The sequence below is a fragment of the Nycticebus coucang genome, chromosome 10, assembly GCF_027406575.1.
Source record: "Nycticebus coucang isolate mNycCou1 chromosome 10, mNycCou1.pri, whole genome shotgun sequence".
Classification (NCBI taxonomy): domain Eukaryota; kingdom Metazoa; phylum Chordata; class Mammalia; order Primates; family Lorisidae; genus Nycticebus; species Nycticebus coucang.
The window spans coordinates 119034024-119105766 of record NC_069789.1 but is presented as its reverse complement, the minus strand read 5'-3'; the positions used below and the strand labels follow the sequence as shown (position 1 = coordinate 119105766).

The window sequence follows — 71743 nt, the reverse complement described above, 5'->3', positions numbered from 1 at the left end:
TGCCACACACCACGAGTGATGAAGAAAGCAGCTGTACTTTACTGAATTTTAAGATTGGTTTTTATACATTTTTGACAAAGCATTACAAATTACAAAAGGTATTTTTACAACTTGCTGAGCTTTACAAGTTAATATCTAACCTTGTAGATGTGAGTATTTGACCATCTCACTTAAACAATATCCTGTCCGCAAGGGGTTCTGCCCGCGAGGGGGAACAAAGGCTGCTGGTTATCAGTTGTGTCTTTCACTTCCCCTTATCTAAGTAAATGCTTTAAAGGTTAGAGTTTTAAAACGTGAAAATTCTTTTTTTATAACTACTAGTATTAGTAATAATTCACAAATTATTTACTTCTAATGTGATTAAAAGATTTTATATATGTGTAAATTATGTAAGTGATTATAGTACTAGGAAATATATGAAATGTAAAGGTATGTGGAAAGTTTTAAGTCGTGGGTGGCTGTGGGTGGTGTAAGTACATATCTAGATGGAGCATCTTGTTTGCTGTTCCTGCATTGTCTCAATGCATTGTCTCAATTCACTGACATTTATGGTGGGAGCGTGCTCCTGCATCGTTCCCCTGGAGACATTGAGTCTCCATCGGCTATGTGTGATTATGGATCAGTAAGTCATTATGTTTATTCTTGGTTTCTTAAAACAATCAGGTAACAATCAGGCATACAACTCAACAAACAGGTTTCAGGGTAAAGGTTTCTTAGGCTTCTATGCCGCACCTCGTGAGTCATTACGTTCATCAAAAAGTATGCTAGGCAACTTCTGCGCTGCTGTCGCATACCAGGGGGGCTGGGGGTATCGCTCCGGGGAGCACAGACCACCTAACCACGTGTCTTACAACGCGGACAGCGCCACCTCACCACGGCTAGATGCCGGGGGTGCGGCATTTCCCCCTTTTTTGTTAATGAAACGTAATTCAAAGAGGTCTTGGCGAACAGCCTTTAAGGAGGAAAACACACAACGAAGGAGACATGGTAACAGTAAAACAATACAGAATATCAGACATCCAATGATAACTATAAACACAATGTACTGAATCCAGGTTACAGGATTTAAGGCTTTAAAATTGTCAGTCAGTGATTGAGCTAATGCATCGAGGGACGTAGTAGGTAGATGAGCTTCACTAATGGCAGTAATATCTTTCTGGAGGGTGTGTAAGTCGTGTGTTATGTCATTGTCTTTCCATACACCCTGTAAATGTGCCTTTGTTTTCTCCCATGATGTAGAAAGATTGTAAGGTAAAGGTGTAACACAGATAGCTTGAAAGGCTGAGTGACACTTAGTCTGTAGTTTATGTTGTATGAACTTTATATCTTGTCCTAGAGCTAATACTACTTCTTCTAAGATATTTAACTTTGCTTCAAGTTTATTATCTATGCTGGCTTGAGTCATTAAGGCTAAAGTAATGTTGTTGCTTAAAGAATTGACAAAATGTGCAGTATGTACTTCCTGTACCAAGGCAGTTGTAGCTACTGCAAATGTAGTTACTATAGAAATTAACGCTAAAATTCCTAAAATTAATGCAGCTACAAATCTTTTAGGTCTAATTAATTCATTAATAGTATGTAAAACTTGTAAAGCAGAATTATCATACCATGGATCATCTTGTAAATCTACAGGTAACATTACATATGAGGGTCTTTTAACAATTAACATAACATTCAGCAATCTATTATTTACATGAAATATATCAGAAGAAGCAATACAATTGGTTATTTTTATAAGTTAAAAGATTTTAAAGGAAATACATAGTCAACTGGATCACATGTAAATTCTTTTACAAATTCTCTTTTATGAGTTTCATTTAACCTGCACAGACCATCTACAAACATTCTAAACTTTCTTGAACTTTTGCTCTGCCTTTTACTTTCTTATATAACTATTCTGTTTCAGGACAAAATTTATCACACAAGATTTTTTCTTATACAATATCATATTCCTTTCTGTTTAATTTCTCTTACTCTCAAAAACTCACTTTCCACCAAACAGGATCCCAGTTTACCATGAAGTCACTTATTCACTCAGCTAAACTGATAATTAGAAGGTTTAAAAGGCAAGAATCTTATCCATTGACAAAGATTCAGTTTGTAAAAATATTTTTCTTATTTATACAAATTACTAGTGGCAAAGGGCCAATAATAAAGGTTTTAAACTTCACCCTTGGGATTCCGCCAGTGCTGCTGTCTGGGGGCTGTAACACTTGGGAGGCAGGCCCGCCCCACGAAGGGCAGGGGGGCCCTCAGCTTCCTTCCCCGCTGGGCCTTTTCAGCCGTCTTGGAGCCAGTGGAAATGCGCCGGTGGTTTTGTTTGCTATCGGCGAGTGTACTTTCATTTTCTCCAAGCGGCGGGTGAGATCTTGCAGCAGCCGCTGGCGTCTTCTTCTGCGTTGTCTTTTCTGAATCTGAGTTAACTACTCCTGGAATAACTTCAAAGTTTTTAGTATAATTTGAACTTCTCCCAATTATAATTCCAACTGTCCCCGGCAAAAGTTGCCCTTTTACTGCAGTGGGGATTAAAGTAACACCGTCCCATTTGGATAATAAGACATTCCTTTCACTTGCTAAATTTAAACCTGCACTCCCAGGAGTGCCCCGTGAAAGGTCATGAATAGTAAATTCAGGGGCTTGAGGATTCAAAGTAGATAAAGGCTGTGTTTTACAAGCTACAGCCTGCTCTCCCTTGGGGCCTGGGCTGGGAGAATGCCCCTTTGCTAGTTTTTTGATCTCCGTACGTCCTGATCCTCAGGATCAGTGTCTCCCTTGTCATTCAAGGGGGTTCCATCCTTATGAAATTTTGATTTACATTTATTTTTCCAGTGTCTGCCCTTCTTACAGCGAGGGCATAAGCCGGGTGGGTCCCCCCTCGGCTTATTGGCATGGGACTGTTTACAGTCCTTCTGCATGCGTCCTGGCTTGCCACAATTGTAGCAAGTGTTGGTAGGAGCTGTTGGCCCCTTACCTCCTTTATAGAAGATATTTTTAACATAGGCGCTGAATTTCTGACCTTGCATTGCTGCAGCATAAGCCATACCCTGGGCTATAGCTGGTGAGGCATCCATGCATGCTTCTAACTGTTTGAGCAACAGTGATGTGCCCTCAGACGGGGGGAGCATTCTGTTAATGGCTTCTTCCAGCCTTGAAATAAAGTCTTGGTACGGCTCCTCCGTACCTTGCTTAATAAGAAAATGTATAAGCTCCTCCAACCGTTTGAGGGACACATGAAATCCATTCTTAACCAACAAACGCTGTAACATGACACTGAACATACGTTCCTCTTTGATCAATGCGTGCCCCATGAATACCTGCGGATTGCTCACACGTAACCGGTCAGCCTTTACCGGCGGGACTCGAGCTCCCTGGTGAGAGTCGCCTTCAACCTGAAAAGAGAGAGAAAGAAAGAAAAAGAAAGATCACCTGTCCTTCAAGTCCCTGTTCGAGGGCGCCAGCTGTCGCGGACCGCCAGTCGATGGGCCTCAGTTTGAGGGTGCTCAGGGTGAACGGCACAGGTTGATTGAAAGGTCGACGCAGGATGGAATGACAAACTGCCACACACCACGAGTGATGAAGAAAGCAGCTGTACTTTACTGAATTTTAAGATTGGTTTTTATACATTTTTGACAAAGCATTACAAATTACAAAAGGTATTTTTACAACTTGCTGAGCTTTACAAGTTAATATCTAACCTTGTAGATGTGAGTATTTGACCATCTCACTTAAACAATATCCTGTCCGCAAGGGGTTCTGCCCGCGAGGGGGAACAAAGGCTGCTGGTTATCAGTTGTGTCTTTCACTTCCCCTTATCTAAGTAAATGCTTTAAAGGTTAGAGTTTTAAAACGTGAAAATTCTTTTTTTATAACTACTAGTATTAGTAATAATTCACAAATTATTTACTTCTAATGTGATTAAAAGATTTTATATATGTGTAAATTATGTAAGTGATTATAGTACTAGGAAATATATGAAATGTAAAGGTATGTGGAAAGTTTTAAGTCGTGGGTGGCTGTGGGTGGTGTAAGTACATATCTAGATGGAGCATCTTGTTTGCTGTTCCTGCATTGTCTCAATGCATTGTCTCAATTCACTGACATTTATGGTGGGAGCGTGCTCCTGCATCGTTCCCCTGGAGACATTGAGTCTCCATCGGCTATGTGTGATTATGGATCAGTAAGTCATTATGTTTATTCTTGGTTTCTTAAAACAATCAGGTAACAATCAGGCATACAACTCAACAAACAGGTTTCAGGGTAAAGGTTTCTTAGGCTTCTATGCCGCACCTCGTGAGTCATTACGTTCATCAAAAAGTATGCTAGGCAATTTCTGCGCTGCTGTCGCATACCAGGGGGGCTGGGGGTATCGCTCCGGGGAGCACAGACCACCTAACCACGTGTCTTACAACGCGGACAGCGCCACCTCACCACGGCTAGATGCCGGGGGTGCGGCACTCTTTCTTTTTTCTTTTGAGACAGAGTCTCACTATGTCGCCCTTCGTAGAGTGCTGTGGCATCATAGCTCACAGCAACCTAAAACTCTTGGGCTTAAGCAATTCTCTTGCCTCAGCCTCCCAAGTACCTGGGACTACAGGCGCCTGCCATAGTGCCTGGCTATTTTTTTGTTATAGTTGTCATTGTTGTTTAGCAGGCCCAGGCAAGCTTTGAACCTGCCAGCCCTGTGTGTGTGTGGCTGGTGCCCTACCTACTGAGCTCCGGGTGCCAAGCAGTAGTCCCTTCTTTCTTTGAGAAGAAATATTCTTGAATCTTGGCTCAGCACCTGTGGCTCAAGCGGCTAAGGCGCCAGCCACATACACCTGAGCTGGCGGGTTCGAATCCAGCCCAGGCCCGCCAAACAACAATGACAAACAAAAATAAATAAATAAATAAATAAATAGCTGGGCATTGTGGCGGGTGCCTGTAGTCCCAGCTACTTGGGAGGCGGAGACAGGAGACTCGTTTCGTTTGAGTCCAGGAGTTGGAGGTTGCTGTGAGCTATGATGCTATGGCACTCTATCCAGGGTAACAGCTTGAGGCTCTGTCTCAAAAAAAAAAAAGAAAAAAAATTCTTGAATCTATTCCTAGGCACTTGACAATTCCTTTTGCCTTCCATTATGTACTTTAGCTTATGTTAGGCAATATTTTGTGCCTATCTCAGAAATAAAATGTGATAATCTTTATCCCCTTTCTTTCTTGTGTCCCATAAAGCATTTGGTTGTTGATTTGCAAGAAAATAGTTCCATGGGTTTATTCCTAAACTGACAGCACAATAACTGTGTGCTGCATTAACAGTAAATGTACATATATCATGGTGTTCAAATCATAGCATAGTGTTTTCTGATATTGAAAATGACACTTCTGGATAGGGTGCCAGCCACATACACCTGAGCTGGTGGGTTCGAATCCAGCCCGGACTGGCCAAACAACAATGATGGCGACAACCAAAAAATAGCTGGGCATTGTGGTGGGCGCCTGTGGTCCCAGCTACTTGGGAGGCAGAGGCAGAAAAATCACATCAGCCCAGAAGTTGAAGGTTGCTGTGAGCTGTGATGCCACAGCACTCTACCCAGGGCAACAGCTTGAGGCTCTCTCTCAAAAAAAAAAAAAAGAAAATGACACTTCCTTGAAACACACAACGTGACAGCAATGCACATAACTCAATGGAAGTGACAATAATCAATCTTATGACCAAATTATGACAACTATGTCACTCTGCCTGGCTGACAGTCATTTTAAGATGTTATTGATGGACTCAGCACCTTTAGCTCAGTGGCTAGGGTGACAGTCACATACACCTGATTGGTGGGTTCTAACCCAGCCCGGCCCTGTCAAACAACAATGACAACTACAACCAACTACAACCAAAAAATAGCTGAGCATTGTGGCAGGTGCCTGTAGTCCTAGCTACTTGGGAGGCTGAGGCAAGAGAATTACTTAAGCCCAAGAGTTTGAGGTTGCTGTGAGCTGTGATGCCATAGCACTCTACTGAGGGAGAACATAGTGAGACTCTGTCTCAAAAAAAAAAAAACAAAAAACGCTATTGATGATAACATATATCACAAGTTCGAGGGCATGGAAATGTAGAAAATATGCACCTAGAGCATATGAGAGTCATTTTTTTTAACATTCAGTGATCTATTTTAATGCAATTTTCATCCTTATTTCAACCTAAATACAATAATAATTTGATAAGGTACATACATACAAAACCCATATATCCTGAATTACGAAAGAGTTTCCATGGGACTGTAACTCAAATCCATCCCCCTAAATCCTAATTCTCTATTGATAAAATTTTACCCAATATTTTTCTTTTCACATGGCCCTTTTATGAACCAATTAAACATACTTTTGTTTCATTTTGATTTTTGCTGAATGAAAAATAAAAATATAACACGGTAAAAATAAACATTGTATAAGAAAACTTAAAAAAAAAGTGGCTTCCACAGATACACATGGTTTTCTTTTTTTTTTTTTTTTTTTTTTGTAGAGACAGAGTCTCACTTTATGGCCCTCTGTAGAGTACCGTGGCCTCGCACAGCTCACAGCAACCTCCAACTCCTGGGCTTAAGCGATTCTCTTGCCTCAGCCTCCCGAGCAGCTGGGACTACAGGCGCCCGCCACAACGCCCGGCTATTTTTTGGTTGCAGTTTGGCCGGGGCCGGGTTTGAACCCACCACCCTCGGTATATGGGGCCGGCGCCCCACCGACTGAGCCACAGGCGCAGCCCGATACACATGGTTTTCATCAAGTATTTGTTTCCACAATGAATAAGTACTTAGAAATATGCAAATAAAACATTACCCTAAATGCTTATCTTTCCATCAATGCCTTTCAAGATAAAATACCTTTCATTGTTTTCAATGAAAACAATTTTTTTAGAAGCTCTTCCCAAAACTTAACAAATAATATATTATAATCCCCAAAAGTCTTAAATCAAAAACCGTTTCCAGCGTGGAAGATTCACATGAAACTTTGTTTCTCCAAGAAAATAAAATCATTCTTAGTATCGGAAGAAAAGAATATTAAAAGAAATTAGCCATAGGTAGTGCCTGTGGCTCAAAGGAGTAGCATGCCAGGCCCCATATACCGGAGGTGGCAGGTTCAAATCCGGCCCAATCCAAAAACTGCAAAAAGAAAAGAAAGAAAGAAAAGAAACCAGTATTTAAAACAGATAAACATCTATACCAGAAAAAAATGGTCTTTTCCTATATCATTCCTTTAAACATAAGAAATGTTCACTACAGGGTGGCGCCTGTGGCTCAAGGAGTAGGGCACTGGTCCCATATGCTGGAGGTGGCAGGTTCAAACCCAGCCCCAGCCAAAAACCACAAAAAAAAAAAAAAAAAAAAGAAATGTTCACTACAATAATCTCAGACTACTTTCATATAAAAATTTCAGAATAAATAAAGCACATATTTCAAAGATGCCATTTAGATTTCACATATTAAACAACTACAGCATAGCCTACATTGGCATAGATATTCCTAACACAGGAACACTATTAATATTTCATCCCTGGCTAGCAGTCACAAAGAACTTCATGGATTGAAAGGTGCTTTAACTTATGTGTGGTCATTAAAACTCAATAAGTAATTCAATTATTGTCATATAAAGGCAGGCAATTAATCCAATATTACTATAAAAATCGAAGCCATGAAAATAAAGGAAGAAAACTTGGTTTCTCTACCTTTCATTTACATAGGTAGATATCAGGACCTTACTATAGAAAATATAATAATTCTTACATATGGTTTCCCTAGAACATAATGGAGTTTCAGAAACTACAAAAGATGTCAAGATCCATAGTTTGCTTCATCAAATGCTTTTCTAGCCCATATCAATTCTTCATTCATAGTAAACAAATATATTTAACCATAGCAAACTTCCCAGGGTCCTTTTGAATCAAGAAGATGATATCTTCAACTTGTACTTGACCTTGTCTGCCAGCAGACAAGGCCTTGTGAATCATTTCAGTAATGAACTCTATCACAGTAGATATTCTTCAAGAGGAGATGTTCTTCAAGAAGCTCTACTGACTTAGTATAAGGATTCTTTTCATCTCCAAAGCCATACATCATACATCTCAATTCTTCAGAAAAACATCTCTGTTGCGTGACCAGAGATGTGAATGAACAGCATCTTTGCCGTGGGTGTAAACTCACTCCTGTAATTATTAAGTCAAGAAACAGACTACACGAGATGAGATGGCATGTAGCGAAGATCTTTATTTAGGCATTTGATTTTATACCTTTTTAGTCATGTATACACTTAATCTATTATCTATTAGTTTCACCATTACCTCAATTCACCTATCTGAAATCAACTAAAAAGGAAATATCCTGTTACCATATCAACACAATCACTTTTGCAGTAAACATCTTCTTCTAAACACTGACTAATCTCTGGGCAGGTGTGTAAACAAAATCATAAAGAAGAAAGTAGCCAAAAAAAAAAAAAAAAAAGAAGAAGAAGAAGAAAGTAGCCATAGGGGAACAGAGTTAATGGAAGAATATCTTCAAGCATTCACTCAGTTTACTCAGTATGAAGTAATGACTGTGTCTTTTCCTCAGGGCAGAGCACCTATAGACCTGTGACAATATGTTGTTAACATATGTCAACCCTCTGGCCCGTATCTCTGAGGAAAGGTGGCATGCCCTTTGATCTCAGGCTTCATGGGGTGCAAAGCTTCAGAGAATGGCTTGTGGAATTTTAACTCCAGGGAAGCCAACTCCGTGTGTGTCCCAGGGGGGCCCAGGTCCCTTACGCCTCTGGAAGAAAAGCAAGTCATTTTAAACTCACATTGAGCTCACTTTGTGTGCTTGATGTTGGATATGTTTATTTCTAAATCTTATCCTACATTTCCCCCTTCTGTTTTTTGACAAATATTATTTATATCTGTCATCAATAAAGCAAACATCTGCGCATAACGTTCATTTTCACTTTGGGTATGTTCATTTTCTCACAAATTAAATATAAAATGAATCCAATAATTAAAAATAATGCTAATGATCCTACAGAACTTCCTATAAGTCCCTGTATTTTTGGAATAGGATTCATTTGTTTAATTCCATCAGCTATTCCTTGTAAAATCTGATCTCAATCTATTTTTTGTAACTTATTTTCAAAAGTGGAATATACCTCATGTTGTAAATTTACAATTTCCTTAGTTAAATTATTATGGTTTAACAAATGCTTTTTAACATTCTTCCAAGGAAATTTATTCTCATTACATTTAACAGGGGTTATACAAAAAGTAGTTACATTCCAATCACATTTCAACATCATTTGTTTTTTTAAGCTAACTAATTCATTCCCCCAACATAACAACAGCTTGTTCTAAATCAGCAATTTTATTATACAATTCAGTGTCAATTTGTTTTTGGGCAGTCCATAATTGTTCAGAGTCTTTATGTCAATCAGCCACAAAATTATGGGTTCTGATTCCTTGAGTTAAAGCCACCCCAGAGGTGGCAGCAGAAGCTGTCACTGCAATAATTCCTAGAATGGCAGTAATCAAAAGTCCAATAAATCTCTTCGTTCTTTTCAAGACTCCATCAGTCAGAAGTTGAAGGACTGTCAGGGCAGGAGATTCTTGCCATGTCTGGTTAAATTCACTGCCATCCACACACCTGTCCTGGCTCTCAACAAATACAGCTGTTCCTTTTGAGGATCAAAACTTAGAGAACTATTAATACAAGTAAACAGTTGACACACAAGACAAAACAATTCTCCTGTTTTTTCATTCCACTTTATGTTGCCCTTAAGTCACACAAAAGGTAATTGAACACAAGCTTGAATATATCTTTCATCATAGACAGTAAATTCCATACCATACGTATGGGGTGTGGTGGTTTGATGATAAAACAATCCACCAGTCCAACCCTGCATAGGTTTTAGGGCTGCTGCTACTTTCCACAAATGATTTTGTTTAGGAAAGCCATAAATCTCAGGTGTGGGGGATGCAAACCCAACATCTGTTCAACTCATAGGTGTTATCATATTAATATTAATTTTACTTTTATTTATAGGATAGGTAGTCTCATCTCTTGGCAACTCAATGTTAATAGGTCTTTTATTACTGTCAAGTAAAGTTGCCTTTGGACTCCAGTCCATTATAGGACCTTTAGAAGTATTAGTTAAGAAAAAAGTTTGATCTCCTTTACATCGAGCCCAATGCACCCATTCCTTTTGTAATGTAAAACTGTGCTCTTTACAAGGAGGAGCTTCCACATCTATAGGAGTAAAACCTGGGATAAAATGAGAGATGGAATTAGTACTTAGCATAAACATCTCACGTTTGACATCATTCCGCGAAGCTGGCCAGTCATAATGACTTAGTCAGTACCGTACACTCATATTTAAACATTGATATTGTTGACCAAAACAAATAGGAGCCACATAGGGGCGCAGTTGAGCTTTCAGACCCTCAGGGCCAGAACAGTTTAAAGTATTAGAACTTTGTTTAACATTAGTTAAGGTTTCCATACCAACAAATGTAGCCTCAATTTTCTTTTTTGGCCAGCCCTAGGCCACATGAAAGCAGCAATTATCGAAACATCAGCTCCTGAATCTACTAGTCCAGTAATTGCCATTTTATCAGCAAAAGTTACTGTACACTGAGGTCTGGAGTCATTAAGGAAAGTATGCCAGAAAACCTGTTTTCCAGTGCTGCCAAAGCCACCTTTCCGCTTTACGGGAGCAGCCTGTCCTGTATGATAAGGCAGTATTAAAATTTGTGCAATTCTTTGACCAGCTTTTAATTTTATATTCTGGGTAGAAGAAGCCATAAGCATAATTTCCCCTTGAAAATCAGAATCAATAATTCCAGGATGTATGTTTAAACCTTCCATTGTTAAACTGCTTCTACCTAAAATAAGCCCCACAGAGTTTGGTGGAATAAGGTCATAAATTCCAGTCTGAAGTTTTCTAGGCTTTTGTCCAGCTAAGATTTCTTCCTCAGATAGTATTGGTATGTCTAAAGCTGTACTTCCTTGAGTTGCATGAAAGAGATCCTGAACATGTAATTTCATAGGCTCTATTTCAATTAGTTGTTCTGATTCGCCTGTGCATGTGTTACCCCATTGTCCACTGGAAATGGACTTTGAGTGCTCGTTTTGTTCATTCCCGGGCCCCGAGCTGGGCCCTGTACCCCGTTTTTTGGATCCTGAGCTGGAATAAATTCTACTCAGATCTACATTCATTAGTCCAATGTTTACCTTTTCCTCAGTGGCGGCATAGGCCAGGTGCTTGCGGCTTGATATCCTGCTACAGCAGCTGAAACACTTTCAGTTTTAGCTTTGAGACATTCAGAATGCAGATGTCCTATTTTTCCACAATTAAAACATTTTGCCTTCTTTTTAGTTCCATTAAGTGCCTCTGCCAAGGCTGCAGCATTAAGCTTTGCCTGAAATGTTCCAGAGTCAATATCCCTACAAGTGTGGAGATATTGTTCAATGGAAACATTGTCCTGATTTTTGACAGGGGTCAGGGACAACTTACAATCTGAATTGGCATTCTCAAATGCTAATTGTAATAAAAGCATCTGTCTTGCCTGTTCTCCAGGAACAGACCTTTCAATAGCTGTCTGAAGTCTAGCTACAAATTCAGAATACGGTTCATTGTTTGCTTGCACGATTCTTGTAAAAAACTGTTTAATCCCATCTTTTTCCTCTAGTCTTTGCCAAGCTCTAATACAAACATCTTTAACCTGCATTAATAAGTCTTGTGTTAATTGCAGCTGTTGGTGAATGTCAGCCGCAGGGCCAGTACCCATTAAAGAGTTAACTGGAGTTCCCTGAGCTCAGTTTTGCAAAGTTGCCTCTTCCAGCCACCAAGCCTTGAATTGTAAAAATTGACCAGGGCTCAAGGTAGTACGAGCTAAAGTTTCCCAGTCAACAGGAATAAAAATATGATTTGTGCAATATGAATTTAAAATGCCAATTACAAAAGGAGAAGTAGGTCCATAAGCATAAATGGCATCTTCCATTGTTCTTAAAAATTTTACTTCTATAGGAGCATGTTGAGCAGTTCCTGATTGACCATGCTCTCTAATTTCCCTGAAAACAGGATATGCTTGTATAACAGGCTCTTTATTATTACCCAGTTCTGAAATTTGAACTGAGTTCTCATTAGATATAGCCAATTCAGAAACATCTAAAGGAAAGTGATATCGTGCAGTGAAGTGAGTATCTGGGGGATTAGGCCACACAGGATAGATTCCTGGTGGAGCATTATGATGTAAGGGGCCTTCCTTCCAGACCATAGGACCTGCTGGTGCAGAAGGAGTTAGAGGCTTGTAAGGTGGAAGCACATCTTTACAAGAACCTGCTTTAGAGCTTGCTCTAGAGGAGAGTATGTCAGCTCCCTTCTTTTCTAAGAAGGCAATTCTTTGATTCATTGTTTGAAAAATTTCAGCCATAACCTTTTTAAGATGTTCAAACTCAGAGTCTTTTTGAGCTGATTCATCAGCCATTTCCACTAATTCTGGACAACTCTCTGCATCACTCTCTAGACTAATTAAGTCACCCACATATTTCTTTGGAGGCTTATTAAGTTGAGGCTTAGAATGGGAATCTGGCATATCATATTCATGTTCCGATTCTCTGAGACTTTCTGCAGCCTGCTCTGGCTGGTCTAACTGACCCAGCTCAGGCAAAGGAGGCGGGGGTGCAACTCATTAGCGTCAATATCCTCAGTCTCAGAATTTTGCTCAGAACATGTCTGAAACGGTTCTAACGCGATATGAACCAGTTGATAGGTTGCCCATATTTCCCTGCTTATAAAATTGCTTTTTTGGTGGGCACGATGCAGAGCCTGACCCACTTTCTTCCAGACTTTCAAATTAAGCTGGACTTTCCAGTCAGGCGTAAACCAGTGGCAATGCTTAACAACCATACGGAAAAGTTCTGCAGGTTACTGGTTTTTACCGGAATTTTAGTGGTAGAAATCAGAGTTTTTAAAATGGCAATATACTGGTCCTCCAAAGAGGAAGAGAGCTGAAGACTCATATTATTTCCTCCCATGTTTCTTGCTATGCTGGAGATGTCCCACGTACTCTGCATGGCAATTGCACCATCCCAGTTATAGGGTTCTCAAGCTTACCTCAAATGGCTTCAGCGAAGATTTCTCTGAGATGTCTTGGCAGAGGTGGCCATCCTCCAGCCTGGCATCCAGAAAGTCTTTCTGCTCCTTCGCGATCCCCTGATCCTGCCGACTACACTAATATGTTGCATGACCGGAGACGTGAACGAACAGCAGCTTTGCTGTGGGTGTAAACTCGCTCCTGTAATTATTAAGTGAAGAAACAGACTACTGGGCAGTGCCTGTGGCTTAGTGAGTAGGGCGCCGGTCCCATATGCCAGAGGTGGCAGGTTCAAACCCAGCCCTGGCCAAAAACCACAAAAAAAAAAAAAAAGAAAAAAAGAAACAGACTACATGAGATGAGATGGCATGTAGCGAAGATCTTTATTTAGGTGTTTGATTTTATACCTTTTTAGTCATGTATACACTTAATCTATTATCTATTAGTTTCACCATTACCTCAATTTACCTATCTGAAATCAACTAAAAAGGAAATATCCCTGTTACCATATCAACACAATCACTTTTGCAGTAAACATCTTTTTCTAAACACTGATTAATCTCTGGGCAGGTGTAAACAAAATCATAAAGAAGAAAGTAGCCAAAAAAAAAAAAGAAGAAGAAGAAGAAAGTAGCCATAGGGGAACAGAGTTAATGGAAGAATATCTTCAAGCATTCACTCAGTTTACTCAGTATGAAGTAATGACTGTGTCTTTTCCTCAGAGCAGAGCACCTATAGACCTCTGACAATATGTTGTTAACATATGTCAACCCTCTGGCCCGTATCTCTGAGGAAGGGCGGCATGCCCTTTGATCTCAGGTTTCATGGGGTGCACAGCTTCAGAGAATGGCTTGTGGAATTTTAACTCCAGGGAAGCCAACTCCGTGTGTGTCCCAGGGGGGCCCAGGTCCCTTACGCCTCTGGAAGAAAAGCAAGTCATTTTAAACTCACATTGAGCTCACTTTGTGTGCTTGATGTTGGATATGTTTGTTTCTAAATCTTATCCTACATTTCTCTGTCTTTTACCCTGTCCACCTTCTGCACCTCCTCTAATTTCTTCATTTTCTTCCTCAAAGCAGAGTCTTTCTCATCTGCCAGCCCATCAGCCCACCAGCCTAAAGCACCCAGCAGGCTCCCACCCAGCAGGTTTCACTACTTGCACAGCCTCACTTCTGGGGACTTCCACATTAAAGTGAGTTTTGATTGTATTTTATTTTTTAACTACAATACTTAACAGTTTTATTTTCACATTTCACAATACAAATGAAAACTGCCCCTTTTTGGGGTTTACTTCTTCCCTTCAAAACTATTGTCTCTTTGATAGGAAGGAGGAGCAAGTCTTCCTTACCACACTATTAAGAAAACACCCAGAGTCACAGCACCTGGATCTCCTGGTGAAACAGAACAAGTAATATGAAACTGACATAAAGAAAATTCCCTCTACCCTTATCTGTCTGGTCAAATCATTCCAAGACCAGTGGGCACCAACATGGGACCAGCAGGAGGTCTCATCATGGGGGGCCCAGTATCATTGGCATGTCACCTCCCATGGGTGGCCTCACCCCAGGAGGAAGAGGACCCATCATCGGCGTCATGGGAGGGCCCCACACATGGGGTGCTGGCATCATACCAGGATGAGGAGGACCCGGAAGATTGGGGGAAGGTGGAATCATTGCCTCTGCAGGAGGAGGAGCAGAGAATGGAGTGGAGTAGGAGGTATTTTTCCTTGTTGAAATGCAGTTGTTGTTTTGTCAAGGCAGGCTCTGGGCCTGCTCCTCCATCCATCTCTGATAGTTCCCTCACATTCTCTTTGTGCTTCCTCCCACTGCAGTGTGTCTTTCTCACAGATGTAGAGTCATGGGTGAGATACATATCCCAGTAGTCACAATAGAGCTTGGGCATAGTCCCTCCTGGCCCTTGGCAACTCCTTTCTAATGTGTGTTTTTAAAAACAAGCATCCATACCAGTGTGGAAGGAAAGAAGGGTAGAGTGGGGAAAGGAAGTCTGCTCTATTGGTAATAAAACTCCAATTTCATCCCATCATGGATTTCATAGTCCCCTAGAGGCACGTGGTCCTTAAAAATTGTGTACCACTTCTTCAGGACGATCTTGTTCCAACAGGTGCCAGTTTGGGCTGCAATCAGCTTCTTAATGTCCCCAGTGATGTCATCAGTGTTGCATTTAACACTGACCTTTTCCCCTAGAGGTTCATTGCAAACAACCTTGATCATCCAGGCTGGAGCTCCAAACTGAAAATTCTAACCTACAGACACCACAACCTCCAGCCTCAAGTGCTCTGATGGACGAGATTTTAAAAAGCATGAGAGATTCTTCTGCAATCTTCATGCATTTGAAGACCACTGGAAGGCACGTCCAGTCTCTACTTCAGCCTTTCAGAGCAACAAGAGTCATTCTAATTTGGAATTTAGCATATTTATGAAGATCAGATGGGGCGACACTTGAAAAGTTCCTAGCACAGTAGCCAGCACATGGCAAGCCCTCAGTGTTTTTTCTCTCTATTGTTCTTTCTTAAGAAAGCTGTGAAATAAAATACTGTATAGATTTTTCTTTCCATGCACAATTAACAATTTAGGTCATAGGCAATGGATCTTACCAGAAAATTTTAATTTATTGGCATCTGTATAAAAGGTTTGAGCATCAGGAATAGGCTTTAATTTAACAATTTTAGGTAAAATCCAGGAAGTATTTTTTTTTTTTAATTTTTTTGTAGAGACAGAGTCTCACTTTATGGCCCTTGGTAGAGTGCCGTGGCCTCACACAGCTCATAGCAACCTCCAGCTCCTGGGCTTAAGTGATTCTCTTGCCTCAGCCTCCCGAGTAGCTGGGACTACAGGTGCCCGCCATAGCACCCAGCTATTTTTTTGTTGCAGTTTGGCCGGGGCTGGGTTTGAACCCCCCACCCTCGGCATATGGGGCCGGCGCCCTACTCACTGAGCCACAGGTGCCGCCCAGCCAGGAAGTATTTTTAAGAAACTGAATTCTTTTATCCTGGGCATAATGGTTGTTTATTATTTTAATATAATCAGACAAGGCTATTTGCCATTTAACATTTAACATAAGCAAGTTATTAATCTGGTTATTGGTTAAAGGAACTACTACTTTTTTTTTAGGATCTCTGCTCATTAGTTGTCTAAGTCTTTGATAACCTTTTAAAATTATTGAGGTCATCTTGTAAACATAAGTTTCTATCTTTTTAGATGCTTTATTTGATAAAAAGCACTATTCAACAAAAGTTGTTTCTTGTACTATTAAACCTGTAGGAGAATGTACAGATGGAAATACATAAATATAAAAATTGTTACTATCTGATATGCGACTTAATTGAGCATCTTGTAATTTTTTTTTGTAGCCTCAGGAATTAATGTCCTGGAGCTATTTAAGTTAGAATCTTCCTCAAGAATAAGAAAAGTTACATGCCCAGCCCCATCCAAAAAAATAAATAAATAAAAAATAATTAAAAAAAATAATAAGAAAAGTGCCTGTGGCTCAAGCAGCTGAGGAGCAGGCCGCATGCTCCTGAGCTGGTGGGTTCAAATCCACCCTGGGCCCCCGCCAAACAACAATGACCACTGCAACCAAGAAAATGGCCTGGCGTTGTGGTGGGTGCCTGTAGTCCCAGCTGCTTGGGAGGTGGAGGCAGGAGAATCACTTGAGCCCAGGAGTTGGAGGTTTCTGTGAGCTGTGATGTCACAGTACTCTACCCAGGGTGACAGCTTGAGGCTCTGTCTAAAAAAAAAGAATAGAGAAAAGGTTTTTAAGAGCATATGTGGGAATTTCCAATGTAGGTCTAATTTAATTTATATCTCTTAATAACTTTTGGAAATCATTTAAAGTTTTAACAGAGCCTCTTCGAATTTGAATTTTCTGTGGAATTATATTTTGAGCAGTTATATGATATTTTAAATATTCCCAAGGCTCTTGGCTTTGAATTTTATCTTCTGATATCTGAAGGCCATATTCTTTAAATTTTAAAGAAGCTATTTGAAATAATTCTTGTAATTTTTTAGAACATGGATGAGCCAACAAAATATCATCCATATAATGTAAACATATACTTTCAGGAAATTTCTTTTTAAGCTCCTCTAATGGCTGATCTACAAACAATTGACAGAAGGTGGGGCTGTTAAGCATACCTTGAGGCAAAACCCTCCAGTAAAATCTTTTAGTTGGCCTAAAAGATTTAGGGCTGGTATGGTAAAAGTGAATCTTTTTGCATCTTGAAGCTGCAAATGAATGTTAAAAAAAGCAGTCTTTTAAATCAATGATAATTATAGGATAATGTTTTGGAATTAATGTTGGATTCCTCTCTAGGTATGGAGCGCTCTATTGCCATCTGCAGGCGAGCGATAAAGTCTGAAAACAGTTCATTGTTTTTCTGCATTATTTTGGTGATGTTTAACTTCTCCTTTTTCATCAAGGCGCTGCCATGTTCTTTTTTGTTTGTTTGTTTGTTTGTTTGTTTGCAGTTTTTGGCCGGGGCTGAGCTTGAACCTACCACCTCTGGCATATGGGACCGGTGCCCTACTCCTTTGAGCCACAGGTGCTGCCCCGCTGCCATGTTCTAATGCAAACATCCTTTATTTGAATTAGCAGCTCCTGGGTATAGCATATTTGAGGACTCATGTCTTCATACTCGCTGGAATCAGTTAATGGGTCAAAAGTAAAAGAAGGCAGGTGCTCAGCCCGATTACTATGAGCCTGCAATTTTGTCTCTTCTGTCCACCATGATCTGAAGTGACTGGCCAGGACTTCAAGTGGCACGAGCTAATGTTTCCCAATCTATAGGAAGGAAAGAATGATCTGCACAATAGGAATTTAAAATCCCAATAACATAAGAAGAGTTAGGGCCATAAGCTGGACCGCATCCTTCATAGTTCTAAGAAACTTTAATTCCATTTGAACATGAGAAAGATCAGTGCGTCCATCTTCTTGTATTTCTGTAGAAATAGGGAAAGCCATGGCATCACTTTCTGCTGATTTAGATGGCAATGCAGAGGTGGATGTAGGTGTGCCATTAAGTATATTAAAAGTAGAGGCCTCAACTGTGAAGTGGTGATACCTAGCTACAAATTTAGAGTCAGATGGGTTGCGCCAAATTGGATATAATCCAGGAGGGGCCGAAGGTGACCAGGGGCCCTCCTGCTACTTTAAAGGCTACTTTGGAGCCACAGCGGGTGGTCTGGGATGAAGTGGGAGAGCCAAGGCGTATCAGTCATCCATTTGAGAACCCTGTTTTTTAATAGCCTACACTCTTTTATTTATGCTCTGTAGGCCTTTAGCTAACATTTTCTTTAATTTTTTAATGTCATTCTCCTCCGAACGAGGAGTGAGGAGGCACTCAGTATCACTATTAAAATCGATTAGGTCTTTATCAGAGTCACTAGAGACTTTCTTAGCAGAGTTGACTGGACAGTCCTGATCGGGGGTTCTCATAGGCTCATTGTAAACCGGCTGCTCGGGAGCTTCCTCTGGTTTGTCCTCACATTGAGGGTCCTGGGGTGGGGGTAACTCCTCTGCTTCCAAGCTAGAAGCCTCAGAGCATGACTGAAATGGCTCCAACACCACCAGAATTAAATGAATTAAATGACATTTAAACGCCACCAGAATTAAATGAAAAGCACCCCAATTTATTAGTCTCTGCTAATAAATTGTCCCCTTTGGTGAGCACACCCCAGTGCTCTCCCTACTCTCCTCCAGACCATGTTTAATTGAACTTTTCTCTCTGGTGAGAACCAGTGATAGTGTTTAGCAACAACCTGAAATAGCTCTCTCAAAATTCTGTTTTTCACAGGAATATTCATGGAGCCCAACATGGAGCCCTTTTAAGTAAGGCAACATGTTGTTCCTCTAAAGTTTGAGAACTCTGAGTGTTCCCCATTTTTGTTACCCTTTGCCTGACGTCTTGCATACTTACAGCGCCACCGGAACTGTCAGGTTCCTTTCATCGGTGGCCCTGAACAACAAAGTAATACAAAAACCTCCAGAAAGGCAGAAGCTGAAGAAACCAGAGTGGTTAACCAAGGAACTAGATCAGTTGCCACAAAGTGAATCATCCATTTCACGCCTATTACCACAGGATGTAGGAAACCATATAGCTCAAGGAAAGGAGAAGAGAGAGTTAAGCTCTGAAGGCTCTATAATGATAAGAAACACCTGTGATATAGCATCACAGGTGATAAAGGCATGGGGAAGGGATTTGGCTCTCCTTAAAATGAGAGCATGAGCATTAGTGCTTGGCAGTCTCTATAAGAAGCTGCAGGAGAGGTTAGTCTGGGTTCATTCATTCTTTCACTCCTACTGTTTGCAGGGTGCCTGCCTAGAACCCTTCTATGAAGACTGCTAAGATTCACTATCCTACTAAGACTTTCTCTCTCTCTCTCTCTCTCTCTCTCTCTCTCTCTCTCTCTCTCTCTCTCTCTTTCTCCCTAGCTAAGACCAATAGCCCTCAGGGACCTAAGGGGAGTTGATCCCAAGCAAGGCAGCACAGACAGTTTCTTTTTTTTTTTTTTTGTAGAGACAGAGTCTCACTTTATGGCCCTGGGTAGAGTGCCGCGGCGTCACACAGCTCACAGCAACCTCCAGCTCCTGGGCTTAGGCGATTCTCCTGCCTCAGCCTCCTGAGTAGCTGGGACTACAGGCGCCCGCCACGACGACACCTGGCTATTTTTTTGTTGCAGTCTGGCCGGGGCTGGGTTTGAACCCGCCACCCTTGGCCTATGGGGCCGGCGCCCTACTCACTGAGCCACAGGCGCCGCCCAAGCACAGACAGTTTCATAGGTCATGGCTGGCCACCTGGCATCCCGGCCCATACAAGTGGCGACGAGGATGGGAAAGTGGATGCATGCTGACAAATAGTATAGTCAGCAGAATAGTGGACAAGGAAGGGAAATAAGCTTTCAGACAAAAAGAAAAAAGAAAAAAGTGGAGGGAAAATAAATACATGAGAAAAACAGCCAACAACAGGCCTTCCTCATTTAGTTTCTTCCCTTCTCTCCTGTGCTTTCTCTTTCCAAATCCTACTCACCTCTTCTGAGAAGTGGATTGGAAAAAGCAGACAGAAGCCTTTAGAAACAAAAGGGAAAGAGAAAAGATAGCTCTCAGGAATAAGAAGAACTTTAGCAAACAAAAGTCTTTGGCAGATAAAAATAGCAAGGGGAGGAAGAAATACACAAAGTAAAAAGAGAAAGATAAGAAGTTTGGGAACAGGTTGTAAGAGCTCATCAATTAGGGAAAAGAACCTCTAACTGCCTTCCCCTGTATCAACGTCCACTCTCAGCAGGAAGTAGTTTTGGAACGATGAGAGCCCCCGTCCCTTTAAGGCAGTCACAGGTTCTATTTGGAAGGGAAGGATTATAAAAGGTAAAAGAAAGGCCGACAGGAAAAGGTAGAAGAAAAAAATCATGGCAACTGAGATAAAACAGTTAAAAGATCAGATTGAACAGCTAAAAGATCAAACTAGAAGACTGAACAATCTCACAGTTAAAGCCACTAAATGCTACATCATGGCAACTCAGATTGAGCAGTTAGAAGATCAGTTAAGAAATCCCCCCAATCAAAATTAAATGCCATAAGTGTGGGAAGCTAGGCTACGTGAGATAAGTGTCATAAAGAATAAAACAATAAATCTCCGTGTGTGCCCCAGGTATAAAAAGGGTTCCATTGGGCAAAGGGCTGCCACTCTTGATTCAATAAGAATGGAACACCTTTATTGTAGGGAAACTATCAGTCGGTCCCAAATCGGGACTCACTGGTAAAAAATATGAAAAGAAATTAAAACAATGCAGTTTCTATAACACCTTTATTCCAAACTATTCCTTGGTAAAACAGTACAATTCCTTCAACTTCATGGCTAGGGAGTGTCCTGCCTGCAGTGTGCCAGACCTTTGGCACCCCAGATACAAATATGGGGAAATGAAACCAGACCAACAAAGGACAATGTAGAAAAACAGCTAAACTAAATTATTTTGAGAGGGACACCTCTTGAGGAATGCAGGACCTCTAACAAATCCAAAGGGAAAACTCCGCTCAAAGTGGGACCTTTGACCAAACCAAAGGCCAACCTGTGTTAGGGAAGCGGGACATTTGACTATGCCAAAGAGGCGCTCAAAGTACCTTTTGGCACCCTGTCCTTAGTTAAAGGGGGGCAGGGCAAAACAAAATAAGTTTTGTAGGGGAAGTTTGAGATAAGAAATGTAGGAAGTATAAGAAATTTGAGAAGTATAGGAGATATAGGGAGTTTTGAGACGAGAAGTATAGGAGATATAGAGAGTATCAAAGGGAAGCAAAATTGGGCAAGAGGACCTTTGCATCGGTTAGGGAGACTCCATTTGAAATAAGGCCTGGACAAACAGCAAATGAAAAGCTCCTCAAGAAAAGCGGTACCTGGCTCAGCGCCTGTGGCTCAAGTGGCTAAGGCTCCAGCCACATACACCAGAGCTGGCGCGTTTGAATCCAGCCTGGGCCTGCCAAAACAACAATGATGGCTGCAACCAAAAAATAGCCAGGCATTGTGGCAGGCGCCTGTAGTCCCAGCTACTTGGGAGGCTGAGGCAGGAGACTTGCTTAAGCCCAGGAGTTGGAGGTTGCTGTGAGTTGTGATGCCACAGCACTCTACCCAGAGTGATAGCTCGAGGCTCTGTCTCAAAAAAAAAAAAAAAGTGGTACCTTTGTTCGCCAGTTACTAAAGGCAGAAGCAGCAAAAGGTGGTGAAAGCGATAGGATCTTCGCTACCAAGAACTGCAAGGAAAGTGGTACCTTTGGTCGTCAGCAAAAGGTGGTAAAAGCAGTAAGATCTTTGCTAGCAGAGGCTGCAAGAAAAGCGGGACCTTTGTTCATCCATTATCTCCAATTCATATAGCAAAGGAAAAGCTTCTCAAGAGAAACGGGACCTTTGTTCGCCAGTTAACACAATTTATAATAGATGAAATGGAAATTGTAAATTCTCTCAGACAAAGATTTTCTCAGTTTGAAATACCTTTAAAGAAAGTAATATTTTAATCACTAGTTTTTCCCTAGTGGTAGCGGAAGCTTGAGTTTAGATATGGGGCTCCACCACTTAGGGAGCTCCCCACCTGGAATTCTGAATTTTGATAATCATCTTATATTCTTTTTCCTAGCAAGAGAAAGGGCTGTACAACAAGAACAACTGCCCTTATCATACTAGAGACTATCTTAAAATACACAAGAAGGGGGAATATCTAGGAACCATATAGCTCAAGGAAAGGAGAAATGAGAGTTAAGCTTTGAATGCTCTGTAACTTATGAGAAACACCTGTGATATAACAACTTGGCAACACCTTGGTGATAAGGGCATGGGGAAGAGAGTTGGCTCTCCTTAAAAGGAGATCACAAGAGTACAAGCATTAGTGCTTGGCAGTCTCCACACCTGTGGTGTAAAGAGCCTTGGGATCAGATCTATAAGTAGCTGCAGGAGAGGTTAGTCTGGGTTTGTTCATCCGTTCACGGACTCACTCACTCTGGCTCTTTCACTCCTTCTGCTCACAGGGTGCCTGCTTGGTGCCCTTCTACGAAGGGCTAAGATTCACTCTCCTACTAAGACTGTTTTTCTCCCTCAAAGACTGTTTTCCTCTCTCTCCCTCCAGCTAAGACAAATAGCCCTCAGGCACCTAAGGGAAACTGATCCTGAGCAAGGTAGCACAGCCATCCTCGTCCAGACAGTTTCATAGGCTGGGGCTGGTGACCTGACGTCCCGGGCCCAACAATAGGGTTTTTTCCTCTGACTTTGATGTAAGTACAACTTATCTATTTTTACTTTTTGGCCGGTGGATCCAAGAAGTCTGCAAGTCCAATGTCATGAAGCTTTCTCCCTATGTTTTCTTAGAGTTTTGTAATTTTAACTCTTGCATTTAGGCCTTTGATCCATTTGAATTCATTTTTGTGTATGGTAAGAGAGGGGTGTCCAACTTCATTCTTTTGAATACAGATATCTAGTTTTCCCAATGTGTTTAGTTGAAAAGACTATGGTCTTTTCTCCTTGAATGGTCTTGGCACTCTTGTTAAAAATCATTTGATCGGGCTACCTTTCAGCTAGAGAGGCAATCTTGCAGTAATTCTCCAAAAGAGAAAGAGAAGACCTGCAAGTAGGTTTTGCGGTCTTAGGCCTGTTAATGAATCTCAAAGGCCATCTCTAAGGAGGGAAGGGGGATGTGATGAAGCATATCTGATCTCCTTTCTCATGACAACTCAGTTTTAGGCCATCCTCTTGGCCAAGAGGGGTCCACTCAGCTGCTGTGGAGGAGCCTTAAGATTTTATTTTAGGGCTCAGTGCCCATAGCACAGTAGTTATGGCACTAGCCACATACACTGAGGTTGGTGGGTTCAAAACCAGCCCGGGCCAGCTAAGCCACAATGACAACTGCAACCAAAAAATAGCCGGGCATTGAGGTGGGTGCCTGTAGTCCCAGCTACTTGGGAGGCTGAGGCAACAGAATCGCTTAAGCCCAAGAGTTTGAGGTTGCTGTGAGCTGTGACACCAAGGCACTCTACCAAGGGTGACATAGTGAGACTCTGTCTCAAACTTTTTTTTTATTGGGCGGCGCCTGTGGCTCAAGGAGTATGGGCGCCAGTCCCATATGCCGGAGGTGGCGGGTTCAAACCCAGCCCCAGCCAAAAACAACAACAACAAAAAAAAATTTTTTATTTTAGTTCATAGCCACAAGAGGTGGGAGAAGAGACAGGGAGAGGTGGAGAGAGGGAGTGGGAAGGCAGCTATGAAAGAGCAGGGACAATGCCTGGAGAGACCTTCCAGGAACTGAGAGACAGCAACAGGAGAGAAGGCAGGACAAGAAGAAAGAGGATGTGAGAGAGACTTTGGGATGCAATAGAAGGAGGGAGGGTGAGGAATCACAGGGTAGAGGGAGGTGAGGTGGAGGCAGAGGTAGCTGTCAGAGGCCTAAACCCTTCCCCATCCTCCTCCTCCTCCTCCTTCCCCTCCTCCGCTCCTCCTAGAGCAAAAGGCCTACCTGGCCCTGCACCGAGAGTTCTGCAGGAAAGACCCTAGCTCACCAGACACTTCCAGCAACCTGTGGAATCTTCCTTCCCCTGAACCCCGTATAAAAACAGGCCTCCAACCACCCTCAATGCAGACTCCATCTTTGGCCAGGCAGGTCTCTGTCCCCTTTCATTAAACTTTGCTGAAACTTCTCCTAGTCTCATCTCTGGGTTACTAAACCCCTTTTAGTAGGAGAAAGGGGGATAGGAGGGGGGAGAGAGCTGAGGACTTCAGGAAGGGCAGAGCCTGCTATAGGTGGGCTGGGGGGAGGAGAGGGGGAACTTGGCTGCACTGCATGAGGCTGAAGAACCTGAGAACAAGTCTGAGTCAGAAAAGAGCCCAGAATGTCAGGGGCCAGTGATGCCTGCCACCCCCCATCCCTCTGGAGATGGGCAATGCCTGCCATCTCCCTAGAAAAGGAGAGAGCACAGCTGTGAGGTATCTCTCTATCAAGAAGCTGCTGTGTCTGCTGTGATCACATTTTCCATATCTAGGTAGGGGGCTCAGAAAACACTTCACTAGCACTAATTAATTAATTAATTTTGAGAGAGTATTTTAAATACTCCACTCAGGCTCCTTTGGGCTCCACTCAGATATCATTTCCCTTCTCTATGAAGAGCTTCCTCTAGCCTTTCCTATAGCCAATTCCCACTGGCAAAAATTTCCCCCAACTTCTGTGTGTCCGAAGATGTACTCATTTTACCTTTATTTCCGAAGAGTATTTTCTGTGGGTCAAGAGTTCTAGAGAAACAGATTTTATTTTTCTCTCACATTAAGGTTTGGTCTTACTGCATTTTGAGTGCATTCTCAATCACTACTTTATATTGAGATCTTGGTGTAATATCTTTTTGCTAAAAGGCCAAGTACAAGAAAAAAATTCTGATGTGGAAGGCATAGCTCAATTCCTTTTTTCATTAGCCAGATGTATTGAGGCATAAAGTATATATAATAAAATTCATCCTTTCATTGTACTTGTTGGGCAAGTTTGAGACAGGCTACCTTTCTAGGTCACAATGCGTGGGCCATCTCAGAGTTTCTTGGATAAGCAGCTGGTTCCTTTTCATTCCTGAGATAGCTTTGCCTCTCCACCTCGCCCTAAGTCTCCTGCCACACCTTGCCCTCAATCTTTTGGTTTCTCCATTCTCTCCTTGTCTGTTTCCTTTCTCTCATTATCTTCCTATTCTTTTGACAGTCATGTGGAGGGACCCACCCCACAAATAAAATATTCCACCCAGGAAAGGGGGAATGTGCCACCCTTCCAACCCTTTAAATCCCCATCCACCTTAACCTAGGGGCTGACTTCCTTCTTAAGCTCCGCTCACCTGCACCCGGATGGAAATAAAGACCGATGTTGCCTACACAGAACCTGGACTCCGTTTCCTTTCATTTCAAGTTTCAGAATAATCTTTTATTTTGAGTCTTGGAGCTCTCATCATCTTCATTTTGTGTGTATGTGTGAAACAGAGTCTCACTCTGTGCCCTGGGTAGAATGCCACAGCATCATATCTCACAGCAACCCCAACCTCTTGGGCTTGAGCAACCCTCTTGCCTCAGCCTCCCTAGTAGCTGGGACTACAGGCACCTGGCATAACGCCAGCTAATTTTTTCTATTTTGGGTAGAGATGAGGGTCTCAATCTTGCTCAGGCTGGTCTTAAACTCCAGAGCTCAGGCAATCCATCTGCCTCAGCTTCCCATTTTGAGACAGTTTCAAGCTGTCACCCTGGGTAGAGTGCCGTGGCGTCACAGCTCACTCTTGGGCTCAAACAATTCTCTTGTCTCGGCCTCCCAAGTAGCTGGGACTAAAGGCACCCACCACAACACCCAGCTTTTTTATTGCAGTTGCCATTGTTTTGCTGGCTGGGGCCGGGTTTGAACTTGCCAGCCTCCGTATATATGGCTGGCGCCATAACCACTATGCTACAGGTGCCAAACTTTCCATTTTATTTAATTATGATTAACTTAACCACAGGTGTCCAGTGGCTGCCATAATAGACTTCATAGGTCTAGAATATGGCAATGCTGTAGTTTTAGGAGAGAGCTTCAGGATTCCTGATCATGCTTTTAATACCTCCTTGCCTAGAAAACATTTTCTGAGATGTGACCCGAAAGCTGCTGATCCTAAAAGGGCTCTGGGTTTCAGGAACTCATTCTTGGTTTCAATATTTCTGGATCCTTCCTGACTCATTGTTCCTGAGCTGCAGCTGAAGCTGGGACAGGTGATCCTAGCAGGGAGGATCAACTGGTTCTAATGTCACAATCTCAAAAGTCACTGTCGTCCTTCTCTGAGGTAAAACTACCATTTCAGAAAGACCCCAACAGAATGGGCAGAGTCCATTCTACAACTGTCCACATCTCATTACCACTCTGCTCTCCCTGTAGTGAGCTATTAATACATCATTTTCTAAATCCTTCAGACAACCTCCAAATATTACGGTGTATTCTTGTGTTAACCATTTCAAAATACAGGTAACATTTCCCTCCAGAGCAAAAGATACACACTTACTTTCCTTAATAATAATGATACTATTGCCTTCCAGGACAAAAGCCAGACAGGGTTACTGCCTATTTTTAAAAAATGAGTCGTTAAAAGAAACCATGATTTTGGTATCTCTGCTTTGCCTTTATTTTGTAATATGCGGCAGCCTAAGAACCTGGTGCAACTCTTGAGGCAAAGAGATCTGGGTTCCCAGCTCGTGTTTGCCTGAAGTAGACCAAACTGCAATGCATCTCAAAGCCTTGATGGCCTCACTTGTAGAATATATGCAGTAACTTCTGTCACACAGCTGGGATTGCCTCCTCATGTGTGCCATTTATGCTGCCATCAGTGGGTTAAAAGGGAGCTGTTAATTAGACTGAGCCTGGGACAGCCTTATGTTTTCTACTACCTGGGATGAATATGTTCCCTCCAAAAATGTTGTGCATGGTGGTGGTGATAGAGTATGAGAGCTTCTGGCAATTTTGCAGAGCACAGTGGTGTAATTAAGACAGTTCGCCTGTTTGGCATACAGGTACCAGCTGCCACCCATGTGCCCATTCTGCCTACCTGAAATTTCCATCTCTGACTTATCTTAATGGCACAGCCACTCCCTGTTCCCAAGATATGATATGTTAAATAAGGGGAGGCTTGGTTTCTGTCTGCACTGTTGAAATCATACTTGCATATGGCCTGTTATGCAATTGTATAAATAATGTTTGGAGAAGTATACAAAAAGGAAATTTTAAAAATTCTGCTTTCAGATAATACAATCTTGGCATGTGAAAGATTTATCTGAAATATAGAATTTCAAGTAATATGTCACCTCAAAGAAGTAACCATGTTCACAATCCAGATGTATGAATGTACTGACGTCAGTGGTAAACTCCAACTTTTAGCATTCAGTAGATGTATAAAGAAAAAAATCATAGAACAGTTTTTTTTGTCAACCACACCAAACAGCAACAAAGGGCCAAGATATTTTTGATATGATTGATAATTGCTTTAATTCTAATAACCTGTCTTGAGATTCCTACCTAAGTATTTGTATGGATGGAACCCTGTCCATGTCGGGAGGTGTAAAAGGATTATACTTATACAAGAAAAGAATCCAAAAATTAGTTTTACAAACTGTTTTCTACACAGAGAAGTGCTAGCAACAAAATCATTAGTGCCTAAATTACAAAAAGTCCTAGACAGCGCTATTAACGATTATTACTTATATGAAAAGCAGGCCACTGCAAGATTGTTTGCAGAATTATGCTTCTCAGTGGAAGCTTCTCATGTTCAGCTCTTACTGCATATGGAAGTGAGATGGTCATCTTGAGGAAGAGTTTTATCAAAATTTTATGAATTAAAAGAAGTAGCAACCTTTTTAAAAACGCAACATTCTAAACTAGGCAATTTACTTTGTGACAAGGTTTGGTGTGATAAAGTTGCATTTCTTGCAGATTTATTTCATTTTTGAATACTCTTAAGAGTATGCAGGGGAAATCGTGAAAATATTCTCACACCTAAGATAAAATTAATGCTTTCAGCAAAAAATTTTGCTCTGGAAGGAAGGGATTAAAAGAGAAAATGTAGAAATGTTTGAACTAGTGAAAAGGTGTAAACTGGATAAAAATCTTTTTTTCTTATTTTTAATTAATTATTTTGATACAAGCTATCATGTCACCCTTGGTACATTGCCGTGGCATCACAGCACCGTGGCATCACAGCTCACAGCAACCTCAAAGTCTTGGGCTTAGGTGATTCTCCTGCCTCTGCCTCCCAAATAGCTAGGACTATAGCCACCCACCACAATACCTGGGTATTTTTTTTTTTTTATTAAATCATAGCTGTGTACATTGATATGATCATGGGGCATCATTCACTAGCTTTACAGACCATTTACCAAGTTTCACATATACGCTTGTAAGATGCACCCCTGGTGTAATCCCACCAATCCCCTTCCCTCTACCCACCTCCCTCCTCCCTCCCCTCCCTTTCCCCCTTCCCCCTATTCTTAGGTTGTAACTGGGTTATAGCTTTCATGTGAAAACCCTAAATTAGTTTCATAGTAGGGCTGAGTACATTGGGTACTTTTTCTTCCATTCTTGAGATACTTTACTAAGAAGAATATGTTCCAGCTCCATCCATGTAAACATGAAAGAGGTAAAGTCTCCATCTTTCTTTAAGGCTGCATAATATTCCATGGTGTACATGTACCACAATTTATTAATCCATTCGTGGATTGATGGGCACTTGGGCTTCTTCCATGACTTAGCAATTATGAATTGAGCTGCAATAAACATTCTGGTACAAATATCTTTGTTATGATGTGCTTTTTGGTCTTCTGGGTATATGCCCAGTAGAGGGATTACAGGATTGAATGGCAGATCTATTTTTAGATCTCTAAGTGTTCTCCATATCTCTTTCCAAAAGGAATGTATTAATTTGCATTTCCACCAGCAGTGCAAAAGTGTTCCCTTTTCTCCACATCAGCGCCAACATCTCTGGTCTTGGGATTTTGTGATATAGGCTAGTCTCACTGGAGTTAGATGGTATCTCAAAGTAGTTTTGATTTGCATTTCTCTGATGATTAAGGATGATGAGCATTTTTTCATATGTCTGAAGGCTGCGCGCCTGTCTTCTTCAGAGAAGTTTCTCTTCAAATCCCTTGCCCAGCCTGCGATGGGATCCCTTGTTCTATTCTTGCTAATGTGTTTGAGTTCTCTGTGAATTCTGGTTATTAAACCTTTGTCAGAGACATAACCTGCAAATATCTTCTCCCATTCTGAGGGTTGTTTGCTTGCTTTACTTACTGTGTTCCTGGCTGTGCAGAAGCTTTTTAGTTTGATCAAGTCCCAATTGTGTATTTTTGAAGCTGCTTCAATTGCCTGGGGGGTCCTCCTCATAAAATACTCGCCCAGTCCGATTTCTTCAAGGGTTTTCCCTGCACTCTCCTCTAGTATTTTTATAGTTTCATGTCTTAAGTTTAAATCTTTTATCCAGTGGGAGTCTATCTTAGTTAATGGTGAAAGGTGTGGGTCCACTTTCAGTCTTCTACAGGTTGCCAGCCAGTTCACCAGCACCATTTGTTAAATAGGGAATCTTTTCCCCACTGAATGTTTTTAATTGGCTTGTCAAAGATTAAATAATGGTAAGTAGCTGGATTCATCTCTTGGTTCTCTATTCTGTTCCAGACATCTACTTCTCTGTTTTTGTGCCAATACCATGCTGTTTTGATCACTATTGATTTGTAGTATAGTCTGAGGTCTGGTAGCGTAATTCCTCCTGCTTTGTTTTTATTTCTGAGTAATGTCTTGGCTATTCGAGGTTTTTTCTGATTCCATATAAAACGAAGTAATGTTTTTTCAAGATCTTTAAAGTATGACAGTGGAGCTTTAATAGGGATTGCATTGAAATTATATATTGCTTTGGGTAGTATAGACATTTTAACAATATTGATTCTTCCCAGCCATGAGCATGGTATGTTTTTCCATTTGTTAATATTTTCAGCTATTTCTTTTCTTACAGTTTCATAGTTCTCTTTATAGAGATCTTTCACGTCCTTTGTTAGATAAATTCCCAAATATTTCATCTTCTTTGGCACTACTGTGAATGAGATAGAGTCCTTAACTGTTTTTTCAACTTGACTGTTGTTGGTATATATAAAGGCTACCGATTTATGAGTGTTGATTTTGTAACCTGAGACGCTGCTGTATTCCTTGATCACTTCTAAAAGTTTTGTAGTAGAGTCCCTAGTGTTTTCCAGATATACTATCATACCATCCGCGAAGAGCGAAAGTTTGATCTCTTCTGACCCTATATGGATACCCTTGATTGCCTTTTCTTCCCTAATTGCAGTGGCTAAAACTTCCATTACAATGTTAAAAAGCAATGGAGACAGTGGGCAGCCTTGTCTGGTTCCTGATCTCAGTGGAAATGATTCCAATTTAACTCCATTCAATATGATATTGGGTGTGGGTTTGCTGTAGATGGCCTCTATCAGTTTAAGAAATGTCCCTTCTATACCGATTTTCTGAAGTGTTCTGATCATGAAGGGATGCTGGATATTATCAAAAGCTTTTTCTGCATCGATTGAGAGAATCATATGGTCTTTGTTTTTTAATTTATGTGCTGAATTACATTTATAGATTTACATATACTGAACCAGCCTTGAGATCCTGGGATAAAACCGACTTGGTCATGATGTATAATTTGTTTGATGTGTTGCTGGATTCTGTTTGTTAGGATCTTGTTGAATATTTTTGCATCTATATTCATTAGTGATATCGGTCTATAATTTTCTTTTCTTGTTGGGTCTTTTCCTGGTTTGGGGATCAGGGTGATGTTTGCTTCATAGAACGTGTTGGGTAGTCTTCCTTCTTTTTCTACCTTTTGGAACAAGTTGAGTAATATAGGTACTAATTCCTCTTTAAAGGTTTGGTAGAATTCAGACGTGAAACCATCTGGTCCCGGGCTTTTCTTTTTAGGGAGGTTTTGTATGGTTGATGCTATTTCCGAACTTGATATGGGCCTGTTCAACATTTCCACTTGATTCTGGCTAAGTCTTGGAAGGTGACGTGCTTCCAAGTATTGGTCAATATCCTTCAGATTTTCATATTTCTGAGAATAAAGTTTCTTGTAATATTCATTAAGGATTTTTTTGATTTCTGAGGAGTCTGTTGTTATTTCATCTTTGTTGTTTCTGATTGAGATAGAGATTTTACTCTTTTTTTATTGATTAGGTTGGCCAAAGGTTTATCTATTTTATTGAGCTTTTCGAAAAACCAGCTTTTTGATTTATTGATCTGTTGTATTATTCTTTTGTTTTCAATTTCATTTAATTCTGCTCTAATTTTGGTTATTTCTTTTCTTCTACTGGGTTTGGGGTTGGAATGTTCTTCCTTTTCCAGTTGCTTGAGATGTCCCATTAAGTTGTTAACTTCCTCTCTTTCTGTTCTCTTGAGGAAGGCTTGTAGTGCTATAAATTTCCCTCTTAGAACTGCCTTTGCGGTGTCCCAGAGGTTCTGATAGTTCGTGTCTTCGTTGTTGGCGAAAAATTGGTGATTTCTTTCTTAATCTCGTCTCTGACCCAGCTATCCTTCAGCATAAGGTTATTTAACTTCCATGTTTTTGTATGAGTATGCAGATTCCTGTTGTTACTCAGTTCAAGTTTTATTCCATGGTGGTCCGAGAAGATGCATGGAATAATTTCTATTCCTTTAAATTTACTGAGGTTAGACTTGTGACCTAAGATGTGATCAGTTTTGGAGTAAGTTCCAAGGGCTGATGAGAAGTATGTGTATTCAGTTTTGTTGGGATGAAATGTTCTGTAGATGTCTGCTAAATCCAAATGTTGGATGGTTAGGTTTAAATCTAAGATTTCTTTGCTCAGCTTCTTGTTGGAGGATCAATCTAACACTGGCAAAGGAGTGTTGAAATCTCCGATTATGGAGCTGGAGGAAATCAAGTTGCTCATGTCTGTTAGAGTCTCTCTTATAAATTGAGGTGCATTCTGGTTGGGTGCATAGATATTAATAATTGAGATCTCATCATATTGAGTGTTACCCTTAACAAATATGAAGTGACCATTCTTGTCCTTCCTTACTTTTGTTGGTTTAAAGCCTATTGTATCTGCAAATAAAATTGCAACACCTGCTTTTTTCTGATTACCATTTGCCTGAAATATGGACAACCATCCTTTCACCCTGAATCTGTATTTGTCTTTTAAGTTAAGATGTGACTCTTGTATGCAACAAATATCTGGCCTGAGTTTTTGTATCCAATCAGCTAACTATGCCTCTTTCAAGGACAGTTTAAGCTGTTCACATTAATGGAGAATATTGATAAGTCTGAAGTTTTGGGTATCGAGTTTTTCAAAAGTCCAGTGGGCATTTTTAATCCTTTCACCAGTGTGGAAATTGGAGTTTGATCTGAAGTTTCTGAGTGAGTTTACTTTTGTGGTATAGGATTGGGTTGGTCATTATGGAGGATAGGTCTGAGAATATCCTGAAGAGCTGGTTTTATTATGGCAAATTTCTTCAACATATGAATGTCATTAAAGTATTTAATTTCTCCATCATAAATGAAACTCAATTTAGCTGGATACAAGATCCAGGATTGAAAGTTATTTTGCTTTAGGAGATTAAAAGTCGGTGACCACCCTCTTCTGGCTTGAAAAGTTTCAGCAGAGAGATCTGCAGTCATTCTAATATTCTTGCCTTTGAAGGTAATGGTTTTCTTTCTCCTGGCAGCTTTGAGGATTTTCTCCTTCATATTAACTTTAGTGAAGTTAACTATGATATGCCTGGGGGGTGTCTTATTGGGGTTGAGTCATGCTGGGGTTCTGAAGCTGTCTGCTATCTGAATTTCAGAATCTCTAGGCATGTCTGGAAAATTCTCTTTCATAATTTCATGCAGAAGGGCCTCTGTGCCTAGTGAGGCCACTTCATCTGTTTCTGTTGGATATTTGCCTTCTTCGAATTATCCCAGAGCTCTCGGACAGAATGATCCATTTTTGCTCTCCATTTCTCTTCCTCTTTGAGAGTTTGGGAGCATTCAAAGGCTTTATCTTCGATGTCAGAGATCCTTTCTTCTGCTTGCTCCATTCTGTTGCTGAGGGATTCTACTGTATTTTTCATATCTTTGAGGGCTGCAAATTCTTGCTTCAGTGTGTCTAAGTCTTTGGTGGTTTTGTCTTTAAATTTGTTAAATTCTTGAGACAGCTTTTGAATTTCTCCTTGAATTCCTAATTCCACTTTGTTAATCTTGTCTGCAATCCAAATTCTGAATTCAATTTCTGACATCTCAGCCAGTTGTTTATGAATGGGATCATCAATTGCATCTGCCATATCTTTCCTTGGGGGGGTTGATCTATTCTGGTTATTTATGTTACCGGAGTTTTTCTGCTAATTCCACCCCATGGTTGTTTTACTCCCTCTGATTTTTTTCTCCTGGGGCTTTGTTGAGGGCCTGTACAGTGTTGTGGCCTGAGAAACTGGGGCCCTGTCTGGTGTGGTGGGGCTAAGTGGTTCTGTCTTGTTTTCAGCTGGTTTCTGTTCCACCCTAGTGAAACAGACACTTTGGATTGAAGTCTCAGCTGTGGAGAAATAGCAGCAATTAAGTCACCCCACCCCCCACTGGCAAACAATTGGAAAAGAAAAATCAAACCTTCCTACCACCGTGCACCCAGGGCACAACCTGATTTGTCCTCAGGCGATTGGTTCAGTTCAAAAAGGTCCAAATCAATTGTCTCAGTCTGCGCCTGTCTCAGGTGAGAGAGTTTAAGAGGTCTCTGGGAACTGGATCACAGGGGTCTGGTGACTACTCTGGTGTGGCTTACTCCAGTGCTGCGTGGAGTCAGGAGAAGCCACCCAGCCAATAAATGAGTCTGGGAAGGTTGCTGCCTCCTTCCCCACCTTGCACCACTTCACATCCAGTCACTGATAGCCCTGCAGTTGGCTGACCCAGTTGCCTGTAGTGAATCGGTACTCCAAGAGTTTGTACCTGCCTGAATCGCAAGGAAGTCTGCCAGGCTGCTGAGCTCTGCCTCTCTCCAGCAGGAGGAGGTGAGGCCTGACAACCTCGGGCGCTTGATGAAGGTTGAGGGGTTTTCACTCAGGTCCAGTCTCGCCCCTGATTAATGTTACTGACAGAACAGAACAGAACAACTCTGTGGTTCCCCTGCAGAAGAGAAGTGAATTGAGCTCCAAATCAGCTTGTCTTTGCTCTTGTATTGTCTATAGCTGACGAGCCCCTGAGGGCCAGGTGCGTCTTAGGTTTAGTAAAGCGGACCTCTGGGTCAGCCCCACCCTGGGAGTTTCCCTGGTTTGCAAGTTGGAGTTGCCTCAGGCAAACTCAGAGTCTCTGGTTGCCCAGGGAGACAGGGGGTGTGGCTTCAGAATATTCGGTAGTGAGCTGTATTGCTAGCAAAACAGGGCTGCTGCTCCATGGCTCAGGCAACGGCTGCTCCGGTGTAGCTCCCCTCCTCCGCTCCCATACCCCAGAGTCTGCACCGACAGGCCGCAGCCCAGCTCTGTCTACACCCCTCGAGCAATCGCCCAAGGGTCTGGACCCCTGGGGGACAGGCCTCCAGACCTTGGAGCGACAGCAGAGGGGAGCGCTGGGAGCCTGGGGTTGCGGGCAGAGAACACACAGAGCTCTGCACAGTTCTATGCCTGGCTGTATCGTCACCAAAAGACGGCTGCTGCACCGTGCCTCAGGGAACTGCCACTCGGGTGCAGTTCCCTCTCCGCCCACCGACTGGGACTGGCCTGCAGACCCCAGTGTGAGTGAAGGAGAGCGCTGGGAGCTCAGAACTCCAGGTAGAGACTATATACAGTTTATACAGTTTTATGCCTGGCTGGAGGACGCCGTGGCACCCTAGTAGGGGAGGTAGGTCCAGTTTTTAGAGGGTCTCTCCCGTGGAGTGTAATGGGAAGACCTTTGAACTCTGACCAGTTGTTTGTGGGGCACTCTGAGCCGTTCTCATGGGGGAGGGGACTCCCATCTGCTTGGTGATGGATTTTGTACCTTTTGTTTGTATCCTTGTGGTCGCAGCTCGCCTCAGTGGGGTTGACATGTGTTCTACAACCTTCTCTCTTAGTGCAGCTCAAATCCACCAGGTTACTTGCTGAATTTTTGTCCTTTAACTCTCCTTCGGGACGGGAGTCTCTGTGGAAAGCTGGCTTCAGTCAGCCATCTTGTCTCCTCTCCCCCACCCCCGGTATTTTTTGTTGCAGTTGTCATTGTTGTTTAGCTGGAACAGGCTGGGTTCAAACCCGCCAACTTTGGTGTATGTGGCTGGTGCTGTAACCACTGTACTATGGGTGCCGAGCCTGGATAAAAATCTTATTGAACAAATTTTACAAACCTTTGATTTAAACAATTTTTGCAAAAGTATTTTCCTGCACCTCCACTTGACATATCATCTCTGGATTGAAAGAGAAATCACTTTGTTTTAAGTGCACGTAATCAGCAAATTTAAATATTACAGAAGAGGAAGAGTTAATAGATTAAGAAATGGTGGAGGATTGCAATGAAAATATTCAACATTTAATATTTGACAATGTTTAAATAAAACCTTTTGGTTATCTCTCAAGGGTGAATTTCCAAATATTGCAAAAAGCAATAGAAACACTTCTTCCATTCTCAACATATTTGTGTGAAGGGAGCTTTTTATGCAATTAATATTATAAACAAAAACTGATCATGGCTAGAATCCTTGGAAAAAGATTTAAGAGTATGCTTATACAGAATTTACCTTGCAAAGAAGATATTCTAAAAAAAATTAAGCTCAGATATCTCATTAAATGTTAAATTATAATAAACAGAAAATAAATATAAGTAAGTTTTTAAAGAATTTTAGTTGTTGAAGCTGGGCCCGGCAGGTTGTCGGCTGCCGGACAGTGCTGAGCCCAGCATGCTGCACGGCCACCTTGGCTCTGCAGGGAACATGTGCACAGATGTCTGCCTTTGCCCAAAGGTGCTTATTTGCGTTGAGGTCAAGGCCCTCTGTAGACTGGAGCGGCTTTGACCCAGCACTGCTGGAGTTCCTGATGTGCCCGCTCTCCAAGAAGCCACTCAGATACGAAGCATCAACAAATGAATTGATTAATAAATAGCTGGGAATATCCTGTTCAATCATTGATGGGATTCCTAATTATGATACCACAGGCAGCTAGGATGACATGTCAAAGTAAGAAGCAAGAAGAAATTGAGCAGCACTAGGCCATAATTTTTTTTTTAAAGCACTACAGCAACTAAATTTTCTTAATACTGTATACCTTTTAAAGCAGGGTGGGGGGTAATAAGTGGAGGAGAAGAATGTTTGTCTCTTCCTACATTGACTGTTCTTATTCCACTGATCACTGTAGCAGGACTGTTCTACTCAGCCTCTGTGGAAGAAAACTTCCCACACGGCTGCACTAGCCCAGCCAGTCTTTATTTTGACAGTCTTCTCCTGCCCATCACCTTACCAGCGTATATGTTCTTCCACCTTTGGACTTGGATGGTTATTAAACTTTTCTGGCATAATTAATGGAAGGAGAGCCAAGATAGTATACTGATAAGCCTTGGGTGTCTATCTTTGAAAGCTGAACTGAGTGGAAACACTGGAGACCCATTTAGGTTTCAGGACAGATGCTTTTGCCTTGCTTATATCAGGCTTAGGACTCTGGGCGGCTTACGCTACACAAGTTTCTTGTATTATACCCTTGTTCTGCCCTTGTTTTTTGAAGGTTCTGACTTATAACTCCTGTATCAGGAGAAAGATTTTGGCAGTGTCTTGTTGGAGATTAACACATCTGATGACTATTTCTTATTCATCTAAAATTTAGTCATTTGAAATTTTGTATAGCTTCAAGGTATTAGATAAAGTCACAGGATCTATGTTGGAATGGTTGTAGAGAAATGCATTTGCACTATTGTGATATAAAATCATAAAATAAAATGGAAATTTTGTGTACTTAGAAAAGTTTTAGTTATCTTTTTCTTATAACTTATAATAAATTGTTTATTTTTTGTCCACAATGGTGCCAAATGTTTGTGTTAATAAGTAAATCAAAAAAGTTATGTATTTTTTTAACTTTTTTTGGATCAACATAATTTAAGTGTGCTGCAGAAGTTGAACTATAGATGCAAGTGTGACCTGAGATACAAAAAAAAGTTGGAAAAATACTGAAATAGAGTTTCTACCGGGTGTCTGTTAGCAAGAGAAGATGGGTGGGAGAGCGAGAGGGAGAGAGTAGGGGAGGGTATGCTCATTCTGTCTCATAAATTCTATAAGCTTTCTTCATTCTTTTTCCTTTTTTCTCCTCTGTATCTTTTTTTCTTATTTTCTTATTTTTTTTAGAGACAGAATCTCACTTTGTCACCCTCAGTAGAGTGCTATGATGTCACAGCTCACAGCAACCTCCAGCTCTTGGGCTTATGCGATTCTCTTGCCTCAGCCTCCCGAGCAGCTGGGACTATAGGTGTCCGCCACAACACCCAACTACTTTTTTTTTTTTTTTGTAGAGACAGAGTCTCACCTTATTGCCCTCGGTAGAGTGCTGTGGCATCACACAGCTCACAGCAACCTCCAAATCCTTGGGCTTAGGCGATTCTCTTGACTCAGACTCCTGAGTAGCTGGGACTACAGGTGCCCGCCACAACGCCCGGCTATTTTTTTGTTGCAGTTTGGCCGGGGCTGGGTTTGAACCCGCCACCCTCGGCATATGGGGCCGGCACCTTACCTGCTGAGCCACAGGCGCTGCCCACCGACTACTTTTTTTGTTGTTGTTGTTGCAGTTTGGCTGGGGCCAGGTTTGAACCCACCACCCTTGCTATATGAGGCCAGCTCCCTACTCACTGAGCCACAGGTGCCGCCCAGCTCTGTGTATTTTCAAATAACCTGTCTGTAAGTTCACAGATTTTTTTTTTCCTGATCAGTTCTGCTGTTTATACCATCTATTTATTGCATGTAAAACTGTGTTTATTGTACATTTTTAGCCCCAGATTTTGTGTTTGTTTTTTTAAAAATTATTTCAATCTTTCTGTTACTACAAAGCTGCAGTCTCCATAGTGTTATTGCATCATTGAAGTTATAATTAGTCCTGCATTTCCTCTGTAAGTTAATTCTGGCAAAAAAAAAAATTATTATTCAATACAAATTACCTTAACCAAATTTTTTCTTTTCTTTTTTTTTTTTTTGCAGTTTTTTTTTTGGCCAGGGCTGGGTTTGAAACCTGGCACCTTCAGCATATGGGGCCGGCACCCTACCCCCTTGAGCCACAGGCATGTCCCAAAATTTTTGATGTAAGTGAAATATATGTTGCAGAAAATCATTTCCTATGAGTAGTTTTGACCATTGAAGATATTTCCAGCTAAGTGAACGGGAGAGTAAACTTTTAGGAGAATGAAGAATTAGGCACTAGGTCTGTTCAAAATTCACAGTCTCACTTAGCTTATCAAAACAGGGTTATATTTAATTATTAAATGGTCAACTCATTTCTAATTATATAAGCCTCATATGCTGTAAGTTTCTTGTCCTCAGGGTAAGAATATGTCCTGTAGTATGATGAAATAAGCCTTGAGTCCCGGCTGATGGGAATATTGCAGATTTTTTTTTTTTCCTATTTTCAAGGCTTGGAAAAAATGATTCTGCTTTTTGTATGGAACTAGAAAAAAAAACGTATAGCTAAGGCAGTTCTTAGTAATAAAAACAAAGCTGGGTTAACACCATACCAGATTTTAGGCTATACTACAAAGCCATAGTGGTCAAGACAGCATGGTACTGGCACAAAAATAGAGACATAGACATTAGGAATCAAATAGAAAACCAGGAAAGGAAACCAACAACTTGCAACCACCTAATCTTCGATTAACCAAACAAGAACATCCACTGGGGGAAAGACTCCCTATTCAATAAATGATGCTGGGAAAAATGGATATCCACATGAAAAAGACTGAAACTGGACCCACACCTTTCTCCACTCACAAAAATTGATTGAAGATGGATAAAGGACTTAAATTTAAGGCAGGAAATGATAAAAATCCTCAAAGAAAGCATAGGAAAAACACTGGAAGATATTGGCCTGGGGAAAGACTTTATGAAGAAAACTGCCATGGCAATAGCAACAACAACAATAATAAACAAATGGGATTTAATTAAACTGAAAAGCTTCTGTACAACTAAGGAGACAACAACAAAAGTAAATAGACAACCTACACAATGGGAAAGGATATTTGCATATTCTGAATCAAACAATAGCTTAAAAACTAGGATCTATGCAGAATTTAACTTAATCCACAAGAAAAAAACCAACAATCCCATACGTCAATGGGGAAGAGAGATGAACAGAACCTTCTCTAAAGAAGACAGGAATGGCTAACAATCATGAAAAAATGCTCATCATTCCTAATTATTAGAGAAATGCAAATTAAAACCACCCTGACATATCATCTAACCCCAGTTAGAATGGCCCATAAAACAAAATCTCAAAACTGCAGATGCTGGCGTGGATGTGAAGAGAAAGGAACACTTTCTTTCTTTTTTTTTTTTTACACAGTCTCAGTGTGTCACCCTCGGTAGAGTGTCGTGGTTTCACAGCTCACAGCAACTTCAAACTCTTGGGCTTAAGCGATTCTCTTGCCTTAGCCTCCCAAATAGCTGGGACTACAGCCACCGGCCACAATACCTGGCTATTTTTTGTTGCAGTTGTCATTGTTGTTTGGCAGGCCCTGGGCTGTCAGCTCTGGTGTATGTGGCCGGCGCCTTAGCCACTGAGCGACAGGTGCCGAGCCCACAAACTTTGCAATGCTTAGAAAATTCCCAAGAATTTTCTTCCCATAGTGCTCATTCCAGCCTCCATGTTCTGAGCATTTTCCCCAAGATGCGCCTTGACAGCTCCCTGAGATGGGTATTATCACCTCTGTTTTAATAGATGAGGAAACAGAGTCACAGGGCATGTCACTGGGGACTCTGAGCATCTAAAGGTGGGTGTTGATAGATCTTTCAGTACATTGTTTTTCTGCCATGTCTAATCTGTCCTTAATCTCGCACAGTAAATTTTCCATGGCACCGGTAAGGTGGGCCAGGTCTATAACTTTCAGTTAGGTCAGCTTTGCACCTTTCATCTCATTCATTTCTTTCGTTTCATCCTATTATATTCATGTTTCCCTTGAAATACTTCAGCACACTGATAACATTTGTTACAGCTATCTGAAAGTCCTTGTTTACTGAGAAGGAAACCATCTTTACCTCCCCATCCTCTTGGCTTAGGTTGGGGTCTGAGCTCAGTGTGACAAACACCAACATTTCTTGGGGATCTTGACTAGAAACTTTTTCCTCAGTTGTAGAGAAAGAAAAAGTGAGAAAGGCCAGGCACTGTGACTCAGGCCTGTAATCCTAGCACTCTGGGAGGCTGAGGAGGGAGGATCACTTGAACTCAGGAGTTTGAGACCAGCCTGGGCAAGAACAAGACCCTGTCTCTACTAAAAATTGAAAAACTAGGGCATCGCCTGTGGCTCAGTGAGTAGGGTGCCAGCCCCATATGCTGAGGGTGGCGGGTTCAAACCCAGCCCCGGCCAAACTGCAACAAAAAAATAGCCGGGCGTTGTGGCGGGCGCCTGTAGTCCCAGCTGCTCGGGAGGCTGAGGCAAAAGAATCACGTAAGCCCAAGAGCTGGAGGTTGCTGTGAGCCGTGTGACACCATGGCACTCTACCGAGGGCAGTAAAGTGAGACTCTATTTCTACAAAAAAAAAAAAAAAAAAATTGAAAAACTATTGGGGCGTTTTGGCAGGTGCCTGTAGTCTCAGCTACTAGAGAAGCTGAGGCAAAGGGTCCCTAAAGCCAAAGAGTTTGAGGTTGCTGTGAACTATGGTGGCCAGGGCACTCTGCCCAGGGTGGTAGAGAGAAACTCTTTCTAAAAAAAAAAAAAAACAGAAAGAAAGAAAGGGAAAAGAAAAAAGAAAAAGGTAAGGAATTATGAGACAGATGAGAAGATTAAAAAGTTTTGAATTGTCCAGAGATAAAACAATAAGGCAAAATGTGCTATTCAAGCTCCTGGTATCACTCACCCCTTACTTTGGTCATAACAAATTAGGGCCTTTTACCTGGGATAGATCCAGGAGGTGGGGAATGAAGGACACTGGGACTTCACACCTAGAACCTTCAACTTCACAAGAAACTTCCTCTGGGGACCAGAGGACTCCACGCAGCAGAGGTCAAAGCAGGGCCAGAAGGCGCAGTGGGGTCCACAGATGTGGGTCTGGTTCCGGGCCAAGACGGTGTCATCCATGCAGTGCTGCCCCAAGGGGTTGTAGATCCCGTCCCTATGCCTGGCTGCTGGCTGGCACAGCCACAGCCCTGAGCCAACAGGAACATCTGGGGCAGACATTGTTGGTGAGCATCCAAGGGGCAACAGAAACTCAGTTCCCAGCCTTTGTTCCCAAGGGCACCTCCTTCCTCGTCATTCTTCCTTGTCCTTGTCCTTACCCGTGGTTCCCTTTGACCACTGGAGGAGGAAGATGGTTATGCAGCAGTTACTGTGGGGGAAGGAAGCAGGGCTGAGAATGTGACAAGTCTGGGCAAAGGGGAGGATTGCAGGGTTTAAAGGTGGGGAGTATCTTTTGGGGCTCTGCCAGCACAGGCTCCGTTTAGGCAGGCCCCAGGCAGCCTGCCTAGTCAGTCTTGGAGGTGATTAGGTAGGAAAGAGGAGGGAATGAAACAAGGAGAAATGAATTAAGTTGAAGTTTGGGAGCTACAGGGGGGATGAGATGATGTTTGGCTCTGGGGTCCTCTTTACCCAAGGTGCAGCATCGTGGCATCTTCACTCCGGAGGGGGCTCTAGGACTGTGGTTCTCACCCTGTGGGTCGCGACCCACAGGAACTGTATTAAAGGGTTGCAGCATTAGGAAGGTTGAGAACCACTGCTCTGGGAGGATTGGAAGGAGACAGGTAAAGGGCTGGAACATTTTTTTTTTTTTTTTTTGGCCAGGGCTGGGTTTGAACCTGCCACCTCCGGCATATGGGGCAGGCACCCTACTCCTTTGAGCCACAGGCACCGCCCTAAAGGGCTGGAACTTTGATCAGTGGGTGTGGATAATGCTACATCCAATTTCTCAAGGACATTCTTTGAGAATCACATAGTCTCAGAATCTTTAGGAGGAGACTGGGTGGTGTGAGTGACCCCAAATCTTGGGGGTTGTTCTAGATCTCAGGGTGAATGAATCAGGTTAGTCTTACCCCAAGTTGAGGTTCTAAGAATTTTCTGGCCCAGGCACTGATGATTGGAAAGTAACTCCCAAGTTCTAATCAGAAAGAATTTGGCTACTTGCCATCTGGTTTCAAGTTCCTTTTTGCTTCTACTCTATTTCCCAAACATGATGTCTCTAGAAATGCCATGGGGACTCTCTGTCAAATCACCATCCCACCACTGTGGAGCCATTAGAGTTAGAGTGTGGTCTGGAAACCCCACAAAGGGCCAGGCATGGTGGCTCACACCTGTAGTCCTAGCACTCTGGGAGGCTGAGGTGGGTGGATTGCTTGAGCTTAGGAGTTTGAGACCAGCCTGAGCAAGAGGAAGATCCAGTCTCCACTAAAAATAGAAAAATTAGCTGAGCATTGCAGCAGGTGTCTGGAGTCCCAGCTACACGGGAGACTGAGGCAGGAGGATTGCTTGAACCCAGGAATTTGGTGGCTGTGTAGGCTAGAGCTAGTGGCATGGACAGGTATGGCTGTGGTTGCTAGTGTGGGCTGGCAAAGGAAGGCAGGGGTAGCTGGATTTGTGTGCACTGCTGTGTGGGCTGGCGCTTGTGGCATGTACATGGGTGGCTACCAGGGCAAGATATGGGTGCATACACGGGTTTGGGGAGCTGTGCCATTGGTAGGTAGCATTCGTGGGCACATACACAGTGGCTGCAGTGGGCTCCAGGGCCAAGGTGTCTGCAGCAGCCCCTTTGTAAAGTCTTCCAAATTCTTTAAAAGGTTTTAGAAGACATTGGGTTTCATGACCAATTGGTGCTGATTTAATATGTAGATGACCTGTTCCTGGCCTCTCTCCAGTGTGGAAACATGCCACTGTCATCGTGCTTCCATACCAGCTTGTAATGGACACATGTCTACCAGGAACCCACTGTCTAGGATGGGATATGTCAGTGGGATTTTGACATCTCTTCACTTCAGGATAAAAACCATTTTTCATGCCCCCAGAATGGCCACAGTTTTACCAATGCATTCCTTTCCAGGCACCAGGGTTTCAATCTTTCCAGGAAAACCAAGGTTACTTAAAGAGGATTTGGCTCAGCGCCTGTAGCACACCTGCTAGGGGGCCAGCCACTTACACCAGAGCTGGTGGGTTTGAACCCAACCAGAGCCTGCCAAACAACAACCACAACCAAAAAATAGCTAGGCATTGTGGTGGGCGTGTGTAGTCCCAGCTACTTGGGAGGCTGAGGCAAGAAAATCGCTTAAGCCCAAGAGTTTGAGGTTGCCGTGAGAGCTGTAACGCCATGGTTCTCTACCGAGGGCAACATAGTGAGACTGTCTCAAACAAACAAACAAACAAACAAACATGTAAAGAGGAATTAGTAGCCACAGGACAGCCAGGGAGGAAACTGAGAAGTCAGGTGTTAGCAGCAGCAGGCTGTTGAGACACAGGAAGGAGGTTTCTGTAAATGGACCATACTTGGCCTGCCCAGAGGTGGCTGAAGTCATAGCAGAGACTTATTTCTACAAGAGATATTGCCAAATGCAGATAAAGGCATAGGCCCAGCGCAGTGGCTCATGTAAGCCCAGCACTTTGGGAGCCTGAGGCAAGAGGAACATTTGAGACCAGGAGTATAAAACCAATCTGGGCAACATAGTGAGACCCCACCTCTGAAAAAATAATTAGCCATGTGTAGTGGTGCATGTCTATAGTCCTACCCACTTGGGAGGCTAAGACAGGAAGCTTGCTTGAGCCCAGAAGTTCAAGGCTGCAGTGAGCTATGATTGTAGCACTGTAGTGCAGCCTGGGCAACAGAGTGAGACACTGTGCCTAAAAAATAAATAAGTAAAATAAAAAAGGGGGAGAAAAAATCTTTGGTTGCCTTTTCCACTCATCTAATATTTCATTCTCCTTCCAGGATCTCATATTGGCTAAACCCACACAGTAGAATTGACTGCAGAGCCTGGTAAACAAAACCTGCAAGGTTGGCCTCTCCTAAAATCCAAAATGCCACTTGGGTGCGGTGACTCACATCTGTAATCCTAGCACTCAAGGAGGCCAAGGCAGGAAGATTGCTTGAGAATTTTGAAACCAGCCTGAGCAAGAGTGAGATCCTAGCTCTACTAAAAATAGAAAAATTGGGTGGATACCTGTAGTCCCAGATACTCCGGAAGCCAAGGCAGGAGGATGACTTGAGCCCAAGACTTTTAGGTTGCTGTGAGCTAGTTTGATGCCACAGCACTCTAGCCTGGGCAATAGTGTGAGACTGTCCCCCGCCCAAAAAAAAAAAAAATCCAAAATGCCAACTTAAAAGTAACTTAGGGATGTTACTGGATAAAGAGGGTACGGCCGCCTGTCACTGTCAGCCAATAAGCAGAGATGGGGATAGGTCCACAAAACTTTGTCAGAAGGCTGGCATTCTGGAGAACAGTGACAGCACAGCAGCCTCTCCAAGACTGTTCTGTTCTTTTCATTTCCAAAATCACATTTTAAAAAACCATGTTAACAAAAAAAAAAAACATGTTAACTCTTATCTTAAACAACAATAATCAGCATAACCCATGACCCATAATACATAGTCAACATAACCCAGGACCCCAAACATTCCAATTCAAAGGTTAATCTTCCAAATCAATTGCCCTAAACTACTCAAGATATACACTTTTAGGTTAAAACTGAATTTACAAAACAACAAGAATGGGAGACATGAGGTGAATGTCATGTAGGACCTAAACCCAGCAGACGAGCTGTGTAGTCTCAGCCCTCACCTGAATGACTCATCTCATTCTCACTCTATGTGGTTTTAGGAAAAAGACTTTATTTCCTACAAAGGGTTATAATCTGCAGGCTGGCCACTGGGACAGAATGAAAAGCATAAATTCCAGTAGAAACCAGAGAGGCACTTTTGCGGAGGAAGGAAGAGGAGTTTATGCTGAGCAGATTGGGTTGGCTGAACATACATATTCAATAGGTCACTATTGAATAGGAAGATCCATGAAGTGAGGGTTGCATGTGAGTCGGTTGAATGTATGTGTGTTACATACAATCTGTGTTCACTTTGGGGTGGAGACTTACCATTTAAATGTTATCACATTAAGCCCTTTATGTCAAAAAGTGAAGCAAGGACACAAAAGCACTTGTGTTCAGCCTCTGTAAATCAATCAGAAGTAGTCCATGGTCTCTAGTCTTCTTATCAGGAGAAAGTTACTGAAACCAGTCTCTTGTCTGAAGGGGAGTCTGAAGGAAACTTGGCCTTGTCCCCTAGGTTGGTTCACTGAAAAGATCAACTCACAGTTATGGTAGATTAATAAGAGAAAGGTTTATTTCCTTTCCTCCATGCACATGGAGGGAACCACAAGAATGATTTCCCAAAGTTTCAGTGATATTCAGTGGCTTTTTTTTTTAATTTTTAATTTCAGTTTGCTTGTTCATTCTTCTTTGTTTGAAGTACTCCTTTGTTGTTGATTTTCTTCTTCCTCTGGCCATGCTGGCTGTTTTTGATATTGTTAGTAGAGACAGGGTCTTACTCTGGCTCACTGCTGCTCATATTGGTCTTGAACCTCTGAGCTCAGATAATCCACCTGCCTCAGCCTCCCACAGCTCTGGGACTACAGGCGTGAGCCACCACACCTGGCCTTATTCAGTGGCTTTTAAAGATGCCTTTTAGAAGGGAGGGGGGAGAGAAACTGGAAAGTATACGTGCAGCAAGTGGTTGCTAAGGGGATATGTGTAGATGGAGGGAAACAGATTGATTAGTAAATTAACCTGAGAGACAGGTATTATGCTTCAAATGGCCTTAGGGCCTGGTCTATTAGCATGTGATAAGGAGTTCAGAAGCCCCTTTTGTGAATCTAAATCAGGTTACTCAGGGTTTATAGAGGAGAGGCTGGTGCTTTCTAATCAAAAATGGCCTTTTCACTGAAAACATTCTTTATAGCAAGGAATCATATTTTGGGGTAAAATTTCCTTAGCTCCTTCATTCTCCTTGTCTGAAACTTCCCTAGAAGTTTCACATAGAAAGAGCTGAGTTAGTAACTGTGAAGATAGTGGATTAGTAATCTAGAATAAGATGGCTGAAAGACGTCCAAGAATATAAACTAGGATGAGAACGACTAAGAAAAAACAGATCCAAGTACATTTTCTTATGTCCCATTAAATTAGTCTCCCATTTCTGGGAATAGGTTAGTAAAAGACTTCTATCTTATAGATGTGGGTGCACATATTTTTTTCTTTTCTAAAGTTCAAAGTTTAATTAAGACAAGTCCCACGAGGAATTTCCTCAGGTTTCAGCCATACATTGATCAGCCAGCTTCCAGTATGTGGCTGAAGCAGAGCATGTTGACCACCTCAAAAGTTACCATACAGAGGTTGGCTGAACCTGTTTTTGCTTTTCACAGTTTTCTTTAGCCTATTGTGATGGATCTAGGCAATAATCTCTTTCATCTTTGATCCTGTGGGTGTGGTCTGGATGATGGTGTAGGGTTCTTTCTACCTTGGTTTGAGGGGAACTGGTTCCGATCTTTGACCTAGACTTGATTTTTTGGAGAGAAAGGGTATAGAAACACAAAAGACTACACAGAACACAGTTAATTACTCGAGGGGAGATTTTCTATGCCTTTATTCTCAGGGCTTCTAATTGCCTGTTCAATTTAGTCTATCAGTTCTCTTAGGAGTTTTTGTTAAATTGCAGAGGATTGAATGGAGTCCTATTATATATTATTTCACAAGAGAAGTATTTTAATTTTTAGAAGGGGTATATTTAATATTGAACAAGACCAATGGCAAGGCCTGACCAAATCAAATTTTGCTTCTTAGTCTGGGAAATGTAGCAGTATTTCCCCAGATTTTTTTTAATTTTCTTTTTTTCTTAAAGTTCCTGTTTTATGTATATAACTTTTATAATTAGCCTCAGATTTTTTTTTTTTTTTTGTAGAGACAGAGTCTCACTGTACGGCCCTCAGGTAGAGTGCCATGATGTCACACGGCTCACAGCAACCTCCAACTTCTGGGCTTAAGCGATTCTCTTGCCTCAGCCTCCTGAGCAGTTGGGATCACAGGTGCCCACCACAATGCCTGACTATTTTTTTGTTGCAGTTTGGCTGGGGCTGGGTTTGAACCCGCCACCCTCGGCATATGGGGCCAGCGCCCCACTCACTGAGCCCCAGGCGCCTCCCCTAGCCTCAGATTTTTACACAGTGAGCTTTGATATTCAATGAGGCATGAGTTGGTTAACCAATGTGACCACTGTGTGTGGTACCTAAACTTTTGAGTTTTGTCCTAAAGTTAATTTATTAGTCTCTTGCTCTAATATGGCAGGGTCTGCAAGTGTTCCTCTGGCTCCTGTATAACTTCAGCTACCTAAGTTCTGGATTTTAAGACTAAGGTTCACATAATGAGAATATTGGTATTCTTACTTATAGACTTAGCACAGCTCTTAAGATAATACTTAGTTTTAAGCATCCCTACAGAACTGACTCAAAAGTTCTAGATAATTCAAGTGAATATTCCTGAAGATTAGTTGGGTGTGGGGTTACTTATGAGACTGTGTTATAGTCACACCATTTACTGGGAAATTTTTATTCAGGTCCAATTTTTCATGAGGTATCTATATAGACACAGCAGATAAAATTTAATACTGCGCAAATTTTTCCAGTGTAACCAACAGGTGACCTTTGCTGAGCCTTAAGGCTTTCGAGTAAATATATTACTATATATAATTTTATATTCTTTGGCCAGTTTCTTTATTCCATTTAACAGATCAGTTTAGTAAAATAGTTATGTCTCATTTTATGAGCTGACATTATAGACAAGGTTGGGATTTAATACGGGTGGACCACAGCCTATTCTTTTTTTTTGAACTATTTTTCTCTCTCCAATTTTTTTCTTTACTAAAGACAAATTATAGCAGAACTAATTTAGTTGCAAAATAAACTGTACCATTAGTATACTGGGTCTGATTATTTGCATAAAGTGCAATAAGAATAATTATTAGCTGGGTGGTGCCTGTGGCTCAAAGGCATAGGGCACTGGCCCCATATGCCGGAGGTGGCCGGAGCCCTGGCCAAAAAATAAAAATAATAATTATTAGCCATCCAGGCTTTTTTTCCCTTTAAAATTGGCTTTTTTGGAACCTTTTATAAGGAATCTTAGGTTAGACTTGAAAGCTTTTCATGAGCTCAGGTTTCATCTGTGTCATTAGATACCTATATGCATTGGGTAAATTCCTCTTCTCTTGAGGTCCCCAAGCACATTTCAATTCCCAGATCTATCAGAAAGTGATCTTCGTTACTTAGCACAGATCAGGAAACATTGTTGATGGGTATCTGGCCAGTTTTTCCAAGGGGGCTTTTTATTGGCCTTATAAAGTCAACCTGAATTCCTTAAAAGAGTCTGGACACCTCTGAAAATGTTACTCTAGTCAAATCCATGGTAAATAATAAGTGCCTTTATCATGTTCTATAGAATAAACCAGATTCTTATTGAACTTGTGCAAATAATTGTATTGTCATAAATTAAGAATACTTCAAATGGCTTTTAAATTTCAGAGAAATCAAGAAGAGAAAAAAAATAAATGTTTTAAATTCTGCCCATAAGTACATACGTTGTTTGAAAAGCTATAAATAGCTTAAAAGACAGAAAATGGTTTTCTTGATTTCTGGAAAACAGAACATAGAAAGAATCAGTAATATTTCAAAAAGTCATAACAAACCAGCACAGTTTCACGAAACTGATTTCTGTTCTGTTTGAAGTTATGTTAGCAATACTTACAGACATGTTAACTTTTTTTTTGGAGACAGAGCCTCAAGCTGTCACCCTGGGTAGAGTGCTATGGCATCACAGCTCACAGCAACCTCCAATTCCTGGGCTCAAGTGATTCTCCTGCCTCTGCCTCCCAAGTAGCTGGGACTACAGGTGCCTGCCACAATGCCTGGCTATTTTTTGGTTGCAGTCGTCATTGTTGTTTGATGAGCCTGGGCTGGATTTGAACCCACCAGCTCAGGTGTATGTGGCTGGCACCTTAACTGCTTGAGCCACAGGTGCCAAGCCAAGACATGTTAACTTTTTAATTAAAGCTCTAGAAGTTTGTTTTTAGTCTGAAGGTATTTAATTTTCAGAGACATCAGAAATTTGAATTTGAGAAAATTCATTAGCCTCTTATATTTCTTTTGAAAGACAAAGTTTGGACTCACCTAGTTACAAAAAAAAAACAACATTTTTTGAGCTGAATTAAAATCATTACTGATAATATATATTAAGATAGACCAATATGTTATAATATTGGAATATACATATAACCGTAACTCACATAAAATTAATCACCATTTCATATTTGACAATGTTTCCTATACATTTTTAATAAACTAAGCTTAATTTGTCTTTTTCAGACTTTTAGTGATCTTAATATTTCAAAAAGATTAAATTTGGAGTTTCGATTTTGGAAGGTTTGTCAAAGGTTTATTTATTTATTTTTGCAATTTTGGCCAAGGCTGGATTTGAACCTGCCACCTCTGGCATATGGGGCCAGCGCCCTACTCCTTTGAGCCACAGGCGCTGCCCAAAAGGTTTAAAACATTTGTTTAAATAAGATTACAAGCCAGAAGATTTTAAAGGAAATACATAGTTAACTGGATCACACAGAAATTTCTTTTTATGAGCTTCATTTAACCTGCACAGGCAATTTATAAACATTTTAAACTTTCTTTAACTTTTGTTCTGCCTTTTACAATTTTTTTTAAATACCTATTTTGTTTCAGGATAAAATTTATTATACAAGGTCCTTTTCTTATACAATGCCATTTTTCTTTCTGTATAATTTCTCTTACTCTCACCAACTGACTTTTCACAAAACAGGACTATAGTTGACTATGAAGTTAATTATTCACTTGGCTAAACTGATAATTAGGTTTAAAAGGCAAGAATCTTATTCTTTGACAAAGATTCCATTTATTCAACAATTTAAATAACCAAATCATTACATTTTACAAATGAGAGATATTTTATGAAATATAACTTTGATATAGGATTTTCTCACTCAGGGCCTAACAGGGAACCCCCATTTTTCAAGCTCAGGTGAGCTCAGACACCAGACTCCCATGTCTAGGTACAAACACATTGCAGGCCATACCCTGGAGCCCTAGCAAGGTTATGAATAAAGCAGTTCCAAATGTTTTGGATGGCTCCACCATGACTAAGGAGCACACACCCTAATCCCCTCCCTAAACTGCAAAGACCTAATAACTTTGCCCAAGGGGAGGGACTGTATTCATTCATTTGCTAGAACACCCAGTCAGTTTGTAAAGGTGCTTTTTCATTTACCAAGTTCTGCCCAAAATGTCTTTTAGGGCCAATTATTTACCCCTAGACAAAGGACCCATGCAGGAGACCTCCAACTTGGGCCGCCTCTTCCTTGCCAGAAGCTCTGGTGCTCTTCACTCTCTGAATGCCCCTCTGCTCGATAAAATCTCATTTTATTACTGATCTGTGGCCTGTGGATGGGTTCACTTCTCAAATCTCAGAGACCAGAGACTCACCTACCAAGAAATTTTAGTAACAACATGACTTCTAAGGTTTTAAGTTACCAAAAACGTTTTGAAACCACAATAGGCATTATTTTTTGATGTTTTTTCATTTGTCCCCCTAAGTTTTACATGGCCATGTGGCATTAAAGACAGCTGCAAAGGATAGGACCTGTGTTTTTAATTCATTTATCAGGTGCAGAGTTCAAGGCAGAAAGTAGGAAACTAGAACATCTAGTTTTTCTTAGAACAGTCAGAGAGCAAAGTTGGAGTAGAGAAGTAGTGACTATGTGGGCTAGACTGTTGCAGCTGCTGGCCTAAGTATGGGAGGGACATGCTGTTAGGCCTCACAGAATTCAGAGGCTTAAAATCAAGAACATAGGCTCACAGTTGAATCTAACAAACTTAGAAATATTATAGAGGTGGCAGTTTTATAATCTTTGAACATTTGGAATTAAGAAGCTAAGAAAATTTCACCCCAAAATGATTCCTTGGTATAAAGATTATTTTGAATTAAAGGCTATTCATAATCAGGGAACTTCACATGAAGACTTTCCTCTAGTTAAAGGGCTGCTAGACTCCTTATCACATGCTAATACACCTGGGATAAGGTTATTTGAAGGGCAATACCTCTCTCTGTTTCCCCTCATCTACCCACACACCCTAGCAGTCACTTACTACACCTATACTTTCCAGTTTCTCTCCCCACTCCCTTCTAAAAGGCATCTTTAAAAGCCACTGACCATCACTGGGACTTTGGGAAATCATTTTGTGATGCACATGGTATTTGGAAATAAATCTTTCTCTTATTAATCTACCGTAACTGTGAGTTGATCTTTTCAGTGAACCAACCTAGGGGGAAAAGGCAATTTCCCTGAGACCCCAACACCCTCTTTAGACAAAATGACACAGAAAGACAAGTGACAAAAAAAAACAAGCAATAGCAATAAGAGTGATTAGAATTTATTACTGAGAGGAGATGGAATCAAACAATATGAATATTCATACATCACAAAGTACAAAAAGAAAATACCAATACGAGAGTCGCTTATAAGACTAGTCACCAACAAAAACATTTCTCTCATCAGTCTTAAATGTGGAAAGGACAAAGATATTTTACCATCTGCTCATCTGGAGCCCACAGAGAGGAAGACTGGGAGGCTGATTGGTAAGTAAAATATCTCACCATTTGCTGGCAGGTGTCCAAGTTCCAATCTTCCTGCTGTGACTTTTGGGAGAGCAGAGTGGCTTTGGGATCATGGGCAAAATCTGCCTTTTTCCCTTTGGCTGGTTTGCTTAAAGATCAACTCACAATTATGATAGTTTTTTTTTTTGAGACAGAGTCTTATTATGTCACACTTGGTAGCCATGACATCACAGCTCACAGCAATCTCCAACTCCTGGGCTTAGGCGATTCTCTTGCCTCAGCCTCCCAAGTAGCTGGGACTACAGGCATCCGTCACAACACCCAGCTATTTTTTGGTTGCAGTTTGGCCAGGGCCAAGTTCGAACCCGCCACCCTCGGTATATGGGGCCGGTGCCCTACCCACTGAGCAACAGGCACTGCCTGATGGTCAGAGACTTTTAAAGATACCTTTTAGAAGGAAGGGGGGAGAGGGTGGAAAGTATGCCTGCAGCAAGTGGTTGCTGGGGGAATGCTGATTGATTTGTAGATTAACCTGAGAGACCGGTATTGTGCTTCAAATGACCTTAGGGCCACATCTATTAATATGCAATAAGGAAGTCAGCAGCCCCTTCTGATTCTAAATCAGGTTACTCAGGTTTTGGGGGAGTTGTTTGTTTTTGAGACAGAGTCTCACTTTGTCACTCTTGGTAGAGTGCTGTAGAGTTATAGCTCACAGCAACCTCAGACTTGGGCTCAAGTGATCCTCTTGCCTCAGCCTCCTGAGTAGCTGGAACTATAGGCACCTGCCACAACATCTGGCTATTTTTAGAGATGGAGGTCTCACTCTGGCTCAGGTTGGTCTCAAACCTGTGAACTCAGGCAATCCACCCACCTTGGCCTCCCAAGTGCTAGGATTATAGGCGTGAGCCACTGTGCTCGGCCCCTCAAAATATTCTTTATACCAAGGAATCATATTTTGGGGTGAAATTTCCTTAGCTCCTTCAGTAGTCAGTCTTTATAGTGAAATAATAGAAAAATTAGTAACTCATAGTTTTTCAATAAGGCATAAAATTTCTGTTTTCTTTTTCTTACCAGCACCCCATCAACCCTGCAGATTTCGCTTTCCACAAGCCATTCAAGAACCCAGCTGATCAAAAGGAAATGTAAATTCTCTTTACTTTTCCCAGCTCCTTTGTTTTTTAGTGTTGCGGGAAGACGAGACCCAACAGAAAAAAAGAGCACCCAAGCACCATGTTTATAAGAGGAAGGGCTTTATTCACTGGCCAGGAGCTTACTTTAGAGGAATTCCAAATGGCCACGCTCCCCGTCTGGCTTGGTCTTTCCCTTTTAATCTACAGTCAAAAAGTTTCAACCCAGAGGTATCTTTTTCATTGGCCAGTTTGAATCAAGCAGGAGATGGTATTCCAGCCCCGACAGAACTACAGGATTTCACAGAAGTGGAAATTTCCAAGTTCCAGGAAGTTAAGTTTATAAATTCCCAAGAGCTGAGTCACCATGGAGAGGACCCTGCAGGTGTATCCTTATGGTCTCCTAGAGAAGATCTGTTCTCCTAGACCTCACCCTTCTCAGGTATCCTCTCTCATTAGAATTTGTTCCTTTTCTCCTTAGTACAGTGGCAAGTAAAATAAATAAATAAATAATAAAAAGGAAAAAAAGGAAAAGAAAAAAAAGTATTCCTTTAAGCCTCAAGTGATTCCTAAGTGTCCAGGATGGATGAACAAACAGGCCTAAGGATTAGACACACCTGGAAAAATGTCTGTTTTCAACCTTGCCTGAGGAAAAACAGGCATAGCAAGGCGGGCAGAGTGATTCACAGCCTGTAACCCTAGCACATCCCAGCACATTGGGAGGCCAAGGTGAGTGGATTGCCTGAGCTCATCAATTTGAGATCAGCCTGAGCCAGAGCAAGAACCCGTCTCTAAAAACAGCTGGGCATTGTGGCAGGGACCTGCAGGCCCAGCTACTTGGAAGGCTAAGGCAAGAGGATCACTTGAACCAAGAGTTTGAGGTTGCTGTGAGCTGTGACACCACAGGACTCTACTGAGGACAACAAAGTGAGACTCTGTCTTAAAAACAAACAAACAAAAAAAGGCACAGCATTCACATTCACAATACCTTGTGAATTTGGCTGAAATTACTCTATTTTTTTCGCCTTAAGTTCAGCTATCAGCTAGACCTCAGAGCTCATATTCTTTCTTTCTATGGGATGCCATGTCATCCTCTTGCTCCTTTCTCTTTCTCCCACCCCACATCTTCCCTTCTTTCACTCCCTGCTCTCTTCTCTCTCATCTCTTCTGCCCACTCTCACTAGTCCCTACACCAAACACTGGAGCCCTCTTTTTGCCAAGGCAGGTCTACTGTCTGATCTTCACTCCTCCCTCAGATTAAAAACACTGGGGAAACTCAAGCCTCTAGCCCCCTTATCCCCATACCGGCGGACAACCTCACTGACCACTTAACCCAAATCAAGTTCCACCTCTTCCCTGAAACACACTCTGTTGTAGCCCCACCTATCCAAGCTCTCACCAGAGCGACTCTGAGGGAGCCCTTTCCATCTAGGATATTGGAGTCCCCCCACCGTCTGAAAAGTCTGCAGGAACTCAGAGACTGCTCCTTTCCATCAGCTTTTCCACTTGCCTCAATGACACAGACGTCTGTTTCTACATGGAACCTCTACTTATCTATGCTTCCCAACAAGCTGGACTGGCAGCTACACTCTTTCCTACTTTACCCTAATACTCCCCAAACTCTCTCCCAATGTACTCCCAAACCTGCACAGTCCTACTGTTCCAGGAAAACGGCAAATTAAAACAGACAGACACTGACACCAACAACATAGAGGAAGGAACCTTTAATTGCTGGGGAGAACTCAGGTGCCTCAAGGCCTGAAATGCTGACAGTCTAGGGAACAGTTTTTTTCCCAAAAGTTTTTACACTTTTTTTCCCCTTCAGTTCAATATCAGCAACATAGTTATGGCTATGGGTGTCAGAAACCAGGGTATTGTTATTAGTTACACAGACTTTTTCTTTTCAAGTTTATTTTAGCTCAGTGTAAAGTCTGTTCTTATCTTTAGAGGAGTTCTTCTGCAGCTGCCTGCTGCTTTCTCAGCATCGCTAAGAAGCAGAAGATTTATTTCTCCCTCCTCACTACTAACACCGGATTCATTGCACTGAGGACAACTATGACCCTACTCAGCCAGAAGCAGTTTCAGAAGACTGATCATCAACCCCATCACAAGAGTTGGTAATGTTGGTAGGTTGAACTCAGCCCCAAACCTCCCCCTACAAAACCCACAAAGTACCTAGGTAGCCCCTCCCCAAGATCTCCCATCACAAGACCCCTACCTCATCAGAATCCCCAGGCTAGTAGTAGATTTTTCCACTTGCTATGACCCAGTATAAAAACCGTCAGAATCATGCTTGGTGTAGACGCCATCTTTAGCTCTGCCCGGGCAGGTTTTCTTTGCTTTCATTAAACCTGGCCTGAATCTCTCCCCTCTCCAGTCTCATCTCTGGGTACATGCCACCAATCTTTCAGTATTGCTCACCCCTTCTTCCTTCTTTTGGCCACAAGCAAGTTAGAGGTGTTTAACCTGGGACAGATCCGGGAGATGGGGGCGGAGGGGCACTGGGACTTCACACCCAGAACCTTCAACTTCACAACAAACTTTCGGTGGGGGCCGAAGGACTCCGGGCAGCAGAGCTCAAAGCAGGGCCAAAAGGTGCAGTTGGGTCCACAGAGATTACTCCGGTTCAGGGGCAGGATGGTGTTATAGTCACAGCACTGCTCCAGGGGGTTGTAGATTTGGTCCCCACACCTGGGCGCTGGCTGGCACAGCCACAGTCCTGAGCTGATGGGAGCGTCTTGGGCAGACATTGCTGCTGAGTGTCCAAAGGGGAACAGATACTCAGTTCCCAGTCTTTGCTCCCAAAGGCACCTCCTCCCTCCTCATTTTAACCTTGTCCTTACCTGTGATTCCTGTTGACCACTGGAGGATGAAGATGGTGATGCAGCAGACACAAACTGTGGGGAAAAGAAGAAAGGCTGAGAATGGGAAGAGTCCGGAAGAAGTGCAGGACTGGGCTGTTCAGAAGTGTGGATTATCATTTGGGGCCCTGCAGACACAGGCTCAGTTCAGGCAGGCCCCAGGCAGCCTGCTTAGTCACCCTGTGAGGTAATCAGGAGCGAAAGAGGTTAGAATTATGTTAGAGACAAGGAGGAATGAGTCAGGTTGAGGTTTGGGACCCGCACTGCAGATGGGATGAGATGATGGTTGACTTTGGGGTCTTCCTTACACCGGTGCTGCATTGTGGCATCTTCACTCCTGAGGACGCTCTGTGGAAGGAGACAGGTAAAGGGCCGGCACTTGTATCGGTAGAAAAGCTTGGCAGATTAGGCCACATCCAGTTTCCCAAGGACATTCTCTGAGAATCACATAAGCTTAGCGTCTTTAGGAGGCGCCTGGGTGGTGTGATGTGACCACAAAGCTGAACGCTGCAGATTGATTTGTTGCTTCCTCTGAAGGGTGTTCCAGATCTTGGGGTGAATGAACCAGGCTGCTACTACTCCATGTTGGGCTTCGAAGAATTTTCTGGAACAAGCACTGATGAGCAGAAAGTGGCCAGCTAAGTTCTAATCAGAAAGAATTTGGCTACTTTCCATCTGGTTTCAAGTCCCTCCTTCCCAATCCTTGCTTCTGCTCTATTGCCCAAGCACCATGTCTCTGAAAATGTCAAGGGGACCCTTTATCAAACTACTTTTTTTTTAATTCATTCTGGAGTCATCAGAGTTGTGGTGTGGTAATGGAAACCTCACAAAGGGCCAGGCGTGGTGGCTCACACCTGTAACCCTAGCACTTTTGGAGGCCAAGGTGGAAGGATCAGTTAAGGCCAGAAGTTTGAGACCAGACCAGTTCCTTTTTCTTGTTTCTAATCTTAAAGAAAGATCTTTCTTCTTTCACCATGAAATTCACAGCCTCAAGTAGAAGACACAGAAATAAGCAAATTATACAAAGAATGTTATTTTAATGAATGGTAAGTGCAACAGCAGGTGGCCTAAGACATACTAATGTGTAGAATTTTGTTGCTGAAGGGGAAAGTGTCTCAGAGAATCTGAGTACTCAATAATTAATAGGAGTAGAAACTCTAGGAAGGTGATAGGTTCTTCAGTAGGGATCCTCTAGCAGGGACCCTAATTTCCTTTCATAGGTGGCTCTGAACAACAATGAAATAGGAAAACCTCCAGAAAGGCAGAAGCTGAAGAAACCAGAGTGGTTAACCAAGGAACTAGATCTGTTACTACGAAGTGAATCATCCATTTCACACCTATTACCATAGGGCATAGTTTTCTCCTCTGACTTTGCTGTAAGTATAATTTATCTATTTTTACTTCTTGTCCTGTACTTTTGGTGTCACATCCAAGATGTCTGCAAATCCAATGTCATGAAGCTTTCTGCCTATGTTTTCCTCTAAGAGTTTTATAGTTTTAACTCTTATATTTAGGTCTTTGACCCATTTATTTTTATTTATTTTATTTTTACATATACATGTGTCTATTAGGTTTCCATTGTTTTGCCTTCACAAAATTAAAAAGGCTTAAGTTTTAATAACAATAACAATGTTTAAAATAAGAACTAAAAACAAAAACCTCGTAATGAATGAACAAACATATGCCTTTGACCCATTTTTTAATTCATTTTTGTATATGGTAAGAGATAGGGTGTCCAACTTTATTCTTTTGAAAATGGATATCCCTGGGCGGTGCCTGTGGCTCAATGGGGTAGGGCGCCTGTCCCATATGCCAGAGGTGGCGGGTTCAAGCCCAGCCCTGGCCAAAAACCACAAAAAAAAAAAAAAGAAAAGAAAACGGATATCCGGTTTTCCCACTACCTTTCTTGTTAAAAATCATTTGACCAGCCTTCCTTTCATCCAGAGATGCCATCTTCCAGTAATTCACCAAAAGAGAAAGAGGAGAGGCACCCAACACATGTTCTCTAGGCCTTTTAGAAAACAGAGTTGTTCCTTTGGCACCATACATGGGAATCTACAAGAAAGGTGATTCTGTAGACATCAAAGGAATGGGTACTGTTCAAAAAGGCGTGCCCTAAAGATGTTACCCTGGCAAAACTGGAAGAGACTACAGGGTTCCTCAGCTTGCTGTTGGCACTGCCATAAACAAACAAGTTAAGGGCAGGATTCTTGTCAAGAGAATTAACATGTGTATTAAGCATATCAAGCACTCTAAGAGGTGACATAACTTCTGAAATGGATGAAGGAAAACGACTGGGAAAAGAAGGAAGCCAAAGAAAAAGGTGTCTAGGCTTTCCTGAAGTTGCCACTTTTCCACCCAGAGCAGTACTCATTGGTTGCTTAAGAGTATGTTAAACATATCTTGTTTAATGTCCACATACTTGTGAATTTTCTGTTATTGATTTCCAGTTATATTCCACTGTGGTCAGAGAAGACACTTTTTCTTATGTATTTTTTTTTTTTTTTTTGTAGAGACAGAGTCTCACTTTACTGCCCTCGGTAGAGTGCCGTGGCGTCGCACAGCTCACAGCCTCCAGCTCTTGGGCTTATGTGATTCTCTTGCCTCAGCCTCCTGAGCAGCTGGGACTACAGGCGCCCGCCACAACGCCCAGCTATTTTTTTGTTGCAGTTCGGCCGGGGCCGGGTTTGAACCCGCCACCCTCAGCATATGGGGCCGGCGCCCTACTCACTGAGCCACAGGCGCCCCAGTTTTTCCATTTTTTAACATCTTCAGCTATTTCTTTTCTTAAAGTTTCATAGTTCTCTTTGTAGAGATCTTTCACGTCCTTTGTTAGGTATACTCCCATATATTTCATCTTCTTTGGCACTACTGTGAAAGGAATAGAGTCCTTGACTGTTTTTTCGGCTTGGTTATTGTTGGTATATATAAAGGCTACAGATTTATGGGTGTTGATTTTCTAGCCTGAGACATTGCTGTATTCCTTGATCACTTCTAAAAGTTTTGTAGTAGAATCCCTAGTGTTTTCCAGATATACCATCATATCATCTGCGAAGAGTGAAAGTTTGATCTCTTCTGACCCTATGTGGATACCCTTGATCACCTTTTCTTCCCTAATTGCAATGGCTAAAACTTCCATACAATGTTAAAGAGCAATGGAGACAATGGGCAACCTTGCCTGGTTCCTGATCTAAGTGGAAATGATTTCAATTTAACTCCATTCAATATGATATTGGCTGTGGGTTTGCTGTAGATGGCCTCTATCAGTTTAAGAAATGTCCCTTCTGGCGGCACCTGTGGCTCAGTCGGTAGGGCGCTGGCCCCATATACCGAAGGTGGCAGGTTCAAACCCGGCCCCGGCCGAACTGCAACCAAAAAATAGCCGGGTGTTGTGGCGGGCGCCTGTAGTCCCAGCTACTCGGGAGACTGAGGCAAGAGAATCGCTTAAGCCCAGGAGTTGGAGGTTGCTATGAGCTGTATGAGGCCACGGCACTCTACTGAGGGCCATAAAGTGAGACTCTGTCTCTACAAAAAAAAGAAATGTCCCTTCTATACCAATTTTCTTTCTTTTTTTTGTAGAGACAGAGTCTCACTTTATGGCCCTCAGTAGAGTGCCATGGCATCACACAGCTCACAGCAACCTCCAACTCCTGGGCTTAAGCGATTCTCCTGCCTCAGCCTCCCGAGTAGCTGGGACTACAGGTGCCCGCCACAATGCCCATCTACTTTTTGGTTGCAGTTTGGCCGGGGCCGGGTTTGAACCCGCCACCCTTGGTATATGGGGGCTGGCGCCTTACTGACTGAGCCACAGGCGCCACCCCTATACCAATTTTCTTTTTTTTTTTTTTTTTAATTTGGCCGGGGCTGGGTTTGAACCTGCCACCTCCGGCATATGGGACCGGCACCCTACCCGCTGAGCCACAGGCGCCGCCCATATACCAATTTTCTTAAGTGTTCTGATCATGAAGGGATGCTGGATATTATCAAAAGCTTTTTCTGCATCAATTGAAAGAATCATATGGTCCTTATTTTTTAGTTTGTTTATGTGTTGAATTACATTTATAGATTTACATATATTGAACCAGCCTGGAGACCCTGGGATAAATCCCACTTGGTCATGGTGTATTATTTTTTTGATGTGTTGTTGCATTCTGTTTGTTAGGATCTTATTGAGTATTTTAGCATCAATATTCATTAGTGATATTGGTCTATAATTTTCTTTTCTTGTTGGGTCTTTCCCTGGTTTGGGGATCATGGTGATGTTTGCTTCGTAGAATGTGTTGGGTAACATTCCTTCTTTTTCTATATTTCGGAAGAGGTTTAGTAATATGGGTACTAGTTTTTCTTTAAAGGTTTGGTAGAATTCTGACGTAAAGCCATCTGGTCCGGGGCTTTTCTTTTTAGGGAGATTTTGTATAGTTGATGCTATTTCAGAACTTGATATAGGCCTGTTCAACATTTCCACTTCATTCTGGCTAAGTCTTGGTAGGTGGCACACTTCCAGGTATTGGTCAATTTCTTTCAGATTTTCATATTTCTGAGTAGAGTTTCTCGTATTATTCGTTCAGGATTTTTTGAATTTCTGAGGGGTCGGTTGTTATTTCATCATTACCATTTCTGATTGATGAAATTAGAGATTTTACTCTTTTTTTCCTGGTTAGGTTGGCCAAAGGTTTATCTATTTCATTGATCTTTTGAAAAAACCAACTTTTGGACTTATTGATCTGTTGTATAATTCTTTTGTTTTCAATTTCATTCAATTCTGCTCTGATTTTGGTTATTTCTTTTCTTCTCCTGGGTTTGGGGTTGTAGTGTTCTTCCTTCTACAGTTGCTTGAGATGTCCTGTTAAGTTATTAACTTCCTTTCCATTTTCTTGAGGAAGGCTTGCAGTGCTATAAATTTCCCTCTTAGGACTGCCTTTGCAGTATCCCAGAGGTTCTGGTAACTCGTGTCTCGATTGTTGTTTTGTTTCAAAAATTTGGTGATTTCCTTCTTAATCTCGTCTATAACCCATCTATCCTTCAGCATAAGGTTGTTTAGCTTCCATGTTTTTGCATGGGTATGCAGGTTCCTGTTATGAGTTCAACTTTTATTCCATGATGGCCTGAGAAGATGCAAGGAATATTTCTATTTTTTAAAATTTGCTGAGGTTAGACTTGTGGCCTAGGATGTGGTTGATTTTGGAGTATGTTCAGTGGGCTGATAAGAAGAATGTGTATGCAGTTTTGTTGGGATGCAATGTTCTGTAGATGTCTGTTACGTCCAGATGTTGAATGGTTAAGTTTAAATCTAAAATTTCTTTGCTTAGCTTCTTTTGGGAGGATCTATCCAGGACTGCTAAAGGGGTGTTACAATCTCCAACTACTATGGAACTGGAGGAAATCAAGTTGCTCATGTCTGTTAGAGTTTCTCTTATAAATTGAGGTGCGTTCTGGTTGGGTGCATAAATATTAATAATTGAAATCTCATCGTATTGAGTATAACCTTTAACAAATATGAAGTGTCCAGCCTTATCCTTCGTTATTTTGGTTGGTTTAAAGCCTATTGTGTCTGCAAATAGGATTGCAACACCTGCTTTTTTCTGCTTTCCATTTGCCTGGAGTATAGATGACCATCCCTTCACCTTGAGTCTATATTTGTCTTTTAATGTAAGATTTGATTCTTGTATGCAGCAGATATCTGGCTTGAGTTTTTGTATCCAGTCAGCCAACCTGTGCCTCTTTAGAGGACAATTTAAACCATTTACATTAATTGAGAATATTGATAAGCCTTTCGAGAGTCCAGTGGACATTTTTAATCCTTTTGCGACTGTGGAATTTGGAATTTGATCAAAATTTTCTGGGTGGGTTTACTTTTGTGGTGGAGGATTACGCTGGTCTTTTGGAGGATAGGTCTGAGAATATCCTGGAGAGCTGGTTTAGTTATGGCAAATTTCTTTTTTTTTTTTTTTGTAGAGACAGAGTCTCACTTTCTGACCCTCGGTAGAGTGCTGTGGCCTCACACAGCTCACAGCAACCTCCAACTCCTGGGCTTAAGCCATTCTCTTGCCTCAGCCTCCCAAGTAGCTGGGACTACAGGTGCCCACCACAACGCCTGGCTATTTTTTGGTTGCAGTTTGGCCGAGGCCGGGTTTGAACCCACCACCCTTGGTATATGGGGCCGGCGCCCTACCGACTGAGCCACAGGCGCCGCCCGGCAAATTTCTTTAACATATGAATGTCATTGAAGTATTTAGTTTCTCTGTCATAAATGAAACTCAGTTTAGCTGCGTACAGGATCCTGGGTTGAAAGTTATTTTGTTTTAGGAGATTAAAAGTCGATGACCAACCTCTTCTAGCTTGAAAGGTTTCAGCAGAGAGATCTGCAGTTATTCTAATATTCTTGCCCTTGTAAGTGATGGTTTTCTTTCATCTGGCTGCTTTCAGAATTTTGTCCTTCATATTAACTTTAGTGAAATTGATTATGATGTGTCTGGGGCATGTCTTATTTGGGTTGAGTTGTGCTGGAGTTCTGGAAACTGTCTGCTATCTGAATTTCAGAATCTCTTAGCATGTCTGGAAAGTTCTCCTTTATAATCTCATGGAGAAGAGACTCTGTGCCTTATGAAGCCAATTCATCGCTTTCGGGGATCCCTATAAGACGAATATTAGTTTTCTTCAAATTATCCCAGAGCTCTCTGAGAGAGTGATCTGTTTTTGCCCTCCGTTTCTCTTCCTCTTTGAGAGTTTGGGAGCATTCGAAAGCTTTGTCTTCAATGTCAGAAATCCTTTATCTGCTTGCTCCATTCTGTTACTGAGGGATTCTACTGTGTTTCTCAGATCTTTGAGGGCTGCAACTTCTTGTCACAATGTGTCAAAACCTTTGGTCATTTGGTCTTTGAATTCGTTGAATTTTTTTTTTTTTTGTAGAGACAGAGCCTCACTTTACCGCCCTCAGTAGAGTGCCATGACGTCATAGGACTCACAGCAACCTCCAGCTCTTGGGCTTCCGCGATTCTTCTGCCTCAGCCTCCCGAGCAGCTGGGACTACAGGTGCCTGCCACAATGCCCAGCTATATTTTTGTTGCAGTTTGGCCGAGGCTGGGTTTGAACCCACCACCCTTGGTATATGGGGTGGCACCCTACTCACTGAGCCACAGGTGCCACCTGAATTCGTTGAATTCTTGGGATATCTTTTGGGTTACTGCTTGGAATTCTAATTCAATCTTATTTGCTATCCAGATTCTGAATTCAATTTCTGACATCTCAGCTATTTGTTGGTGCATGAGATCTTGTGCTGTGTCTGCCCCATTGATCCTTGGGGGAGTTGATCTACTCTGATTATTCATATTGCCAGAATTTTTATGTTGATTTCGCCTCATGATTGTTTTTCACTGTTGCCTCTGGCCATCCTCAGAGTTGGGGAGGTGTCTCTCCAAGATTAGACCCCAACGGGATCACTCTATTGTTGCTGGATCTTTGTAGGGAGTGACCCTGTGTAGTTCCTCTGGGGCTGCCCCAGCCAGGGATTTCTGGTTGTGGAAGCAGCTCTGGAGTGTGACACACCCAGATCCAGCAACAGGGCAGGAGGTGGTGCACATGGTTCTGGGAGTGCCTGGCGTCCAGTGACTTTGGCACAGAGAGCCCAAGGCTTCAGCAGTCTCTGGTCAGGAGAAGGGCTCTGCGCAGTGGCAGGGAGGGCTCCAGAGGGCACGTGGCTACCAGAGTCCCTGGCCAGACGAGTGGGCCAGTGTTGAGGTAGGGAGGGTACAGGAGGGAGGATGCAGGGTTGCACGTCTCCCACAGTTCCTGGCCAGGGCATGTGGAGGCCCAGAGGGCACAGGTCGCAGACCTCTTATGGAGGTCTGGGCGGTGCTAAGCCCAGGGGTTTGAGGTTGCTATGAGCTGTGACGCCATGGCACTCTACCCAGGGTGAGAGCCTGCACTGTACCAAAACCAGTCTCACTCTGCCCCTGAGGGTTAAGGCTATAAGGCAGCTCAGTCCCTGCCTTTAGGTTGCTCAGTCACTAGGTTACTAGCTTTTGCCCTATCCTTGCTCTGTGACCCTGAGGGTGGGGCTTGCCGGGGCAGTTCTCTCACTGTCTCTGTCACTCCAGGTGGTGGCAGTTTGTCTACCGCCTGGATGCAGCGGGAGGGCCAGGATGAGCTCTAGAGAGCTGAGGCTACTGATCCTTAGATTTGGGGGCAGGGGAGACCCAGGAGGTAGATGAGGGGACTAGTTGGAGTAGGCTCCAACCTAGAGAGAACTGCCCCGTCAGTTCACAATGGCTCCCTGCAGCCCAGAGCCGAACACTATTAGCTCTGTCCGGTTCAGTGGCTCAGTCTGGGGCCCTAGACAATGCCCAAAGTTCTCCGCACTCCTGCCCCAAGCTTTCCCCAAGGCAGTTCAACTGAGTGCCAAGTCCAAAAACACTGAAACAGTTCACAGGTAAGGCCTTTCCGGTTTGCAGTCTCACTGCTGCTTGTACTTATGGCTGCCGGTGGGATTAAGTCAATCGAATATACGCAACCACTTGCCAGTTTTCCACTGTTTTTGTCCTCCTCTTGGGGTCCAGAAGTCTTTTGCTATCTCCCTGTATCTTCAAAGGGATGATTATAGGCAGATCCCACCAGCCAGAGATGCCTGGAGTTTTAGCTCCCCAGACTCACCGTGGCCTGTTGCATGGAAGCTATTACTCAGCCGCCATCTTGGATTGTTCCCAGGCTATATATACATTTTTTTGAGATAAGAGTCTCACTCTGTCACTCGAGTAGAGTGCCGTGGAGTGAACTTAGCTCACAGTAACCTTAAATTCCTGGGCTAAAACAACCCTCCTGTCTCAACCTCTGGAGTAGCTGGGACTACAGGTACATGCCACCATGCCTGCCTAATTTTTCTATTTTTGGTAGAGATGGGATTGTATTCTTGCTCAGGCTGGTCTTGAACCCCTGAGGTCAAGCGATCCTCCTGCCTCAGTTTCCCAGATTGCTGGGATTACAGGAGTGAGCCACTGTACCTGGCCTATAAGGATTTTTTAATTAAATTTTATTCTATTCTATGTTTTTTTTTTTTTTTTTTTTTGAGACAGAGCCTCAAGCTGTCACCCTGGGTAGAGTGCCATGGCATCACAGCTCACAGCAACCTCCAACTGCTGGGCTCAAGTGATTCTCCTGCTTGTGCCTCCCAAGTAGCTGGAATTACAGGCGCCTGCCACAATGCCTGGCTTTTTTTTTTTTTTTTTGGTTGTAGCCGTCATTGTTGTTTGGTGGGCCCAGGCTGGATTCAAACCCACCAGCTCAGGTGTAAGTGGCTGGCACCTTAGCCACTTGAGCCACAGGCACTGAGCCTCTATGTTTTTTGTTTGTTTGTTTGTTTTGAGACAAAGTCTCACTATGTCACTCTCAGTGGAGTGCTGAGGCATCAAAGCTCACAGCAACCTCAAACTCCTGGGCTTAAGTGATTCTCTTGCCTCAGCCTCTCAAGTAGCTGAGACTACAGGTGCTCACCACAACACCCAGCTATTTTTTGGTTGTAGTTTTCATTGTTTGGCAGGCCTGGGCTGGGTTTGATTCCACCAGCTCCAGTTCATGTGGCTGGCGCCCTAGCTGCTTGAGCTACAGGCGCCAAGCCTGTTCTATTTTTTATTTTATGACAAAGTGTTGATCTGTTACCCAATTTGAACCACAGAGGCCCATTCACTGCAGCCTCAAACCCCTGGGCTCCTGTGTCAGCCTCCCAAGTAGCTGGGACTATAAGTGTACATCATTCCCCCCAGCTAATTTTTCTCCTTTTTTTTTTTTTTTTTTTAGACATGGGGTCTTGCTATGTTTCCCAGGCTGGTCTCTAACTTCTGACCTCAAGTGATTCTCCTGCCTTAGCCTCTCAATGTGCTGGGATTACAGGAATGAGCCACAGTATCCAGGCTTTTAAAAATTATTTTGATGGCAGCGTAGGTGGTTAACAGTAATTCATAAAGGCCTGCTCAGCAAGGTGATAGCCCAGGTCTTTTTCTAAAAACTTTGATGACACATGCTCTCCTAATTGAAAGGGATAGCAAGGCCTGTCAGCTGGGGTAGGCCATGGTCCTTTCACCTGTTGATGATGCTCCAAGCATCTTAGTCAGTGTTTGTATGTAGTTAGTTATGGTATCAAATTGTTCACTTAAATTCCACAGTGTTCATTCAGTCCAGGAATGGAAGGTTTAGAGGTGCCAGTAGGCATGGGGTGTCCAAATGCTGTTTTAAAACATGTTAATCCAGGTCTCTTATTTGGAGTGTTCTAGATTTTTCTAAAGGCTGCAGGTCATGCTTCTGGCCATTTCAGTCTCATTTCTTGCAAGACTTTATATTCCACTTGCCCTGAGGATTGGGGATGATATGGGGCATGAAATTTTAATGAGTACCTCAAAGCCTTTGCAAGCAAGTGGTTCATTTCCACTGAAAACGAATCCCCTAGCCAGGTGTGGTAGCTCACACTTGTAATCTCAGCACTTTAGAGGCTGAGGTAGGTGGATTGCCTGAGCTCACAGGTTCGAGACCAGCCTGAGCCAGAACAAGACCTCGTCTCTAAAAATAGCCAGTCATTGCAAATCAAAACAACCCTGAGATATCATCTAACCCCAGTGAGAATGGCCCACATCACGAAATCTCAAAAGTGCAGATGCTGGCGTGGATGTGGAGAGAAGGGACCACTCTTACACTGCTGGTGGGACTGCAAACTAGTACAACCTTTCTGGAAGGAAGTATGGAGAAACCTCAAAGCACTCAACCTAGACCTCCCATTCGATCCTGCAATCCCATTACTGGGCATCTACCCAGAAGGAAAAAAATCCTTTTATCATAAGGACACTTGTACTAGACTGTTTATTGCAGCTCAATTTACAATCGCCAAAATGGGGAAACAGCCTAAATGCCCACCAACCCAGGAATGGATTAACAAGCTGTGGTATATGTATACCATGGAATACTATTCAGCCATTAAAAAAAATGGAGACTTTACATCCTTCGTATTAACCTGGATGGAAGTGGAAGACATTATTCTTAGTAAAGCATCACAAGAATGGAGAAGCATGAATCCTATGTACTCAATTTTGATATGAGGACAATTAATGACAATTAAGGTTATGAGGGGGGGAAAGCAGAAAGAGGGATGGAGGGAGGGGGGTGGGGCCTTGGTGTGTGTCACACTTTATGGGGGCAAGTCATGATTGCAAGAGGGACTTTACCTAACAATTGTAATCAGTGTAACCTGGCTTACTGTACCCTCAATGAATCCCCAACAATAAAAAGAAAAGAAAAGAAAAAAAAAATAGCCAGTCATTGTGGTGGGTGCCTATATTCCTAGCTCCTTGGGAGACTGAGGCAAGAGAATCACTTAAGCCAAAGAATCTGAGTTTGCTGTGAGCTATGATACCATAGCACTCTACCAAGGGCAACAAGTGAGACTCTGTCTCAAAAATAAAAAAAGAAAGAAAGAAAATGAGTCCCTTGGTCTGAATTTATAAAGGAGGCTCAGTACCCATAGCTCAGTGGCCAGGATGCTCCCTCTTGCTCAGGCTGGCCTCGAACCTGTAAGCTGGGGACAATCCACCTGCCTCAATCTCCCAGAGTGCTAGGATTACAGGTGTGACCCTCCGCGCCAGGGCCTCACTTTATTTATTTTTATTTTTTAGAAAAACTAGCCAGGAGTTGTGGTACGCATCTGTAGTCCCAGCACCTTGGGAGGCAGAGGCAAGGGGATTGCTCAAGCCCTTGAGTTTGAGGTTGCTGTGAGCTATGATAATACCACGGTGCCCCGGCCCGCGGGGAATTCAACGGGGACCTGGGAAACAAAGGGGTCAGTTGAATGAGGGAACAAGAGACACGAAAGAATGAGAGCAAGTCAAGAGTCTGATCAAGCTCCGTCGAGTTTATTTTTCAGCTGGACTTATAAGCAAACAAACGAGGAAGTAACTAAGGGCTATTCCTAACAGGGCGGGGAGGGGGCTAGTTTCTGGAAAATTACTAGGAGAAGGTCCCTAAGGCGGGGGGTGCATTTTTGAGGAGATATGCAAGGGGAAAGTGCCGTTGCTGTTTACAGTTGAATTCCTGAGAATAGTTTGCTCATAAAATCAAGATAGCAAGGGGCATTCTTGTGAGATGTTTTGGCTCCTGGCATCTCCTCCCTTTTAGTTTTTAAATTGTTGGGGTCTGTCAGTTGTCAGTGTAGAAGAGAGGGCATTAACCTTTCGGGGGGAAGTATTGACCTGATTCCTCCCACGGGCATAATGACTGCATGATAAGTTTGAGCATCTTTTGGGGAGGAGAGGAGAAATTTTTACAACGCTACCCTCTATGCAAATCAGGTTTGCTTCCAAGGGACTCAGAGAGGCTGTTTATGCCTTCCCTCTGCAGTGTCTTTATTGCACCTCGTAAAAAGGTACCCAGGTTGTACTCACATATGATGGTGAGTCAACATGCATAGCTCTGAGTACTTACGTGGTTCCCGGAGGAATATCTTCGTTGTTAGGTTCGGCAAGGCCCCGGTCTGCAAGGTCGTGTCTATGTGATGCCAGGGAGTCAATCTGTGATTTGATAAAATTCATGATTTTGTTAAGAATAATGGGTCCAAGGGTGACTATCAATAGCAAGCTAATAAGGGGACCAGCAAGGGGCATGAGTAAGGAGTACATGGAGGATTTCCACCACTCGTTTGCCTCAGAAGAAAATTTTTGTTTTTGTAAATCTAAGCTAAGCTTATGAAGTTTGTTAATCTGTGTTTTCATCAGTTGAGTTTTCGGTTAAATAGAAGCGCCAAGAGAAGGGCTTGGTGACCGCTGGAACAGGTTGGCCCAGTGCTGGGAGGCAGAAGATCAGGAGATAAGGCAGCATCATGGATGGAAATCCGTGGTTCTGGAAGGGAAAGGAGAAAGATAATCTCAGGGAGGTTTTTCTCCCTGGATTTTAGAATTGTTATCAATTTGTTTTACTAATCTTTCAGGCAGCCATCTGGCTGCATTTTCTTTGGTATCAAATAGGCATACGGATCCTCAGCCCCAGATAAGAACTGGGTCTGGGCCGTTCCATTTTGAGGTGAGTGGATCCTTCCATGGGACTGTGGCATAATTGTTATTTGTTTCTGGGTGCCAAAGGCGGTCAGCAGCAGACTTGCCCTGGGCATCCATATTTAAAAAATTAAGGACAAATAGGGCATGATGAAGAATGTTTCTTGGGGATCCTTTTGTGGGGTATAGTTCTCCCTTTTTTAATTTGTGAAAGGTATTTTTGGGCGGCGCCTGTGGCTCAAGGAGTAGGGCACCGGTCCCATATGCCGGAGGTGGCAGGTTCACACCCAGCCCTGGCCAAAATAAATAAATAAATAAATAAATAAAAAATAAAATAAAATAAAATAAAAAGAAAGGTATTTTTAAGGGTTTGATGAGCACATTCAACGATGCCCTGTCGAATGTTGGCCAAGGAGGTAGTTGCCGATCTCTTGGGAGGGAGCTTTTTCTATGCTTTGAGGGCAGCATTCTGTATTTGGGCCAGGAGGCCAGGGGAAAATTTAGCTTGTGTAATGTTAGTATCATAGGGACTACGTCCCATGAGTTTATCCCTAATCCATTTCTTGGAGGTCTTATTTTCAAGATTACGGGCTGCTGTTTCTTTGCAGTTATCAGCATATTCAGTTCTCCAGAGGACATAGTTGCCTCCAGGCAGGGTGGCGCGGGTTATAAAGAACCAGTCATTTGGGGTGAGCCACCTCTCGCTCAGAGATTCAACTATAGATATAGTGAAAGGAGCTTTGGGGCCATAGAGGAACACAGCAGTTTTTAATTCTTTAACATGCTTGAAATTCAAGCGACGATACTGCTGATTGGCAGTTTCAGCTTTTTCAGCATCTGAGTCGGAGGCCTTGTGGTCATTATCCGAGGCGTCATCTGCTGAGGGGTGTTCGTCCCCATCAGAGGGGGGTTTTGGTTCTGATTCGGGAGGGGGATCCCCTTTTATCTTAGTTACAGGAAAGGTGTGCAGCGCCTTTAAAGGTTTTTGTTTTGAGCTATGTTTATGAAACGGTGTGAGAGGAGGGGGTATTTTTAGCTCCAATTCTAAAGCACGTAACTCTTGAATGAGTTTTAAATGTTCCTTCCTTGTTTGGAGTAAGTCCTTAAGGGAGGAGACCTCTTGACATAATTTGCGTTTGACATTTTCAATTGGAGTGTCTACACCTAGAATCGGAGCACAAAATGGAGGGGCAGAAGCATAGGAAGGGGGATGATTTAGGATGGAAGGGAAGGGAGGCCAGTCAGAATTGTGATACTTAGTGGCCTCTTCTTCCTGGGTGGTCGTTTCTTCAGGCGAGAGGGAGTCGGAGGGGGGCTCCTTGAGGGAGGGGTATAGGGAATTAACAGGAGGTTTGGGAGATTCAGGATTAGAGGGAGTGTCAGGCTCAGGCATAGGAACAGAAACAGAAGGGCAGGCTGAGGGTGGTCTGGAGTGTTCTTTAAGCGCCTTCTCCCCTTCTTTAACAACCTCTTGGACATCAGGCCATTGGTTGTAAGTTTTTAAAATATCATAGATCAAGTTCCAGTAGGAAAATGCCTGAACGGGGATTTTTTTGGGGCTGAATGTTCTATAATAATCTTTTAGACAATCACCGACTCTAGTCCATCTCAGAACATCAATAGTGCCTTCTTGGGGGAACCAAGGACAGATATCACCAATAAAAACAAAAAATTTACAGAGATCTTTTTTCTTTACCCGAATTCCTCGTGTCTTGAGGGACTCCTTGAGTCCCTGAATAAACAAGTCATGTTTACTTAACGTTTGTCCCATAAACTCATTGCTTTCTCTTACCTTGACGGATCAGACTCGCAGGTGGGCAATTCTGTGGTGATCGTGGTGCGGATCTTCACTCACGTCCTTCTTGTGGCGCGGTGATCACAGTGCGGATTTTCACTCACAACCTTCGTGTTGCGGCAATCCAATGATAAGGGTACCCTTACTGGCAGCAACATTCGATGACACCCCCGTACCCTTGCCCCACGTTGGGCGCCAATTGCCCCGGCACGCGGGGAATTGAACGGGGACCTGGGAAACAAAGGGGTCAGTTGAATGAGGGGACAAGAGACACGAAAGAATGAGAGCAAGTCAAGAATCTAATCAAACTCCGTCGAGTTTATTTTTCAGCTGGACTTATAAGCACACAAACGAGGAAGTAACTAAGGGCTATTCCTAACAGGGCGGGGAGGGGGCTAGTTTCTGGAAAATTACTAGGAGAAGGTCCCTAAGGCAGGGGGGTGCATTTTTGAGGAGATATGCAAGGGGAAAGTGCCGTTGCTGTTTACAGTTGAATTCCTGAGAATAGTTTGCTCGTAAAATCAAGATAGCAAGGGGCATTCTTGTGAGATGTTTTGGCTCCCGGCACCACGGCACTCAACACAGGGTAACTGAGTGAGATTCTGGCTCAAAAAAAAAAAAAATCAGCTCATAATTTTAAGTGTTGCGGGTGTGACTGCACCTTCTCTGGGTGTGACTGTTCTCACCTTTCACATGATGTCATGACTTGGATCTGGATTAAACAGCTGGTGGCTTAACTGTATCTCACTACTGCCTACCCCAGTCACCCCAGTTTTCTCAGACCTGATTCCGGCAGTGCCCAGACCTGACTCCACTGAGCTTCTTATCTGTCAAGATTCCTAGAGGATTTCATCCCAACTGCCATTCAAATGTGAGTTAAGATTTCTAAATAGCTTCAAACAGAAACCCCCGTTCCCCAGGCCTTACATCTCCCTCATTTCTTGTCTTTGCTAGTTCATTCCAGCCTAATTAGAGGGTTTGTCCTAGCACTGTCCTCTCTTCTGGGG

The 71743-nt window shown here is 42.5% G+C and overlaps 3 protein-coding genes across 3 annotated transcripts; 1 reads left to right on the top strand and 2 right to left on the bottom strand.

Annotated features, from left to right (window-relative positions):
- Positions 1 to 15093: 15093 nt before the first annotated feature.
- On the bottom strand, positions 15094 to 15315 carry LOC128597560 (ubiquitin-like protein 5). Its single transcript, XM_053608024.1, has one exon. The coding sequence runs from the start codon at positions 15313 to 15315 to the stop codon at positions 15094 to 15096; it is 222 nt and encodes a 73-aa protein (XP_053463999.1).
- Positions 15316 to 36262: 20947 nt separating this feature from the next.
- Positions 36263 to 36617, top strand: LOC128596572 (phosphatidylinositol N-acetylglucosaminyltransferase subunit Y-like). Its single transcript, XM_053606150.1, has 2 exons — positions 36263 to 36275; positions 36376 to 36617. The coding sequence occupies exons 1-2, from the start codon at positions 36263 to 36265 to the stop codon at positions 36615 to 36617; spliced, it is 255 nt and encodes an 84-aa protein (XP_053462125.1).
- Positions 36618 to 54781: 18164 nt separating this feature from the next.
- Positions 54782 to 56002, bottom strand: LOC128596743 (insulin growth factor-like family member 3). Its single transcript, XM_053606415.1, has 2 exons — positions 55902 to 56002; positions 54782 to 55810 (listed from the first exon to the last, which is right to left on the bottom strand). Exon 2 carries the CDS (start codon positions 55806 to 55808, stop codon positions 55476 to 55478), a length of 333 nt encoding a protein of 110 aa, XP_053462390.1. The 5' UTR covers positions 55809 to 55810; positions 55902 to 56002; the 3' UTR covers positions 54782 to 55475.
- Between the last annotated feature and the right edge of the window lie 15741 nt (positions 56003 to 71743).

What these genes read in the sequence shown, in the direction of transcription:
- LOC128597560 (XM_053608024.1), bottom strand. Translation starts at nt 15,315, where the DNA reads ATGATCAAGGTTGTTTGCAATGAACCTCTAGGGGAAAAGGTCAGTGTT.
- LOC128596743 (XM_053606415.1), bottom strand. Translation starts at nt 55,808, where the DNA reads ATGTCTGCCCAAGACGCTCCCATCAGCTCAGGACTGTGGCTGTGCCAG.